Raw genomic sequence first — 64,534 nt, 5'->3', positions numbered from 1 at the left:
CCGGTACACTGACAGATTTCCGCTCAGTTCCATATTTTATTCTTCCACATATTAAAGTGAATGTGGCTGGTTTATGCTCAGTTTGTAGAGAGAACTAAGATCAAGTCTTTCAAGTAAAGCGGAAAGGGTGCAGCATATTGAATTAAGTCATGGGTTTGGCCAAGAGTATATTTAGAAACAGCACAGGTTTCCAGAAGATGCTACAGGGCATATTTATGACAAATAGGCTTAGCTGGCAGCCAGCCATCCATTTCTTTTCTCTTCTCTCCAGAGGTTTTCATAAACATGAACTCTGAAGCTGGAAGTATTCCCACGTCGCTCTGATTTCTGCGTTTCTTGGATTTATTTGAGATGAGTTCAGATGATGATGTTCACTGGCAATAGATGGACTCCTTCACAGGGTTGTCTGTGACTCTTCTTTGAACTAACATATATGTATTTAGTAAGTTACCTGGACATTTTTGTCCAGTATTCTTCATATAGTTAAGTAGAGGGATTGAAGGAAAAAGAAAAAAAAAAGCATTGCCCATGATAGTTCTGGTTCCCTGCTATACCAGGTAAATAGAGAGCCAGCACGTGGAAGTTCAGTTAAAATACTTTAAAGTTGCTGACCTTCTTAAAATCCAGAAACACCAGATTGGTGGCGGGCTGGGGTTTAATTCAGTCTCAAGTTGGCCTTGTCCTTCCAGCGAGGTACCCAGCCGATGAGCTCGCAGGTCTCCCCACTCAGCCTCTGCCTGCAGCCTGCCTGTCAGCCAGCATGCTGTGCCAGGAGCTGGAATTCCCTGCTGCCCTCCTGCACAGGCCTCTGCCCTGCAGCTGCCTGTAAGCCAGGACTTTCTGATACACTCATCGGAACTGGCTTTCCTTACCTTGATCACCCTTCAATCCAACTGTCCCCTGAGCTTCAGGGAAACACCATGGAGCCAGTTTTGCCGTTTAAAGTTTCATCATAAATTCTTTTCTACCTTGTCTTAAAAGATTTTGATAGGATACTCCATGATTTTCCGAGCAAGGTAGCCTTTCCACTTTGGAAACCAATAAATGCCTGGTTGCTTTTACTATGCCAGGCCGGACCTAGCAAGGCGAAGGCCAGCAGTCTTTGTTTTTTTTTCAAAATGTTCTGTCAGTAGCTCTGTAATCACCACTTCTAGTCAGTGCTGCTCATCCCAGATCAGCAAGCTTTAAAACACACAGGTTTTTGTTGACAGAATGTTAAAATGCAGTCCCTCTGCACTTTCAGATGGATTTAAAGGCACCTTGATACTGAAATTAAAGGGAGCTGGAAAGACCTAAGCCTCTTACAGTTCCATGATTTATCTGTTGACACTCTCTTTTTTTATTCTTTCTTTTTTTTTTTTTTTTTTTAATTTGTGATGCTTTTTCCAAACCAGTTACACAACAACAATTCTGGCCTCAAGCAGCTTCTGTAGCTACCAACATCAGTTCATAGAATCACAGATCATAGAATGGTTTGGGTTGGAAGGGATCCTTAAGGATCATCTCGTTCCACCCCCCTGCCATGGGCAGGCAACATATTCCACTAGACCAGGTTGCTCAAAGCCCCATCCAACCTGGCCTTGAACACTTGCACAGTTTATTCTGTGTATGCACTGCCTGTTAGTTGGTTTGGGGACAGTCTAAACCAGCTCTACCAGAACACCCTGGAGAGACAGAAAGTGCCCTACACATGTCATCCCACCATGCAGTGGCTGCACTGAGCTTTCAACTTGGGGTATCCATGGGATAGATAGTTTCAGGCTGGAAGGGACCAGCTAGCCCAACCTTCAGCTCAATGCAAGACTAGGGTGCACAAGGCTTTTCCCAGTCAAGCTTCATCCCCCAAGGATGAAGATCCCACCCCTCCTCTGGGCACCTGCTTTAGTGCTGAACCACTCTCCACTTGAGCAATTTTTTTCCCTCGTCAGAATTTTTTAGTCAAAATTTTCCTTCCCTGCTCATTGTGATTGTTGCCCTCTGATCTTTTGCTGTGCACCTCTGGAACTCCCCATTAGGTACCTGACCCCTAGCCCCCTCCTCTCTAGGCTGCACAAACCTTCAGTGTCTCTTTGTACATCAGGCTGCTGAGAGAAAAGCTTGAATTGTTGGCAGACACATGAGTCTTGCCTCTTCTACTGAAATAGGTGCATGCCAAGCTCCTTGGCCAGGAAAGGATTGTGTGCCAGGCTATGTCTTGGCAAATCGACACACATTCGTTTGCCATGGTTACTACTCAGCTGTATAAGCACACTTGGTGTTGGCAAAAAGCCTTTCCTGAGCCATGTTAAAAGGTTTAGCACACACAGAACCTAAAAAATGGTGGTGTCATTCTTTTGGGGAAAAAACTTATTCCAACACTCAGACAAGTCCCCCGATTTTGGTACGTTTACCCAACCCTGGCCCTCAGGAAATCTGGCACCATATCCTGTTTATAACACTGCCTTGGGCTTACAGAAGGCTTTAGCCTAGTTCTCATGGATGTTCCTGCCTTTACTAAACAAAACTACGCCTAGGCTAGGATTACTTTCAGTTGTCAGCCTGAAAAGCCATTTTCTATACAAAACAGCAAACTGCCACCTTTTTTCATCATTGTGTGACACAGCCGCTCTTTAAATGTAAAAACTGCACAGTCAGTGAGTTACTGAGTGGCAGGAGAGATGGGACTTCCCCCCTCAGTAAGTAGATTTCATGCCCACACAGGCCTAGAGAGCAGAGATCCCCCCCCCCCCCCCAAATCTCTCCCCTCCTAAAGGAGGAGGAATCTGTACCTCATTTTGTTCCAGCACTGAGAGATTGTTGGTGTCTATGACACTGAGTGGTTGAAACAGAAGCCCAGCAATGTACTGTGTGATACAGCCCTCTCCCTTGCAAGGACTTTAAAACTGTCAGAGCTCCACCAACCCAAACCCCGCACTCCAGGAACCACCTTATTTAAGCATAAATTCTGCCCCGAATGGTGCTGGGGATGAAGAGGGGTCCGTGTAACCACACTGTCACCACAGCTTCATATCTGGCAAGGCCAAGGCTAAGGTGGGAGAGAAGGAGGAGGTAATCAACAAAGTCCTTTTTTTACCCATGGCAAATCCACGTCCGTGTTAATGTTGTCAGTGCAGTTCAGTGTTCACATTTCCAAACTACTGCCCTTCTGGTCGAGGAGTCATAAATTAACCGAGTTAGCAGTTCTGCCAGGAAATAACAAGGATACCATGCATTTCAGCAGTGCTTTTCATCAGATCATTCCTACTTACTTTACAAACAGAATTAAGGAAGCCTCACAACATCCCTGTGAGGTAGGTGGAAATTCTTACAACCCATTTTACAGGTGGAGAAAACAGGCACTGAGAGGTAAAGTGATTATCACAGCAAGTCAGAAGCAGAGCTGGAAATAAATCTAAGATTATTATCCTAGGTCCACTGCTCTAGACACTAGAGAACACCAACCTCCACATGCTATTGTAAGCTAAGAGACTACCTTTCTCTTCTACTATCACCTCCTTTGGTGATTTTGACACTTGCATTTTATGCTCCTTGCAGAGAGCCATGTGATCAGTTAGTAATTTATTTGCACAGGGAGCCAAGGGGGTAAACACACCTTTAAATGATCCAGGCATGGCTCTAATTGTCAAGTGACTTCCCCCTTCCCAAGGAGATAATTTTCCCTGTTCTTCATATATATATGTATGTTTTGCATAATCATTTGTAAGTAGAATCATACAGTGAATCCACAGCTCTGAGGCTGTTATGCAACTTCGCTAGGAATTTCTTGAATAAACATTTTAAATTTGTCTCATTGAGAGGGAATAAAACACATTTATATGCTGTCACATCCAGAAATAGCAATAATCCTTTGCTCGTCTGTAGGGCCTTCCATCCAAGGACCTCCCTTTCCATTACTAACGCAATATATCAAGCCTCACATCGTCACTGTAAGGTAGAAGATTATTCCCAATTGCACAAGAAGGAAGAATGACTTGCTGAGAGTCCCACAGTGATGATCATTGCAGAGATGAGGCTGAATGCCGGAAGACTGGACTATCAGTTCCCTGACCTGATGCCGTGGCCTGTCCTTGGTGGCTACAGATTCACCAGCAGCCTGGCAGGGTACTTGAAAACTGGCTTTTTAAAAAAAAAAAAATTAAAAAAATCAAAGAGTAGACTGGATGCAGGAGGAAGATGCTGGCTTGTCTCACTGCGCAGTCATGACCCGGAGGAAGAAACAAGTGTTCCTGCGGCGGCTGTGGAAGACCTACAGTGTCCACCGAGTGCATATAGTGCATTTTACAGAGGCTCTCCAGTGAGAAAGAGTGACACACCCAACATGTGGTGATTAAAGACTGGCCTGCCTGACAGCCCTGTTGTGAACCATACGCTCCTGATGAGTGTAAACACTCATCTTCAAGTAGCCCCGGGGTCTAACGAAGGTATGAGTGTCAGAGGTTGAGAGCAGGAGTGGAATTGTCAATTAGAAAGCAACAAGGGTGGGTGTGATTCATCTAGCGATTCATCTAGTCCAGTACACTCTTATCTGGAAGGGTCAGATGCTCTGAAGAAGGCAGAAGACCCCTCATACTAAACCTTTACAGGGTTTTGGTTTTTACCTACAGGAAGGTATGTTTCCAAGCCCCTTCAACAAGTAGGCTGGTCAATGCTCAGAACCATTAAAACTCTCGTATATCTTTCTGTGGGAAAAATAAAAAAGTAATAGATCCTATGTAGTATAAATGTGGTGATTTTCTTGTTCGTCTTGAATTGGGCACAGTGGACTATTTTCTTTCTGAAAAACATTCTGTTTCCTCAGTTGCCTTTCGTCTGTGATAACTGTTCTCCTGTTCCTGTATTGGGAGCGTGGATAAATTGTAATCTACAGACACTCTCTCTGCATGTCCTATTCCTTCCTGAAACTGAGGAGGCACCTTCCAGTCTTCCTTCACAAGGAAGGACAAGCTAACAGCCTTTTTCTAAGGAGCAAAGGTTTCGACCTCAGGCTGCACACCTGGGGGAAAATACACAGGCCCAAGAGGAGCAAAAGGATTAAGAGTGTAAAAAATAATAAAATACGTGGCACCGCTGTGGTGCTGAAGAACCCCAGTGCACCCCACAAACTTTCTACATATGTACAACTTAACGTCACTCGGCAGTGAAGTCCAGCCACCTCTGCGCTCACCGGGGGCAGCTGCGTGACTGGGGCAGGGAAACTCCACCAGAGACTGGGTCAGACCAGCGAGTGACAGGAGTGACTGCACCGGGGGCTGGGACGTGGGGCAGCGGGACTGGAGGTGTGAGCCCGAGCCTGCCCAGAGCTCTCGCAGACGCCCCGTTTGACTCCCACGGGCTTTGAGTCAGACCTGCTACAATGGGAGGCCGCGGGGGGTCTTTTCTAGCTGATGGCTGGGATGAGTTTTTACGCATTGTGCCAAAGACCTTTTTTCCCTGACCTGGATTAAAGCCTGCCCCGGGAACAATGGGATAGGCTGCAGCCCAGCAGAAAGAATTTGCTGAGATGGCAGGGTCTGAGGTTTGCAGAGCAGAGCAGATGAGAGTGCATACCTGCACTTTTTTGGCATGAGGCTCAGTTTTGGGGGGACACGGCTGCTAACCTGAAGCTTTTGAACACACTGCTGCACTGTCCCAGCCAAAAGGTGCTGCTGTAGTCCTAAACTTAGAAATCTATATTAGACATCTAAACATTGCAAGCACATGATTTTCTGCCTTCCGTAAAAAATATTTTTCTGAGTCTCAGAGTTCTGTACAGACCTGTTGGCACAAAAGGTCTAAATCATCTTTTGAAAGGCCTTGTCTTACTTGAGTGAGACTTTGGCATTTAATAGAGAAGTAGCCCGCTGAACGGCTCCTCTCTGTCAAATTAAAAACAAAAGATGTCAAAGAAGACTATTACCATATCTGTCATTTCAAACTTGACCAACTGGTTTTGTATTTAGAGGTTTAAGAAGTCACATAGTTACCCAGACCCCTGGTGTACGTCCACAGGTGCCTTCAGGACTCTGTACCTGAGATTTGCTGAGTGCCTGGAAGCCTGCAAGCTCCAGGAACTGAGCACATGTCAGGATCATACCATGAAGGCTTGTATTTGGTTTCATGCTCTGGGGGCTGTAGCTGTTCCCTCCTTTCTCAGAAGCCTTCCCACGCTTGTTTGGCTAAATCAAGCTTCAGATCTTTAAGTCACAAGGCTACAAGTAAAAAATATCACTTGAATTTATTCTTTCCAGTATACTGAAATAGTCTCAGGGCTGGGTGACCCTCTTGGGAACAAATAATCCTTCTCTGGGCATCTGCTAAATCCTAGTAGAGAGCCACTGTTAACCTTGCCCACTGTCAATCTCACTTGAAGGGCAGAAATATTTTTGACAAAGGGAAAATATTTTTACCTAAGTCAGATATGCATTCACAGAGAAATTGGGAACATTTTTGGATTTTATTTTCTGGATAGAGAAGGGAAGTTGGGCTTACTATTTTAGTGTGTTGATGCTAAGCACAGAATTCACTTTGTGGATTAAATTTAACTGCAATTCCATGCCAACAGCAAAGGGGAGATCTGCTCAGCGAGCCATAGGTGGAAACAGAAAGAGAAAGACTAGATACAGTTGTTGATCAGTCTTCCCCCTTGCTGGCTGAAAGACAGATCCTCCCCACATTCCCAGAGAAATGTGGAACACAAGGCTTTCAGTAAATACGTTCACAGTGGCAACATTTGAGTATCACTGCCATGTTAGGTTTTAAAATACATCAGTTATGTGTACAGTGTAGATATTACTGTAAGGAGTGAGCTGGCATGTGGAAACAGGGAAATACAGGGACATACAGGGCAAATAAGGCACAGTTACCATGGTAGTACCTTTCCAGTTTGGGAATCATGAAAGGAAATAATATTCAAATGGCCACTTTAGCGCTTTGCTTAAAAATATCTTTTGATTCTTTCTCTATCTCTCCTTTTCTCTTCACCTTTTTCCTTTTCATGTGCTCCCTGTATCCTGCACCTTCATACAGTCAAATCATCTGACCTGGCCCGGCTGCTGGCTTTACTTAGCCTGCTGAGGGGTCTCATATCAGTGGCGAGTTCAGCAGGTGCTGAAGGCCCTTCCACTTCATCGCTCACCACCTCCTCTTCTGCTTTCTTCACCCCTGGCTCCTCAGGCTGCTCTTCTAGCTCCTCCTCCTCCTCTGCTCTTACTTTCTCCTCCTCTGGTTCCTTCGCTGGTGCATACGATGGCAACCTCTCGTCGAATGCCCTGGAGAGATCCTCCAGTGGAGCCACCCCAATCTTCTCCTCAAACTCGTTGTAGGCTGATGGAAGGGGGCTGGGCTCAACCCCTACTTCCGTGAGAGGGAAATAGAGGGACACCGGCTTCTCTTCTTCCAGCAGCTTGTAGCCTTTGGCCTTTGGGATGGTGGGGACTGTGATGGCAGGGAGAGGCTTCTCCGGGACCTCTCCAAGCGGTTCCTCTGCTGGCCTTCTCAGAGCCCTCCGGATTCTTTTCAGGATCAAGTGACTGATCTCCACCAGGTTGAGGAAGAGGGATACGGCAGCCACCACCAACATGAACATAATAAAGATGGTCTTCTCCGTGGGCCTGGAGACAAAACAGTCCACAAGATTGGGACAGGGCCACCGCCCGCAGCGGTACAGGGGGAGAATCCGGAAGCCATACAGGAAGTACTGACCTACTATGAATCCCACCTCAAAGAGGGTTTTGAAAATGATGTGGAAGATATACGTTCTCAGGAGAGTACCTTCCAGGCGAAACTTCTTGGTTGCGTCAGGGTTGTTGCCTTTGTTTTGGTTTGGAGCCAGGGGCAGCTTCTCTTCGTCCACCTCAGCCTGCTGGCGCCGCTCAGCTTCCTCCCTCTCTTTCCTCTTCTCCTCCATGCGGACGTGGTGCACAGCGTGCCCAAAGTACATCAGCGAAGGCGTGGATACAAAAATGATCTGCAGGACCCAGAGCCGGATGTGGGAGATGGGGAAGGCCTCATCATAGCAGACGTTCTCACAACCGGGTTGCTGGGTGTTGCACACAAAGTCCGACTGTTCGTCTCCCCACACCAGCTCGGCCGCCGTTCCCAGGATCAGGATGCGGAAAATGAAGAGCACTGTGAGCCAAACTCTCCCGATGACAGTGGATTGCTCGTTCACCTGCTCTAAAATGTTCCCCAAGAAACTCCAGTCACCCATTTCTTACTGTCTAAGGGAAGAAAAAAGAAAGAGAAAGACCACAAATTACGCTAAATTTAAAAGATTTCAGGTTTTCCCACTGATACCTTTTTGCTGCTTTCAATCAGCATTTCCCTAATATTCTTTGAGAACAGAAAGATGGTCGTTTGCTTACTCGCTGATTTGCCTGATCACAATGATTTATTAGCAGGAGAAGGGCTGGGAAGCCAGAGCAAGCTGCTTGCTAAATTCTTTCTTTCATGGCACTAAATGGGCAATTACTTTTCAGCCAGGGAGTATATTTATCTCCTTTTCCAGGTGAGAGTCTTCTGTGGTGCCTTGTAGGCTTGGTTGCGTGAGCCTGCTTAGATTTCGTACACGTACAAACACTCGCCAGCAATACAGTGGAACAGATTTATCAGCATGCAGCTGCAGTGGTTAGAAAAGAGAGTGCAGCTTTCAAGCACCCGAGCTCTCCTGCACCAGAACACCACACAGGGGTCAAACAGATCTCACAGAAAAGAGAGTGCAGCTTTCAAGCACCCGAGCTCTCCTGCACCAGAACACCACACAGGGGTCAAACAGATCTCACAGAAAAGAGAGTGCAGCTTTCAAGCACCCGAGCTCTCCTGCACCAGAACACCACACAGGGGTCAAACAGATCTCACATTTGCGCCCATCTTGCACCTACGACAAACCTGGATTCTCTCTAGACTGCATATATTAATTCTGCATTAGCAACCGCTCTGTTAGGTGAGAACAGCAATTACAACACCATTACTATGTTAGTAATACTGTATAAGCTTAATAACTACTACACAGACTAGTTTTGCTACACAGAATACATTATATACAATACAGTTATTGGGGCTATTCTTTGCATCCCCTTCTGAAGTCAGTTGCCACACTGACATTGGAACCAACCTAAGGAAAAACACAAAGGTCTCTAACTGGGACCTAAAATACTACTTGCTGTCTCTGAAATGTCAGTGCTGCTATCTCAACCTGACACAGTGCTGGAAACCAACTGCAGATATCCTGCTGGAAAGCTGACAAAGTAGTCCATTTTCAAGTGATGCAAGTCAAGTATTACATCTGTCATTATTTTTGCACGCTAAGAAATTATTCCTGGGTCAGGACTTCATCCTGCATATCCTGAACTTCCCACTACATCATTTCAGGCAAGGGAAAACCTGTGTACGAGGGAAATAGAAAGGAAAGGTATTTTGGATGTGCTGATTTAAACACACCACAGCAGTCTGAAGTCTCTGAGGAATGCAGAGCATTAAAGTGGTCCAGAAAGACCAACTGGTGGACCACGACAAGTAAAACAGGGAATATTATTCATAAAATAGCTCTTCACAGGGAACTAGAAGTTCATCTCTTAGATACTACCTCCATCTATAGTCTCCTAAATGCACACACACATACACAAGCACCGGGGAAAAAGAAGGTACAGCCAAGAGCATGGAAATCCGAGCATCTAAACTTCCCTCCTCCTTCAGATACCGCTGGGATATATTTGTAATGCCATATGTTATGACACACCAACGCATACTAGTCTGCCTCAACTACTGTGTGTACATATTCACACACACACAAACATGCACAGTATCGAGAGCTCTGGGGAATTTCACCAATTTTCAGTCAAAAAAAAAAAAAAAATGCTTACGATGGCATTTTGCTCAAGCAAGATGGACTCACATTCCTCGCCCTCGAACCTCGTAACATTCTTTTAACCCCAGGCACCCGAGTTAGAAAAGGAAAAACAGAACGCAGCCCTTCAGCTTGCACAAACACCTCTCAGGAGGAAGCAGCAAACGTATAATTTAATCACCGAAGAAAATTGCTACTTTCTCAGTCATTAAAGTTGTGTAAAGGAGTGTGTTAATGTCAGCGCTTACATTAACAAGTCTAGCAGAAGATTATGCTGTTTACATACATTATCTAAACTGATTTAAACATCCTCTTTCTGCAAATTCACGGAGCAAAGTACACCCAACAGTTACCAATCATGTGCAACTCTGTAAAGAACATGACTACACGCAGTATAAACTTCACTGTCCCCCAGGCACCTCAGTTAACTCCATCCCTCTCTTTCTTTGTGAGTCACGCTGATAAGCCACGCTACCTTTCGAACATTAGCACTGCAGCGCACGAGAGCAACATTCTAGATGTGATAAACCCTATCATACAGAAAACTCACTGCACAGGAGAAGGAAAAATGTTCCCTGGCTAACTCCACCAATTGTCTCGCCCACAGCTTGCTACATTTGGCTGAACTCTTCCTGAGACAACTTCCGAACCGGCCACGTTTTTTTTTTAAAACTCTGCCATGACCACCCTCTCAGTTTTCTGCGAGTGAAGTGGTTCGAGGTTGCTCAGTCGGCTCAACCGCAAGCAACAATATTGGGCGGACTGATGAGGAGTGGCACGACCAGTTCAGATGTTCAGGATTCCACCCGCGAGCAGCCAGCCCCTCGACTCTCGGGAAAAGGTGTGAGCAACGTACTCATGCAGTTCACCTTCTCCCTTAAAAAGCTGCCTGTCGTGAGGAAAGAGCAGGGCGCTGCCTGAGCCCGCTCAAGAGTCAACAGATTCGTGTTCTCAGCTCTGGTGGGCTCGTTGCAGACCCCCACCCTGCGCTTCCTGAGCACGCTACCGGCAAAAAAGACCGTCCAGGTTAAGGATGTTGAGCAAGCAACTTGCCGCTGTGAAAGGCTCCACCGAAGAAATGTGTCCCCCTCCTCTCTTGGCACTCTGCAGGGAAGAGTGAACTTTTGTCTCTCTTCTTCCCTACCCTAAAAGCCCCAATCTTGTCGCACGACTGAGCAGATATGACTGAATTGGCTCTGATGGTGGGTTTTAGTTGCCCTGCAATATTTAAGCTCCGAGCCAGACGGCTTTATGAAGTGAGTGACAGTTAGTGACGTGGGGAACAATAGGGAGGGAAAAAAAATAGAGAGAGAGGCAGAGACACAGAGAGGAGAGTCCACTGAACATGAAAAAGCAGAGGGGGGAGAGGAACAGGCGACAGGCAGTGAAAACCTAATACATGCATAAATGGAAGTTTGCTCAGTTAAGCAGGGACCAAAGCATCTCTGCAATTCTGCTATGGTTCAGCACAGCTGCGTGTCCACACTCACCAGTCTTTAGGTGTTGTGGCGTGACAGGTGAAAAGGGAATGCCAATATCTCTGGCAGAATTAATTGAATTAAATCGTTACCCTACACCCAACTCTGACAGGCAAACTGCATTGCTGATTTCCAGCACAGGCATATACTGAGGTACTACGTCTGTATTTGGCATTGTCAGATGCTTTGGGCTGCTCTTCAACATCTTTTACCTGGAAAAAGCAGTGGTACGAGAAAACAAGACTAACAGTCGATATTAATCAAAGCTGAGAAACACCAGTTTTACAACCTCACCTTTCAGTGCCTTAGTTCTGCTTAGTTTTTCCTCCAAATGCATCTTACACCGTGGCACATGCATTAAAAATGTCTAAACCAAACTGTTTTGTTAAGGAGGGCAGCTGAATTCCAGCAGCCCAGCAAACAGGAATGTCACCCCAGGCGCACTCGCCTACCCCCAGCCACCTGCAAAAGTGCTGGAGAGACCACAGGAGAGAAGAATCACAGGCTCAGTAGTGCCTCTGCAAGTGCCACCAATTGCCCTGGGAGTTTTAATTATAAGCCAAAGGTGATAACTTTATTCTGAGGTGTTGGTTTTGTGGTCTTTCTGTAGGAATTGCTCGGAGTGTGCTCTTGGTGCTCAGCTCTGAAGAAACAGAGGATTACTGGAAGCAAAATTTGCTAAGCAATGGTACAGATACCAGGCTCATAAAGTGATGAAGCAGCAAGTAGCTCTCCTCTCTCTTTATGCAAACTCAACGCTGAATTTAATTTCCCAGAATGGCACTGGGAGACATTCTGTCTCTAGAAAAGCTGTCGTTTGAATAAGATATTATATATAATATGAAGGCCACAAAAGTCTGTTCCTTCAAACCAGTGGTTTCAGGCCTCTCTTCAGTGTTTCTGGGCATTTGTGCCCGTGTAAGTTCAGAGCCTCATCTTAGCAGTTGCCTTCCCAAACAGCTTTTTTGCACAGCCCCAAAGTTCAAAGCACAATTGGAGGCTGAGATGATGTTTTTCAAAAAAGATTTCAAAAGAGCTAAAGGGTAAGTCAGAGATGGAAAAAAAAAAAAAATCATATTTTGCAAGAGGAATCAGTTTGGAGACACAAAAGAAAAAAAAATCAACCTCAGTGGATGTAGTTGAAATGAAAGTCTTATTCTGAACACCTTAATAAATCACTCTCTTAATACAGAAGCTGTAGCAGAACGTTTTTCAGCCTGTGCTACATAAAGCTGGTGTGTGGGAAGACACAAGTCCCAGGAACATGAAGTGAATAAGAAAAGGCACAGTTTGATCAACAAGAGGAAGAAGAACAGTAAGGAAGAGTAAGGAATACCTTTGTTGGGTTTTTTTGCTACCTGCTACTGAGATAAACAAGGACTAAGACATGAGTAACCGGTCATCACTACCACCCTCAACCCCTCTCTGGGAAGTAGTAAGAGAGGGAGGACTAAATGGTACCACCAGCACCCAACACCTTTAAAGAGTGCCTGGAAGGTGGTGCATCACAGAAAGCAGGTGGTTCAGATGTCAAACTGCCTGTTCCTTTTCAGACTGAAACTGTCTTTTCAGAAAACTCAGCTCTGGTTGAACGTGTGTATCCCTTCCTGGGCCTTTTCTCTCTAATATAAAGAGCCAAACCCCAAATATGGTATGTAACTGTATGGCTGTAGTCCATCTCTAAATTACATCCAGCAACTGTCAGAGATATTTCCCATTAGCCTTTTATCTGCCTTTCATGAGCACTGTCCAAATATCAAACACTGTCTGGCAAGCTGCAGAACAGCTTGCAAGATGCAGCTGATGCAGAAATTATATTCCAGTCTCTTATCATTTGGGTAAATGTTACTTTTATCTGAATGATCAGGGTGACTTTCTTTGCTGTCATTAGGGTGCAGAGCCATTATCATAGGGCACACTGATTTTAACAGGACATTTCTGGTTTCTGGAAAAACCACACAGTCACTTCACGTGGATGCCTTTTTAAAAAGGCACCACTGAGCTCTGGGACAGATTCTCCAGCTCACTAGGGCCTCCTCCCCCTGAAGAACAGGGCCTAAATTAAGATGAGGGTGGGCAGTGGGGAATTCCTCTTGTGCTGGGGTTATGCAGGGAAGTGGTTGGTTAAGGTGGTGATGAAGAGAAGGCAGAACATGAGAAGAGCAAGAAGGAGACTTGATTCTCTTAGGTTGTGAAAGAAAGGAGTGCAGACCATAAAGCCAAAGGTCTAGAAGACTGGACCTCACATGCAACACGTGACATCCACTGAGCCTGCAAAAGAACTGCATACTGACAGTACCAGACTGATAATGGCCAACACTTCCAGCCTGTGTGCCTCGCCCAGCATTTAAGCTCTCATTAGGCAACCTGCAGATGTGCTGAGTACTTTCCTCTCCAAAAAACGGTGCTAAAAAGAGTAGCAGCTAGTGAGAGTAACACTGTTACTCACAGTGACTTTTCCTTGCCTTCGGGACTTTTCTTGCCTTCAAAGAACCACGGACATCTCCTGCACTTTTAAAATGTTATTTTCTTTGGAAGGAATTTTGCTTCGTGGCTGACTTCTCATCCTTTGGCTGCTTTGAGGCTGGTGACTGAGCTCCTGTCTCTGGCACCACTGAGTCTGTGAAGTCTCCACTGCAACTCAGCCTTTTGCTCGGAGCCTACGAGGTCACTTGGGGAATGTGGGATTTTTTCATTCCAAACGGATTTCCAACACAGACATGATGTCAGGACAAGGCAGGGCCATGCTATTGAACAGCTCTGTTCATGCATGATAGCAGATTGTGCAATTATATAGCGCACAACCCTGGATAACGATACCCCTCCCTCAAACAAAGTTATCTTCTCCCGATCTGCTTAGCTAGAAAGTGGCACATGCTTCCTGTTCTTCTGCTGAACACACAAACCTTTTGCTCCTGGCTGAGGCTGAACGCTGGACACATCCAGCCTCCCTGCAAGAAGCTGGGAGCGTCACCCAACACTCTTGTTTGCCAGGCACCACCCAACTTAGCATACACCTGCTGTCCAGCAACAGGTGTCCTTGTCCATCCCAGAGCCAGAGGGATCTGTCAGTCTGATCACCAGGACCAGGGTCTCCCAGATTTCATCATCTCTCTGCCACCTACTGGTCTCAGAAATCATTTAGACATGGCCAGCCCTGGATAAATCTTTAGGCAGGCGTTGCCACATCCCTGCAAGGCTGGCAAGGGTCACTGCCCGCATTTTAAGGGCAAGGCTCTCAGGTTTTTCCAGGACTCTCTTCAGAGCCCTACAGGCACTGGGGGATATAAACTGCCGAGGAATATATTTTGCTAGGGAACTGCAAACAAACCATAAAGAGGGGGGAGGAAGATATAAATCACTGAGGAGGAGGGGAATTGGGGAAGTGTGTAACAGGAGGGTTTGGGCAGGAACACAGAAGAGGTGGAGATAGGGCCAGATTGTGCTGAGCCTCAAGTGGAGGATGAATACTTATGGGAAACGTGTTTGTAATTTAAGGGATGGAACAAAACTAGACAGTGAATAAAGATAAGCAGGGCAAAAGTGGAATGTCTTTCTATAGCTGTTTCACTTAAATGCAGTTCTTCTCTGAAAATTACTGTTCTAAGAGGACCTGGGGAATTACAGGCCAGTCAGCCTAACTGTGATACCTAGAGAGATACTGGAACCAATTATGAAACAATCAATTTAAAGTAGCTAAAAGACAATAAGCTGATAAGAAACATCCAGCAGGGAATTTTGAAGAACAAATCCTGTCAAACCAAGCTAATTTTCTTCTTTGACTAACGGGCCTGGTAGATGAGGAGGAAATGGTTAGGTATAAAATACCTTGACTTTTGTGAGCCTTTAGAAAATATCTAGATCATAGGCTCCCAGAGCAGCAAGAAAAGCCACCACACAGAGACTACACAGGTTGAAGTACCACAATCAAGGGTGATTATCAGGGCTTCTCTTTTCCAGCTGGGAGGTTCACGTCCCTGAAGTTTTGCCTCCAGGGCTTCTCAGTATTTCCTTGAGTGTTTCGGACAACAGCCTAGAGGACAAAAGCAAGAGGATGACAGCTGGGCTGGCGGGGCAGCAGTCCCTCCTGAAGACAGGGGGCTGGAGCAGTCAGAATTTGAGAGGAACGTGAGACACTGGAGAGCTGTGCTCTGCCCTCTGCAGAGGTGACTGCACCAAGGAACAGTTCAGGAAAGGCGACTGCACAGACACCAAATGTGCTGGTCCAAACTAAACCGTAACCGTTCTGGCAGTAGTGCAGAAAAGAAGAGATGGGGTTTGACCCAACACGAGTCTGTTAAGTGAGATTCCCACAGAAGAAGAAAAATCTCATTCTGGAGGTGATTTAATGGGAATTTTGTGTATAAGGCAAAGGAAGCAATTATTTCGTGCATTTACTTGATACTGCAGAGCTCTCAGCAGGAACAGTGTGTCCGGTTCCAGGCTCTACACTTTACAGGAGATGCAGAGACACTGGAGAGAGTCCAAAAAAGGAACAACAAAATGATAAGAGATGTGAAAAAAAAACATGACTTATAAGGAATGGATAAAATAACCGAGTTTGTTTTCTCTAGGAAAAGAACAACAGGAGGGGAGGCATGATAACAGTCTTCCAGCACATAAACATTTGTTATAATGGGTGGAGAGACTAAACAGTTGTCCCCTACATTCACCAAAAGTAGAAGAGGAAATAATCAGCTTAATTTGCAATAAAAATGATATAGCTAAACATTAGAAAAACACTTTGCAATGGCAAGAATAGCAAGGCACTGCAGCACACTGCTTGGGGAGGCTGCAGAATCACAGGAGGTTTTTATGAAGAGGTAAACAAACATCTGTTAAGGATGATCTTACCTCGTAAGCAGAAAAACAACTGGGGGGAGAGGGAGGCTGAGGTCTTTGGTCTCTACAGTTTCATATAGGGCCAAAGACCTAGAGAAATCTCAGAAAAATATTTTCAGTTGGAAAAAAAAAAAAAAATAGTGTCTTGCCACCAGTCCTGAAAACTCAGCCTGGACATCACAGGTTGTCTGCACCACCCAGTGCAATGCTGAACTGGGGAGATACCAGCTCAGGTCTGGGAGCAAGTCGGCTGTGTCAGTGAAGAATTCCACTTGAGTTAATTATCTCCTCCGGACTGGGGTTAATTAGCTGGGGCAGTGTAGAGCACGGTGGTGCTGTACGGCTTCCCGTGCTGCTCCCAGCTCACCCCCAGTACCTCCAAGCCCTGCAAGGAGGGCTGTCCTCAGGGAACCTTCAGGAGGGCTCACAGCTTTGTTCTGTGGCTTCAGGGATGGCTCTGAACGTGCTGCAGCTTTAGAGGTGTTTGCTCACCATAGCCACGTTTCAACCAGTTTGTTCTCTTACTGCATGAAGTGTAAGATTGGATGTCATGGCTTATCCAGAGTGTTTCTCCTGGACATTGACACTAAACACGACAAACAGCCTGCGGGTGACTCACAGCGCTTCCATTCAGAACCTCTTTTCTCGCTCAGCTCAGGGACAACCTTTTGCAGAGAGACGCTGATTTTATCCGAGGGCAGGAGGAAGGAGAGCCGCCCGCCTCGTCCCTTGTCCCAGTACAGTTGCTGGAGCAGCATCAGCAGAGCAGCAGCTCCCGTGGCCCGAGCCACTAGCGGGCGATGTTTTCTCATTCATGCGCCGACAGCGCCGGGACACAGAAATTCGCTGTGAACAAGAAAGGAGAAGGTGCAGCCCGTCCATCATGTTGTATCTAAAACCCAGCCTTTCTCTTCCCTCGTCCCTCGTTCCTTAAACTTTTCCTGCAAACGCAAAAATAAGGCCAAGCAAACACAGGACACTCGCAGTGATGCAGTTATACCTATTGTGAACGTGATTTTTTTTTATGGTATTTTTACAGTGGTTGAATAGATTGGAGTTAAACTGATGTGAGGATCGTTTTGATGTCTATAATTTAACCTGTAGAATCACTTTAAACTTTGCTGACTCTATTTACTAGTATAATCTGTATTTTCACCTGAACCTGCATCCCTTTTCCAGCAAGTACTTCTCAAGTATACCAGCTGACTTGCACGATTTTTCCTTCAATAACATGGTTAATAATAAAAACTTCACTAAAAGTACAAAAAACACATAAGACAAAGGAGATAAACTCTCGTGTGTCAAAGGTAGGTGCTCTGCACAACCAGAGTTAGAGAGAGGAGAGAGTACTCTCTTAGACACATATTTCATGGGTGAGCACGATTTCACTTAAAACTTGACCAGGTTATTTCTTTACTACAGTGTCGTGGTTAGAAATCCTAACTGGCACATTCTTTTGTCAGTGCAGGTGCTCTTTCTGAGGAGCAGCACTGGGACAGGGCACAGAGCCCGCAGGCAAGGTGCTAAACATGCACTATGGAGCCATCACATATAAAATGCCCTTCCTAGGTCCCCATATACCCTCCTCTTACCTGTCCCTTTCTCTGCCCCCTGTCTAGAACCTGCCACCTGGTCAGTCACAGAGGTGGAGCACATCAGCTGGAGGACATCACCAAGAGGACATGAAAATGTAGTCATGCTACATACTTAAGTGGTCCATGGACTCAAATTTACCTCAGCACATATTCTAGGTTATGGCCCCACCACCACTATTGAGATCCTCCTCAGAAAACCACATGAACTGCTATCAGGAGTTGTGAGGTATCAGGCCAGTCAGGGAACATGTTGCTTACAGCCAGTCTGGACTATCTGAAGTGGATCCAGGGAAAGCAGTGACAAGCACCTGATAATACTTCTGGTAATAATTAATTGCTCCAGGCCTGCCAGTAAAAGAGGAGCTAATAATATCTTCCAGCCTCTTGAGGGGATCTCCATGTGTTTGTTTTATCAAGACTTCTTGTACAATCTCTTGACATCCCCAGGCAACAAGGAGCTGGAAAGGACAAAGCTTCTGAAAGATCCAAACAAGTGGGTACGTGTGGAAGCATCCCGTGTTACCTCGCTGTCTATGAGGTTTGCTGCCTTCCAGCTTCTGAGGGGGACTCATTCCCTACTCCTTTCTCCCTTCTTCTGGGCTCTCCTCACACCCCAAGGCCTGCCTTGCTGAGTGGCAGGCTCAGGGCTCTCAGGAGCGTTGTCACCACCCACTCTCCACCTTTATGTCCCTGCCTGCATTTCCTCACCGTGGAACGACACAGTGGAGGTGTGCTGTGCACACCAGGTGAGAAGGTGGCCCAGGAGAGCTCACAGGCAGGACAGGGCAGGGATGGGGAGGCAAAGCAGGCCATTATTTGTTCTTCCAGTCCCCAGAGATGCACGTACCTGCCGTGCACTTTGGCTGACCTCAGCTTCCCATTTCCCACAGCAAAGCCTGTTCCCAGCTTCTCTGGGAAGGACATCTGTGGGGACGGTTCCTGTTTCCCTGCCCTTTCAGCCACTTGTCTTCCTGAGCCTGATATGATTGTTTCTTTGGGCACAGTGTAAAAGATGCCAGCAAGGAACGGAAGCCTCTCATGCCTCAGCAATTTATTAAGAAGAAAAGGAGGTTATTGAACTTGGAAGCTGTTGAGCCAGTCATTCTCTTTTCCTGATCAAGAAGATAACCTGTCCATAGACAAATCATCCATCCAAAGGTCTTCAGCATTCACTGAGACAACCTGGCCTCAAACTAGTAAACAGCCAGGTGAAGGGGGTCAGGGATTATTTATGTGCAGACCTGCCAGAAAATACAGGTCATAGGGTGGAAGGGCTTCTCCAGTTTGGAGAGGCCTGTGTTGGTTTTTCGTCCATTATTTCCAGCAAATTTCAATTCCCTGCAATCCTGTTACTGTTCAGTGAATACGATATTCTTAAGATCAGTATGGTTTAAAGCATTTCAAGATCCTTTTAAAAAAAGCATTAAGAGTCTTTGGGGGTTCTCTGTCAGACCCAGTAGAAGTTTCAGCATCTACTTCTGTGGCAAGTTCCACCTTGGTGTAGCAACTCACAAATAGTCTTCCACTTGCCCTGTGCTACAAGGCCCCATTCTTGTCTGATGGTTAAACAGCATCAAAATGAAGGCAGCTATTATTATAGGTAATTTCTCAGAAAAATACAGGCATGTATTCTAATGGCCTGTGTCTCTCTAGTCCCTGAAACTCTGAAGTGAGGACACGAGCTCTAATATTTCTGTTTCCCCCCCTGCTTTGGCCCAGAATTTGGTGGGTTTCTACTCTCCCTGACCAGTGCTGGGTTTATGCAGTGGCAGCCCTGGCTGTGCCTTTCAGAAAAAGGGTGCCCTCCTTTACAGAAGGACAGTACAGCAGTCAAGTCCATTCCAACACATCCTCCTTAGCCATACACCACTGTGGCATTCCTTTCCCTTTTATATTCAACAAGGCTTTGCCTGCCCAGGGGACCAGAGCTGTAAGACATTGGAAAAGATGTTGGGATGGTTTGTACAAGTGAAGTTTTACTTACTGGCTTGTTTGTAACTTTGAATCGTAACTTCCTGGTTATCAATATTCAATCTTTGTGAGTCAGTGTTCCAGCAACTGGATTGATGATTTGGGTCTGCAATGGATAACCAAGCAACGCTGGAATATGGCAGCACTGGTTATTTGAGCACTCACCAAGGGAAAAACAAACACCAGTTATTGCTTAATTTAACACACAGTGATGTTGCTGGCTCAAAAACAGCCTTGGAGATATTTAAATGTTCTGAACAGCTTCCTCATTTTTCAAATCTTAAATCCAAAACGAACAAAACCTGTGTTTTACCTTCTCTGGATGGGTAAACTGATGGCAGAAATGAGAGGCTGGTACCAGGTTTACTGATCCCCACCAAACTCCACTGTTACATGAAAGCAGAGGGAGGTCCAAGCTGGTGATGCTTTGAAAGGCATGATGCTTTAAGAAGTCTTGTTTCCCAGCCTTGAGTAGAATTCTGGGCAAAATCAACACAAATAAAGGATTTAAATAGGAAAATATAAATAATCATTGAGAACCGGTTAAAAATTGTTTACTAGGAACCAAAAATACACAGCTCCCCAGTAAAGAAAGAACAGTGCAACTGAAAAAAAAAAACCAACCAAATTAAAAATCGAAATGGGGGTGGCTTGAGTAAGCAAAACACATCTAACAAATAGTAAGAGGGAAGCTGAATATAAATTTGGAGATAGTAATTATAAAAAAGATATGATGGAAATGAAAAGCAAAAAAAAACCTGACAAAGCTATTTTTTTAAAAAGTAAATTAAGGACAAAATTAGTCCTAATCATGGTATTGATCTGTTATAGGATAGAAATCTTAGATTATTCAATAATAATGCAGACAACAAAAAAATAAATCAATAAATACTTCTATCCTCCTGCTGGGGAAAAAAGGTTGATAAAGACTTGGTTGGTGACATATCTATTCTCGTTGTACCTCAGAGGAGTTAAATACCACCTACTAAAATCAGGCATTTTAAATCAGCAGTACTGGATACCTTGCACTAAAACTTGGTTTATTAAATAAGCTGCACATGATGTGTCTGCACTATTCATGTTGATCTGCTGTACTTCTTGGTGTAATGAGGAAGTCCTGGCAGAGAAGAAGAAAACTCATAGTCTGGCCTTTTTTATAAAGACTATGTAGAAGGGCATAATTACTTTATAATTATCTCCTAACTGTAATTACTCACAGGTAACTACAGACCTGTGATAGGATCTCAGACTTGAACTAAATAATTAGGTGGCTATCATAGAACACAGGGAATAAAAGGAGGGAAATATAACTAGGGGCAATCAGTGTGGGTTTATAGAAAATTCACCCCATTGAACGGTGTTAAAACTTTTCTCTGAGGAAATTTAACCATTGTTAAATAAAACAAAGCTGGTACAATATATATACTTGAGATCCTGGAAGGCAGTTTCCCTTCCAGGAAGGCATTGGAGTTACATGGCATTATGATTCAGAACTTGCTTGACATAAAAATAAGATAGCAGCCATTAAACAGACTATAAATGACCTATCAGTCTGGTTCCAAAACATAATTGAGAACTAGAAGTGACTGGGTTTTTTTATAGCATGTTTGTACCAAGATCCTGGAGGGTGTTTGGCACCTTAGGGGTGACAGGTAGAGACGTCAGTCCTGCCTGGTTTATTCTCCAGTTTTCATGAAAGCCCTCCTCTACTGTCAAGAGCTCCCCATTATGTGCTCTCCGTGACCCACAAATCGTCAAATTAGAGGAAGAGTGCTTATTTTCTGGTTTAAAAGCCAGCTTGAACCAGAAAGTTCTACTTGTAGAACATGTCACTGTTCTACAAGTAGATTTTAATTCAGCTGGAAACAGACACTTGCATGAACAGGTCTCCCTGACGCCAAAGACTTTAGTCCCTGGTGAATCTTAGATGTGAAAGGTTGGAACCATTCCATTTCCTGCAAACAAGTCCAGTGCTGTTGCTCTCTGCCTTTGAATGTGTTGCCTATCCTGCCAAAGCATGGAAAACCTGGAACTGCCTTAGAAACATCTGTCCTGGGAAAATGAAAGGCTGCCTAGGAATGAAGGGAAGGTTCTTTATTTCTTCTTTTCAAGCAAGGATGCCTGGGCTTGCCTGGGCAGAAAGGTCTTATTCATGGAGCAACAGAACAAAATAAATAATGTAGGTTTTCTGATAGTGCAGGGAAGAAGACAGGCTCAGGCTGAGACTTCTAGAGACAGCATTTAATCTGGACTGTGTGCCTTAGAGAGAAGACTCTAAGACTACCACGGAAGGAGACCTGTGAAACTGCCAAGAGCTTCTGATGATCCAGGCCTGACTATTCCTTTTAGACAAGGTATTTAGCAAAAATAAAGATGATTGTAGGCAGACCATGCATCCCTGACCCATGGAAAACACTTCTTGGGAACGATTTTTATCCAGGCAGCAAGGCCTTAATGCAGCAGGAACCGAGAGTTCTTTTTGACTCATTAACTCAGCTGTTTTGCACCCTAGATAAGGAAATAGCCAAGAGCAGCACAGACTGCCAGAGAGGGGTGGGGTAGAGCAGAGGTCGCTGCTTTGGCTCCTGACAAAACCTCTCACTTACTCCTCACAACTAGATACCCACCTCAGTGGCACAGGTCACCCATGAGCACAGGCAGTGCTGGTACCAGTGGAAACAAACCCAGGGAACGTGGTCATGGCATATTTCTGGCGAGAGCCATCAAAGCCAAGAGCTGTGAGGCCTGGAAAGTCTCCTGGGGCCCGAGTGTGCGAGCGGGGCCACCCCGACCATGTGCTGGCTTGCAGTGATAACATTGTGTGCTGAGGTTGGCACACAATCCAGGTGAAGTCACAAGAGGAAAAGCTTCCCACCCGGCACAGCCTCAGCAGCCACATCCACAGATCCTCGCCTGCTTGCCCTCCCTCACCAGGCTCCACCCAGCCAGCCCTCCTGGCCACAGGGGACACGCTGCCCTGCCTGGCTTTCTTCCACTGGGTCAGGGCAGGGCTGGCTCACAAGTGGCCATTGTGTTTCCTAGGAAGTGGAGTTACAGCAAGTACCTGGTCACTCTGGCTGTGTGCAAAGGCTCAGAGCCTCTGCTGGCATCTCTTGACATCCCAACCTCCGTCTGCACCAGAGCTCATCCTTCCAGTGCTGTTCTCAGGAGTTTCACTGCGCCTCAGACTCTTCCACATGCACGGTCTTGACCTCTGTCAAACTTTAAGTCTGTGGGGAATAAGGTAAGAAATGAAGCAAAACCCCAGCATCAAGGGAATATAGCTTTTCCACAAAAAAAAAAAAAAATGTTCATTGAGGTAGCAGAAAGAAAAACTCTTTCTAGTTTGGTTCAGAAATACAGGGGAGTAACTGTTCAAGGTTTAAAGTTTGAAATAGATGAAAAAGCCATAGGTGATGGTATGTACAACGGATGTCTTGCCTTGGCCAGAGGAGAATTAAAGCATGATAAATTATGACTTACTATCTCTTATCTCTGAGCATCTCAGTGGACAACTAATGAAGCCTCATTTACTTGGGGATATCACTGCAGCACAATCCAACTAAAAGGTGAACCAAACACTCTGAGCTCAGGTGAGAGCACTGCATCTAGCCCATGTGCTCTTCTCACAGCAAAGATTGTGCCTGGTTGGTCCTGTCAGGGAAAATCTTGATTCTCCCACCCTGTACAATTCTCAGCCTCATAGTTACCAAAAGCTATGAGCCAACATGTGACTGTAATGCCAGAAAGAACTGGCCTGATCATCTAGACCCACATCTTTGAAAACCTGAGTCAGAAGACTTGGCAGAAATCCTTCCCATCTCTACAAGGGTCCACTTTCTGACAAGAATCCAGCCACAACTTAAAACCCTCCTGTGGAGGATCCACCAAAACCCTCACTGAGTTTTTCCAGTGGTTAGTTACAGATGATGTTAAAAAATAATGCTTTTCCTCATATAATTGTTTGGGCTTTTTATCCAGTTTCACGTTCCAGCTTTTGGATCTTAGTGCCCTCCAGCTAGACCACAGAAAGTTTGTTCCCCATGTAAGCATACCTAGACACAGGAAAAAGTTAGCCTTCAGCTTTCCCTTTTCACTCTAGCTCTTCAACCTCTTTCACTGGAAGGCACATTTCCAATTCTGTAATACCCTCGGGCATTTTCCCTGGAGCCTCTTCCATCCAGGAATCACCAACAAAAGCACTAAATAGAGTACATGGGAAATGACTGTGTTAGGACTAAGTGACACACACACTCGGCCCTTCCCAGAGCTATTCAGTTTGGACTTATTTACTGAAAGCTGCTTGAGTTCCCTCAGCTACAGCATCATCCTGGAATTTTGTACAGTCAGCCAGTGAGCTGTACCAGCCCCCACTTTTTTCCGTCACTGCTTCCCGAGAAAAACTTGCCAGCTGATAAGCACAGCCTGTATCCCTTATTCTTTGACATGTGCCTTAGAGCAGCTAATGTTAAACTTGGCCCCATCTGCCTGAGTGATTGAACTATTGCAGTAAGGTAGGGGGGGGTTTGTTTGCTTTGGGTCTTTTGTTTTTATGTTTTGCTTGGTTGGGGTTTTTTTGCAGCCCACTGATTTTTGAGTCACTCCTACTGGTCATTTACCATTTTGCTGTCTTTCAGACCGTTGATGGTAGAGTTCAACAGTATACAGACACAAATGACCAACTTTACAACGTTTGTTCCCCCTTGCAGCTGCACATCTCCATCCATTTGGAGGACAGACACATTCCCTGTAAAGTTCTAATGTCTGCATTGCAAAAAGCAGCAACGACAAAAATCTCTAGAAGCACTGTACCAGCACCATGTACTCCTGGCTCAGTCTACCTTGAGTAATTTGATGATAAGGAAACAACATCTCAGCCTTGGCCATATTGATCACCATAATTGGTCCACTCTGGCCTCAAATCGGGAGGCTTGGAGACACAGCATCTATAACGCAGCGGAAGCCTTTGAGAACACACGCAGGATCTCTCTCGAGGAGAAAAGGCAACGCAGGAAGAACCGTGTCTTGCTGAATACTTCATCTAAGGAGTCTTTCTGTTGTGCCTTTTGCAACCGGATATGTCTGTCACGTATTGGCCTCATAAGTCACCAACGTGCCTGTAACAAATGTGGATAAAGCCTTCCCAAATCTTCGTTCGCGAAGCCCAGCCATGATGATGACTGGTCATTTACCATTTTGCTGTCTTTCAGACCGTTGATGGTAGAGTTCAACAGTATACAGACACAAATGACCAACTTTACAACGTTTGTTCCCCCTTGCAGCTGCACATCTCCATCCATTTGGAGGACAGACACATTCCCTGTAAAGTTCTAATGTCTGCATTGCAAAAAGCAGCAACGACAAAAATCTCTAGAAGCACTGTACCAGCACCATGTACTCCTGGCTCAGTCTACCTTGAGTAATTTGATGATAAGAACTTTAAGTAAAGCTAATATTTGATACATGTTTCTGTGGGCCTTACCACAGGCAGGCCCCTGATTAAAAACCAGGAGTCTTCCTCTCTGGCTGGGACAAAACCAAGCTTAAGCACACACTTAGCTTCATCCTATGTCAGAAGAGCCAGTCTCAATGCACACTAAGATACAGGCTTGTTCCTTGTGCTTCCTGGGCAGCAGGAAGATGCAAAGTGTGCAACAAGGAAGGTGAAGCAGGAGGTTAAACAGCCAAAGCTTTTCTTCACACTCTTGTAAAAACTCAAACCTCTCCCCACATCTTCTTTTCAGTTGTTAAGCACACGAACATGGGATTGCATTCCCATGCCTGGTTGCCTCAGGGGCAGTATACAAATTACAAATAAGCAAATATATGGATTCCTCGACTTCCAAGGGATTTTTGAAGATTAACTACTTAACCCCTAATTATACAGACACTGGCTGGCTAATGAATGAGGTGAGGCAACACCCTTGGCTGGTAAGATTCATAATGAAAAAAAAGGTGGGTTATTTCATCCCAGGAGGGAGAAGGGCTCATGGATCTGTGCAGATTTCCCATTTGGGACAGAGTCCCACAGTCTGTATCTACAGGAATGTCTCAACTTCCCCATTTTACTGTAGCATCCCTGTACGAGGAGGTGTGAAGTCCAAGGGCTTTGCTCAGTGTAAACAATGGGTCCAGGCACTCTCCTGGGACAGGAAATGGGACAGGCACTTCCCCCCACTGTCATAGCTGATGAATGTGAGAACAACCTACCTCCTAGAGGATTTCACTTTAACTGTGAGGGTTCCCTGCATCATCCAAGCAGTTTGCCCATCCTTGACAGACCACACACCAGAGAGGGAGAAGGTGGCACACTCCAGGCTGCTCGGGTTTGGTGTTTCTGACTGGAGGCAGAGATGTGGTTATAGGGTGAGGCAGTAGTCACTGTTGCTGGGAAACACCAGCCTTTGCCATGTACTACTGGATATGAAATTTAAGTAACTTTAACTTCAGTCCCCTGGCTAGGACCAGGCAGTACAGAGGAGCATCTTACAAGTACTTCCAAAACTTCAACACCCTGCATGCTCTGCACCCCAAGGAATGGCTGTGGCCTGTGGTGAGAGATCCATGAAGATTTTTAGTGCAAAGAGTCTAAATGCCAAGAACAGCTTCGGAGACACAAGCTGCTGTAGTGTTGTGTTCAAGACAGCAAGAGAGGAGAGGATAAGCACAGTGTCCACGACTACTGCATGTGGCACTTGCCCTGTGATCCACGAAGTAAAATAGCAAATACATTCCTTTGGTCATATCAACCTTCACTTTACTTTTGGGAATACAGGCTTACTCAGAAATCTGATACAGAGGAGCCAGACCACGCTAGAGCCACAGCACCTCCCCCTAGAATTCAGCATAGTTGTATGGGTGATAAATTCTGCTCTCACTGACTTTGTAGAGAGCAGCAGGACTTGGGGATCCACCATTTGTGTACTTGCCCCCACAGAGGCCCTTAGCCTGGCTTGCTGAAAAAAATAGTGTTTATGGAGTGTATTCAATGGTTAAGCCACTTCTCCACTGCACAAAACAATGGCAATAGTTCTTTCATTATTCCTTTTTCCTGTTTTCTTTTTGTTTTGACTCCTTCCCCTTTCTGTCTCCCTCTGCTTCAGCTTGACAAGGCTTTCATTTCTTTACCCCATGTCTGTCTTCCATACCATCTTCCTGAATGACCTACACCAGTAGCACTGGACACTTCTGTCCCCCCTGACTGATGGGCTTCATCCTCCTCACAAAAGCATCTCCCAGTAGTATTAGGCCTGCAGAGAAAAGCAGACATCTCCTGACTACCATTATATCTTTATTGTTCCTACAGGAAGGGCCTGTTTATAGCCTGGAGCTTGCAAAGACTTATGGAATTCGAAATGCCTTCTCCTTCCATTTTGAGGGCAGGCAGCTGGAGAGACCAGGAATCCTGCCTCCCCTCACAAATATCTTGGCATTCCAGATACTGGCCTTACCTTTAGATCCTGCAGCTCAGCAAATGTGCTATCATATATCCCAGAGTTCACCCAGCCTGTGCAACCCGAGAGGGCACCTATATGGGAGGGGGTGATTAACGTCTAGGAACGGGTGGGAGGTGATTTCCACACAGCCAGGATATATTTTTGGAAGGGCAAGGCAAAGTCAGAAAGGCTTACTAAACTCTTTAATCCTTTAAGCTCCTGGTTACCAAATAACCACCAGCATCCTTTCCACAAAATAAACCCATTTATTCTTAGCTACATGAATTCCCATCCCCACTTCTGCAACACTAGCATCTACTCCCAAGCTGCATCTTTCCTCCCAGCTACCCCATCATCCCTCAACAGTTGCAGTAACCCATTCCCCAGATGTTCTCCTTTTCCTGATTGGGAACATATCATACATCTTGCTTGCTGCACCCTTCCCTCACCCTCCACAGCATTCCAATCACTTGACACGAACAAGCAATAGGCCACGCTTTGAGAACTGCCACTTCTAAGCCCTCCACAAAAAAAGCAACAACAACAACAACAAAAAGGTAATAGAATCTACTTAATTCATGGGTTTCTCATAGCTTCTCTCATTCCCCTGACAGCTGTACAGTTGTTACATTCACATCTGCTGCTGCTAACTAGCCTCATTTTTAGCGAAGCACAGCAGGCGCTACAGAAATCTAACTCTGGTAACATCATAACACCAGAACTGTTCCCCCACTTTCATTAACTCTATGCTCTAGTTTTATTTTTTTATTTTCTCTATTCATTTTTCCCCTCTCCTCCTTTCTGTTTTGCTGGCATGGTGAACTGTTTCACTGGGTCAGCAGCAAACAGGAGTTGCTGGAGGCCAGGAGCAGCTCAGCTGGTGGGTCACATCGCCTCGTTGCTGTCCACTGGGCAGAGAGGGGACTTAGCTGGCACTGGGTGCCTCAGAATAGCACCAGCAAATACCAGCCCCCTGAAGGGATGCCACACAGGATGTCCATGGGAAAACAGTGGCCAAGAGCACGACTTCGTAAGGGCATTGATATTTCACACCAGCCTGCAGCACATGTACCCACCTGAAAATGGGACTTATCACCTTGCTGTCTTTCCTGGTCTAAGTACTTAGTACAGGGAGAGGGGGTTGTCATAAAGCACTCCAGGAAAAAAAAAAAAAGAAAAAAAAACCCACACACAAAAGGCAAAACAATAGTAAGTCAAGACAGTGGTGATGTGTCCCAGTAGGTCACTAATTAGGATATTTCACTAGAATGTGGGAAAGAAATAATAAAAAAGTCAAGTTCAACACTTTCTCCGTTTGACCTCAAGTGCCTGGGGCAAATAGCTCTGCCCTTCAGGATGGAGCAGATTCTGGAACGAAAGTCACTCAAACCTGACAAAGAAGCTCTTTAAAATTTCAAAGAACAATAACCAGATTGCTAGATAAAGCATGAATGTAAAGTCTTGGTCTTCCATGGGCAGATTACCAAAGGGACATAATGGAAGCACAGTCCCACTGTCTACCACCCTGACAGCTTAGCCTACCATTACATACATTTTATTTCCCATACTCTGCTGATCCACGGAGCAAACTTCAATATCAGAGCTGCTGCCATCTCCACAAACAGTGGATTTCAGAGATGAGGGGGCTAGGTGCTGTTTCCTCATCCTCCAAGAAAAGGAGGAAGTTAAATCTGTTCATTTACCTCCCTGTCTTAGATCCTGGCCACATCACTTAACCTTCTCCAGCAGCCCTTGTGCACCAATTGATCTCTCATGTCTTCTCTGAAAACCTGCAGGAGATCAGGTCCTGACAGAGGGATAGGCAGAGGGACAGTTTGCTCACAGATCCCAGTGGACTGAAGCAAAAAATAGATACCAAGCTCCTCAGGCTGTTACCAAAGGCAGATTTTGGGAACATTTACTGACAGATACCACAGAGTTCCAGAGTGAGGTGGTATCAGCAGTGCCGGGAACCTAAGCCCTGGTCTCAAAAAGCTAACTGGTACACAAACACCTCAATATTCCCTTGCCTAACTCCTGGGTGGGCAGACAAACAGTATTCATGTCACACATAAGGGGGGTTAGGTATTCACTGTCTTCAAGGTATTGCGCTCCTGATCCTGCCTAGTATGAACAGGGTCAAGGAAAAAAACAAAACCAAAAAAGTTGAAGTGCTGGAAAGTAAAATTTGAAGGCTCGGAAAGAGGCAAAAAGGTGAGTGACAGTGGTTAAACATCACTCACGTGGGAGGGGGTAGCAGACAGTTGTGAGATGGGGACATACAGAGTCCCCATGGAGAGATTGAGACCTGATGGCACAGCCACAGAAGGAATATGAAGGTAAAGAGTAAGGCAACAGGACCTGGGAACCTGGAGGCCGGGAACTGCAAGCAGCAGTGCACTACGTGAGGACAACTGAGCTTTCCAATCAGAGAGTGTAGGCAAAAAGTCAGGTCTTAGAGGCAAAAATGGTGAGATTTTACAGGTCCATATGCAAGACAGAGCTTGGATACAGCAAAATGTGTGGTAATCTGGATGTCACTGTCAGGGAGAACAGCGGAAGAGCTGGGGGTGAGGAGGAGGGGTGGTCTTGGGAAAAGGCCTGGGTTTCCCACACAGAGTTCCAGATGCTGGTAGGGGATGATGGAAGACTGGAGAAATGGGGAGACACCGAAACAAAGAGATGGTAGTACAAGATGTTGGACAGAAACAAAAGAAAGCAGAAGAGGAGAACAGTTCAAAAGCACAGGAAAGACCAAAGTTGGTGGGTAAAAAGTAAGAGACTCCTAAAGGTGGCTGGGGCAACACTATATATTCCTGTGAGAACAGCTTTTGGGTTATGATGTTGAAAATAAACTTTGAGGTATCCCAGCAAGAACTGGAGAGTAAGAACTTGGCAAGGATAATGTGATTCAGGGAGTGCAGAAGGAATTTATTTCATTCTGCAAGTTTGCAGCATGTGGAATTGATTACAGGGGTGATTACAAGACTGGTGTTATATAAGAGATACAGGATAATAACATTCAATGAATAACATAGTACTGACTAGAGCTGTAGCCCAGGAAAAAAGAATATGCTGAGAGCTGCATGAGCCTATTTTCTGAATAAGATGTAAAAGGAAAACAGCGAGTCAGATCGAAACTTTTCATTGATTTCACTGCACGTTTCTGTTGTTAACTAGAATTCCTTCCCCTAAAGAAGTCCCTTGTTTCACCTTTAGGACCAGTGAAGTTTCCCTTTTGGACCAGTGAAGTCAAATCTTCAGCCATGAAAGAAAGTGAAGGACTTTGACCCCAGGTTCTTTGACACAAAAATCTAGAAGTTTGTCTCCAGCAAGGAATTTTAGCATCATCGATTTTCTCTCTAATTCAGAAAGATGGACATTAAGTCTAAGATCCTTTAAAAAAAAAAAAATTCTTAAACATCCAAATTTCTCACCCAGAAGGAAAATTCTTCTTTCCAGTCAATTCCATGTCAGGTTTCCTTATTCTCCTGTAGTGGGAAGATACTGCACACCAGTTTGGCACCAGCTACAGTTTCCAAAAATTACATACCTGCTCAGTTGTTGCTTATGGTTTTATATTCAGGGATCCTTGGAGTTCAAACCCACCAAGAGGACTCTTCCAAGTGTTTCTCCGCAAGCTGCTTGCCTGTTAAAAAAAAAAAAAAAATTAAAAATTAAAAACAGCTTTAAAAATTGCCATGGGCCTACAGGTAAGTAAAAGTTATATGTTGAAAAATAATAGCCTTTTTTAAAGATAATTAAGGTTTGTACCAGAACTACTTAGGTGCTTAAGAGACAAGACAGACACATAAGTTATTACTGGAAAAAAAAAGACAACAAAAAACCTGTGGATTCCTTCCCATTACCTTACCTCTGTTGTTTATGGCTCTGGGAACCAACACCCTGCAAGCACTACACATGGCTTGGCATTCCCAACTCCGCTAGGTACGGAAAAGCCCCGTTCCAACACAGAACTCACGTGCTGCCGTGCCAGTCACTCCAACACACCCGGTGTTCCACGCACCGTGGAGAGCATCCCGCCCTCGCCTCGCCCCGGGTTGGGGCTGTTCCTTTGTTACCTCGCTCTGGACCGGAGTCCCACGCTGGCCTCTGTCTGCAGGAGGCTCAGCCCCCCGTGCTCTGCAGTAGTTTTTCTGCAGAGCTGCTCAGGGAGATTACGGCGGCGATGGCATTTTATCGGCGCCGCTGCCGCGAGGTGAGCGCGGACACGATAAGGGAGCGCTAAAAAGTCAACGAGGTGCCGCTGACAAGGGCCGAAGCCGGGCCCTCGCGTCCCCACCGACCGCGTGTCCGTGACACTGAGCAGCCCAGACACCTTCCCACCAGCTGCTGCCCTGGAAGGCAGCACCTCTCACCCTCTCTCAGCAGCCTCCCGTCTGCGCAGCCCAGCTCATCTCTGCTGGGAGCTGCTGCAGCTTCAGACCTGGGGGGAACGAATTTTTTCTTATGGACCTCTTCCCGCCCCTGGGTTCCCTAGTGAGCACTAAAGACATTTTTTGCTGCTCAAACACGCCGATGGAGGTGTACCCTGGTTGTTTTGTTCCTCCCCACCGTTCCCTCCCAGAGAGGAAAGATCTGCTGCCTGAAGTGATGGCTTTTCCAGGCAAGCATCTGCACACGCTGCCTGGAGCAGAGCAGAGCAGAGCCCCCAGCAGCATGCCAGGCATACACCCCACAGAGATTGGCCCCCTGCACAGGCAAGCCCCAAGGCTTGGGAAACCTGTTGTGACTAACAGCTTGATTAGGACTTCAGTCTTCTTTACCTTCACCGAGTTTTCAGAGGAAGGTGAAGAAGCTCGTAAGAAATTTGTTTCTTTTGTGCAACCATAGTCCCTGAGCTGGAACCACAGAAGCAGTGCAGCCTGAGCCACATCACAGGGCAGTACATGCTGTTAGAGCCAAAACATCCTGGCTCCATCCTTGCCATTGGCGATCACTAACTCCACATGGCAACAGCAGAGATAGCCCAAGTGGCCACAGGCTGACCAGAGTGTTTCAAAACAACCTGAAACTCAGGAACCTCCTCCACAACCTCCATCACAAGGATCCACACACGTACCAAGGATGCTCCCACTGCCTGGGCTTCCACAGTTGAGGCCTGGTGGCTCCAGCAACACTGCTCTGGAGAGCAATCAACTCACCAGAACACTCCTAACAGGCTCTGACACACAGCAACTCCCCACAACCACTGCAGTGAGCTAAAGGACTCCTTTATATTCCCGTGGGGCAGGTGTGGTTGTCTCAATTGTGCCCTTTCCCAGCTGATGCCAATGAAGTCCTTACCAGCAGCCTCAGCACAGAAGGCCAGGCCAGAAAGAAATGCTCAGTTCACCTCCAGGGAGTCCCTGTGCCTGTGTGAGGTTGAGTGTCTAACCAGGCAAGCTGCATCTTGCCAGTCCTCTGGGACCCTGAATTTACACTCATAGAGAGAGAAGAGTCACTTCTTGGTGTGTGCTTGCTGAAAAACACTTCCTGAGACCTCCGTGATTACTGTTTCTGAGCCTTCATAAAGACACCAGGGGCAAAGAGAGTCTGTCAGCTCCTTGAGATCCAATACAAAAACACATCCCACCAATGCACCTTGCAAACAGTAGGCAGCACTGGCAGAGCCTCCTGCTCGCTCCTGGGAGAGCAGGCACGTAGGATTTAGGGGTGAGATCTCGGTGTTGGGGCCAGGCCAGCCCTCCCCGTGCCGTGCCATGCTTGCTTTGGCAGGCGCCGCTTCCTGTGCTGTGCAAAACACATCCGAGGCTCCCAGGAGACTGAAACACTCAGGGATGTCGTTAAAGGGAGATGTTTCTTTCCCAGAAGAAAGAGATTTCCAATACAGGAACTCTGTCTAAGGCCACTTGGACGTGGATGTTGCGCTGTTTATACTCACACAGTGGGAAGAGGCTTTGACAGTGTGTTATGTGAATTGCTGTAGGGATGTCTGAAAGCAACAGTCAGAGGTTATGTGCTGTAAAGGCCCTGCTAAAATATCTTGTATTTCATCTGAAATGACTTCTCCATTGTCTGTAATTTCTATTTCTCCCTCCACCCTTATCCCTCAGGACAAAGGCTTTGTCCGAAGACAGGAATGTGCCTCTGCCAAGCACCACGCTGGGAACCTTGGGGGTCTGTCCTGCTTTGGATTCTTTTCTGTTATATTACTTTTTAAACACGGCCCTGCCCCCAGTCAGGGAAAAAAAATGCAATCCCTGAACCAAAAGGTGCTGAAGAACAATGGGCAGGAGGTGCCCACAGAGGTGGGCCAGATGTGTATCATGAGGGCCTTCATGCCAGCACATCCTTGGTGGCTCTGAACAGCCACAGGTTCCCCTGGTGCCCTCTCTGCAGTTCACACAACTGCTGGGCCCTCCATCCTCCCTGACTGCAGACACGAGCAGGCCTGTAGGAGTGAGGGGAATATCCTCCACCCATGATCCTGCCACCAGCTGGCCTTCCTCCCTTGCCTGATGGTGCTCCACAGCCCGTGAAATGAGCCTTTGCCCAGCAGACTTTCTCCTTCTCTTTACCACTAGAAACGCAGAATTCTTCCAGAAACTTCAGCACTTCTGGAAAGCTAAAGAACAAAAGAACCTCCTCATGCTGGCACCCGACAGGCACCCCTGGTTGCTGATTCCTCTGTGGCACCAGTCCTCTGACATTTTAGTCGAGAGCCTAGCAAGTTCCTCACGGACCTAACAAGTACTCCATGGACAGTCGTTCAGTGTGTGCTCCCAGCCCCAGGCAAGACCAGCACACTCACCAGTCTGGCAGGCTTCCCCCCCAGCACTTCCACAAGCACTTGCCTACCTTGTTTGAGCTTCAGAGAGTTCAGTTTGGGGTGAAGGGTAGGTCAGCTCTTATCTGGTATCTACACGCGCAAATGTAACCCTCGGCAGTTCCCTTCCCAGCTCCAAGAGTTCCTGCCCAGTGGCACAGTGAGGACCATGCTTTCCCCCTCTGCTGAGGCCTTTCAGCAGGAGACAAGCAGTGCCAAAGAGCCATAAAGATTTCCTAGGGACCCTGCAGCCTTGAGGAAAATCCTGGGGACGTCTCTGACCTTTCTTCTCTGCAGCCTTTGGTGCAGGGCTCATGGATATGTGAAGGAGCAAAGCCACAGTTCCCCCCTGCCTTGGTCTAGGCTGTTGAGAGCAACCCTGGGGTGATGCTCGGGGATGACAGGAGCTGAATGAAACCCCCAAACAGGATCCTGCAAGGATCTCACAATCCCCGTGAGATTCAGAGATTTCAGAAAGCCCCCCTGGCCCCATTCTCCTTCTGGAAAGTGCTTTTAGTGCAGCTGAGGTGGATTCAAGAGCTTGAGCTACAAGATCTTACAGTTTGTTTAAGCAAATATCACTTCTGTCAATTTTCCAAATGTCTGTTCATGCACAGACTGTCTCAGCATCCTGCCAGGGCTCCAAACGCTCAGCTATGGAGAAATTTTCGGGAAACCTGTGCCCTCATCCCTGCCTTGCCTTCTGACCATTTTAAGACCAATCACATAAATATAAGCCCAGGTGGAAATGTAGTTGTGAAAGGCTGCATTCTCTAAAGCCTTGCAGATGTATGTGGCCTAGGGAGCCCTGCTCAGACCACCAGTCACCTTGTTCTAACCACAGCACATCACACTGGGCTCCAAGTCCAAACTAACATGCCATATCTATATCCCTCACTGCTGGAGACTACCACGGGACAAAGACACCAAAGCTGAGTGGGGGTGGGTGGGAAGGGAATGGTGGAGCGGGCAGAGACAGTTGGTCCTGTGTGTTTTCTTTCCTTAAAGATTAAAACCTTACCCCAGTCAAATGAAAAATCAGGAACAATGCAGGAATTTTAAAGAGCCACCTGACTCAGCGTCTAGGCAGGATATTGATTAGAGAGGCCATTCTTTATTCCTCTGCTATTGTTTGAGACCAGCCTCCCTCATGACAGCAACAGGCGTGGGAACACAGTAGCTTTGGTGTTAAAAAGTGCTTTTATCACTGAGTGGAGCAGAGGGGTCTCTGGGAACCAGAGATGGTTGTGTCTGATAGCCAAGGGAATGCATTCAAACTGAGAACCTCATTCTGGGGTCTCTGAGGTCCTGCTAGCAACTCCGAAGCACACCAACACAATGCAGCACATGCCCAGTCCAGCATTCCTACTGAGCTGTACTCAGGTGAGTTCAGAGAGGTGCAGAAAGAAAACATCTCTGCCTGCTAATAATTCTTGGACTTCTCCTTGAGCTCCAGTAGCTGCTGTGATGGCTGTTCCTATAGACATACCCACCTTGGTTTTAAACAAGCCAGACTGTGTTCTGCAAACCACGTGGCACAGCACAGAGAACAGGCTCACCACCCAAGTCCTTATCTCTCCTCTCGAGCAGGTTTTTTACCCAGGCTGGGCTCCAGCCTGCAGTAGCTACCACAGTGATGTCAGTAGGGGAGGGCATCTCCTTCATATTCAACAACACCAAACAACAGTAGGGTGTTACACTTCATTGCCACTTAAACTATCCAGGTGCTTGCAGCTTCTCAACAAGCCAACACAAGTCTCTGCCAAGAGAACTGACAGGCAGTCACACAGCTACCTGGAAGCTTCAGGCAGAAATAAAGAAAATCTTTGGTTTCTTGGTCATTCTCAGTGTATTAAAAACCAACACGCTTCAGTACCTGAACACTTCTGATTTGACTGAGCAGAGGGCAAACAGTGACCAAGAACCAGGTTTTCAGCCAGCCAAAATATTCCTGGCTGCCCTCAGGGCTGTACAGTGGCCTCCTGATTTTATATTCTCTGTAGGTTTGCCACAAAATCTCATCTGTAACCACCTTATATATGCATATGGCACTCTTTGTTTCCACCCACCCTTAAGATAAAATAAAAAAATGGAAGTCCTTCAGGTACTGGCTGGACAAACACCAACACATGAATTCACTTCAAAGACAGCCCAAATGAAAGAGCACAGTGCACTGGAGAGTGGATCTCCAGACACAGGGCAGGCTCTCTGTCAATGCTAGATATTTATTCCAGCATCTAAAAATGCTTTGCAATACTGCTTCACACGTCTGTGTAAGAGTACACAGTTTGGTAACAGTGGGACTGTACCACCTTTTTCTGCAGGCTTTCATGCTTCAGTTGCATTCTTACCATGACTTTTTCACCTTCCCAAAGCTGAGAAGCAGTGAAGACTCAGCCAAGGTTCTCCTCCTCCAAAGAAATGTGAAAAAGAGGAGAAAAGAGAAGAGAAGAGAAGAGAAGAGAAGAGAAGAGAAGAGAAGAGAAGAGAAGAGAAGAGAAGAGAAGAGAAGAGAAGAGAAGAGAAGAGAAGAGAAGAGAAGAGAAGAGAAGAGAAGAGAAGAGAAGAGAAGAGAAGAGAAGAGAAGAGAAGAGAAGAGAAGAGAAGAGAAGAGAAGAGAAGAGAAGAGAAGAGAAGAGAAGAGAAGAGAGAAAAGAAAAGAAAAAGAAAGAGGAAAACTTTTGTGACAAACAGACAACAAAGCTAAACTTAGATGTTTAATAGCTGATAGCCCCCCTTCTTCAAAAAACGGTGTTAGTGTACAAATACTGTTTTAAAAAGATGATGGGCATGTTATCTCAAGACTGGCTGCCTCCCTGCCAACTTGTACTCACTGCCAGCTTGTACTCACTGCCCATGCACAGACTGAGAAGCTGAGTCCCAGATCTTGGCTCACTCTGCCCATAGAGGCACCATAAACACAAGAAGTTGGAGTCACTTGGCTCTGTGAAAACAAACTCTATTCCATATTACTCCAGAGTTACAGAAAGTAGCTACTGCATGAGCTCACAAGTCTAACAAAGATGTTGATTATGCCCTTATCCACATATTTGGGCGGTCAGGACTTGAGAAATCCATCACTTTATCCATTACTCCAAAAAAGCAATGCAATAAATGCAGCAGATTGAGATTTATGGGACAGCTCCTCTCTCTCTGTGCACAGTGGTGTGGTCACTGCTTATTTTATGACCTTCTTCCTCTTACAAACCTTGCTTGGTCTCAGATAGCGAAGGTCCATCTGTGACTCACAAATTAACAGGGCCAAGGCACAGGTTCCAGTATGACCCCACTATCACCAGTACTGTTCAATGGTCACCATGCTCCCTGACAATTTATTCACAGGCCAGTGCTGCTTTCCCAGGATGGTTCAGATGGGGGCCTGATGAATAACAGCTCCCACAAGGCAGCATGGGCGAAAGCACCCTGTTTGGAATCTGGGAGAGGGAGGGAGGGAGGGAGAGGAAAGGCAAACAGACATAAGCTGTGCCATATTACTTGCTCTTCAGACCAGCAGAGCAGTCTCTCATCAATACTAGGACACTGTCTTTTAGCCCCCAGAACCTCTGCCTTCAGCAATAAGCCCCATGTTTGGGCAATCATGCCTCTCTTGTCATGGGACTGGTCACGAGAGTGCTTCCTACAACCTTTTTTATGAGGAGTTAAGGTTACTCGGGATCCTGGAGCACTTGAAGATTATTACTCTTCCAGTGCCAGTGCAGCAGCTCATACTCCTACCAGGAATTTCAGCTCCTACCAAACCACTTCATCTCCTGGCCTTTTTAGATTACTCCATCACATGAGTCCAGGCTACAACGCCCACAGGACTTGTGGCATGGTGACTCACAGAGCAAGAAAGGTGGCTCTTCAGGGCTGCCTCAGAAATCCCCTGGCACATGAAAAGAAAGATAGTCTATGAAGCACTTCAACAATTCTTCCCTAAATGGAATGGGAACTCAGAATAGTCTCTGTGAAATCTGGGGACGAAAAACCTCCTCTGCCAAAGGAGTCTCAATGACAGAACAATGTTCCAGAGGAAGCAAACAAATCCAGAATTCATGTACCCACTTTTCAGGACTCTTTCTTATCGAGAAAAGCTGGCCATGAAAAAAAAGATACACTTTTAAGTTGATACGCTTACTTCTAACTGGGAAAACTCAAGGAATCAAAGCAAAAAAATGTACTCTGACAGATCCCCATCTAAAAAAGTAAACAACATGTATGTTAAAACACAGAAGAGACCATCTGACCCCCCCAAATTAGGAATGTTATTGATGCCATGGGGCATATGTACCAATGTATATTATTTCCCAGATACACACATAAGTAGGTAGAAACACCTGTACTAGTTATGAATTTGGTCATGTTCTTGTCCCTGTCCAAGTCAGTACAATACTTTTTAAACAGCACCTGTGCTACAGTGTGCTTTGGGATATGTCCCCTTATTATTTATTTTCTGTCTTAGACTGATGAACTACTTCATTGATTTCCTTCTTTTTACTTATTGATGATCTATAACTAAGCTTTCTCCTCAAACCAAGGCCACTAGGCCTCCTTCGCAGATTCACCTGAGGAATTTTTTGAAAAATATCATAAATAATTTCTCCTTTTACTGCTTCTCCTGATATGCTGAAGAACTTCTGTACACTTGTATGATTTACCTGTAGAGAAGCTGCTGCACTGACCTCAACCTGCTGCAGACCATCTGCTCCCAGCAACTTATAATCAATTCAGGTGGGAAGGGATGCCAAGAGGCTTGAACTTCTTGTTCTTTAATTTCACCAGCTGAGACCAGCCTTCCTCTTTGACACCAGTTTTCCCAGCAGTCCATCCTTATTACCAGTACTAGACAGACTGGGAGTCTAGCCTGGATGGTGGTGAAGTTGAGGAGGGGTATAGCTCAGAGGACAGCTTATTATTAGATAGAGCAGCTTGGAGGCTGCTCTGTGTAACACAGGAAGCCTCAGACAGTCCCAGAACTCTGAGGGATTCAAGATGGCTTAAGGTACAGAAGTGGTGGGTCTTCTCTACTGTGTCTCCATTCTCCTTCACTGCATCTTAAAACCCAGTCCAAAATGAATTTCTCCATATTAACCACACTGGCTACGTCACCACCTGTCCCCACGGCTGGAAATGCTGCAGGACATTTCTGACCATCACCAGTTGAGTCCAGCAACTTGGACAGGAGGTCACAGCCGGAGACTGAAGGAAGCAGAAGGCTTTCATCTTTGGAGATCTCTGGCAATTACCAAGGCCAGATAATATTAATGTTGGCATCACGTTAAGTTTCTTCACCTCCACCTTCTTCTTTTTTTTTCAACTGAACCATCTCACAGCTTTGTTGCTCTTGGAAACAGAACGTGAGTTCCCATCCAGTTCAGCACTGAGCAGATTGCCTGCACAGAGCAGGCCAGAAACCACTCCACAGGTCACCACTGACCTCTGCATGGATTCCTGTAATGCTGCTCTGTTTGCTTACACAGCTGCAGGCTGCTATTTCACATCACTTTGGTAGCTGAAAGATAATCTTTTGTCATTACCATGCTGAAGCTTCCACATGGGTCTGCTTTCCAGGGTGAAAATAATTTTTTTTTTTAACTCTATGAAGTGATTTATCAAGGTGTATTTTTTTTCAATGCAAGGACAATCAAAGTTCTGAGCAGAGGAGGAAAAATGAAAAGGTTTGCTCAGGTGGAAGGACAGGTGTGTGATCTGGATTGGGAAGAATTTGACTGGAAGACTGGTTTGAATTTGTTCAGAGCCACCAGATAGGAATGGAGGAAGAGCTTCTCTCAAAGGTATTTGGGATAGGGCTGTAGGGAGTGCAAGAGAAAGCACCTCATGTCACCAGCACGGACAGCCACAGGAGCTTCAGGAGGAACATTTAAGCCAGGTTTAGATTCACCCTTCATTGTGGCACTTGGGGAACTCTCTGGCTCTCAGGAATCTGATGGCATTAAAGCACCAGCAAATACTCTCAAGGCAGCTTTTCTCACATTTTCCAAACAATTTGGGAAGTGCAAATCGGTGCAGATTTCTCAGCTCAGTAATTGTGAAGTTGCCTCAGCATTTTTCTATCATCATCCTTCAAAGCCCTTTAGATTCTCTCCCCAAATGCAGCCATCCATCCTCCTCCAACAAATCTCAGACCTTACTGGTTATTACCAATAAAATTATTGATGTTAGAAATGCTGATACAGGAAGATGAGGCTGTTTAAGAACGTTTTACCAGATGTTGGCTGAGCGATACTGCATCATTTCATGCAGCACATCGCGAAACCTCTTTCTTCCCCGCTGTGTTAAATCGTTACTTTCCCTGAGGGAGAAATGTGGTTCTTCACAAAGCTGGCCTGAGAGGAAAGTGGGGAAGGAGTGCGGGAAAAGCAGACAACATCAAGGATCCCCATTTCCCTGTTCTCAGCTTCCTGTGAGCAATCTTGCATGGCTTTTGACCACTGCCGTTGGTTTTCTGAAGCGCTCTTTCAGTGACAACACTCCTAAATACTGAGTGCATTGTCAAAAAAATCAGTCTTGGGTTCTTCTGGGTCTGAAAGGACCAATTTACCGTTCCCCTTCAACAGGCAGAGGGTAATTATAGGAAGCCCCCACATCATACCACGTGGGTATCACATGCAAAACCCAACTATTCTACTGATGTGTGTTGCTGAGGCATCTCTGTTTCTCAGACACATAGAAGGCGGAAACTCATCACCCCCAACCAGGAAAAAAATTGCTTATTCTGTAAATAGCTAATTCTTCATAACCCAGTTGGGGATGAGAGGTAGTTTTTAAGGAAACTAAATTTCACTCTTCTCACCAAGAAGCCAAACTCTGTATTTTGAGTACAGAACCGCAAGATTCAGTTCAAAACCAACGAATTTATGGCTTCTAATTTATATTTCAACTTGCTTCAATCAAGTTTGAATCTCTCTTCTTTTTCCACCATTTTAAGGAAAACCATAAACATCAACAAATAAACACAATGCTGTCTGACATCACTAAATCATCAGATTTTACCATGAGCTCATAGTGGGGGGCTTAGCACATTGCAAGCCCGCTTGGATATCATCTGCCCAATCACAAAACCTCAGTCAATCACCAACCATCTGTCAATCATCAAACCTCTGTCAATCACATCTCAAAGAGACATGAAAAAAACAGCAACCCACAAACGAAACATCTCGGTATACAGGTAGCAACTTTGTGTGCCTCTCCCTGACATGGTCACACTTCATCTTTGCCTCCACTTACCATTCAGAACAAGAAGCTGCAGCACGCAAAGGACCCAGTGAGGATGCAGTGCCTGGATTTATATGGAGCATCCAGCAATTAGGATCAGAGCAGAGTGCATTGCACTGTGCTCGAGCACCAAGGGGAGAGAATTTAAATTAAATTAAATGGGAAGCTCAGTGGGGAAAGCTCTACGTTAGGCAGGACTTCAGTGCTCAGGGAATTTCCTAGCCTTCTCCCCACTCCTTGTAGCTTTAAACACGAGCATTGCTTGTGGCCACCTGGAGAGCCAGCCTGGCTCACTGCTTGGCTGCAAGGAGGAGGCAGGGCTCTCATTTCCTTGCCTTGTGGCTGTAGGTGACTAACACTCACACCTGTTTCCTCTGCAGCCTGTCACCTCTTCTTTGGCCGTTAGAAAGCCAAACAGTGTTTTACCAGGAAACCCAGGTGTCCAGAAAAACAATTAATGAGAATTGAATTGACCAAATCCTTACCCTACCAGAAAACGTTCCTTTTCCAGGCTTTCCTCTAACAAACCCTCAGGACACCAGGCTGACAAGTATGGGTACCTGAAGCATCCCTGTGAGGTGAGGTGGTTTCCCTCCATGCAGCCACACAGGAGGTGCAGCGTGAGGGAGCAGGGCTGCCTGCTTCCCTGGCACTGCTCACCTCGTGGCACACACTCTGGAAAGGGAAGCCACTTCCAAGGTACCTTCCCTGCATGCTGTGCACCACAGCATTGCTGGGGGTTAAGCCACTTTATGAGGTCTCCCACACACATGGATGTTTGGTCTCCTAAAATAAAATGCACCCTTCTAATCTGCTTGGGCCAGCAGTGTCCTCCTGCCCCGCTCCATTTGCTGTAATTTTCTTACAGAAGGCTTCAGAATCCAGCCAGCACACATCACAAAATTGGTAGGAAGAACCATTACTCATAGATTTTTGCAATTAACCAAGTTCTTAGTTTTACCCAGGACATCATGCTTTGAAATTCTTTCAGGCCATCACAAAAGAGAACAGACTGGCTGCACCATCTGAGAATGCTCCCCACAACTCAGGCTGTTTACTTTTCAGCTCCACTCACCACCATTCAGGCACATGTCTCTCTTTCCTCAAATCCTTTTAACTGTTTCTTCCTTTGAAGCTGACTTCCAGGGAAAGTTCAAGAGATCTTGGCCTTCAGAGTAGATTCAGGTCCTGATTTCTCTTCCCCCTGCAGAGAATGTGTAGAGCAGACTGAGGTCCTTCTACTCCTCAGCTTGCTTTTTGAAGAGACACATGCCTGTGATTCTTTCCACCCTGGCAATACTGTTTAAGCAGCCTTATCCTAAAGCCTCAAGATTCAGAGCTGGGAGCTCTTGCAGCAGCACAACTTCTTAAACCCCACATCCCAGGAACTCGGTGCCAATGCTGGCACCACATGGTTACATGTCACAGCCTTCTGGGGGTGAGAAAACCCCCAGCATCCATGTGCCCAGTGGGCTAGTACCCTCTGTCATTCCAGAAGTTTCTGAGAAACCATATTTTTAGAAAAAAAAAAACCAAACAAACCAGGAGTTTCAACAATCTACAACATTTTCCAGTCTGTGACATCTGCAGACAGAAGGGCTGTACGCACAGGAATGGCCCTGAGCCGTAACTATATCGAGTCACTCACATGACCAAGTCTTTGCAGGATCTCAGCCTCAGGGGCTACTGAGAGTCCAGAGGTCCTGAGTGACTGACAGAGAGATTCTTACAGCACACATTCGGGGTCGAAACACTTACTCACTAGATCAAAGCACGAATTGAGTGATACCAGTCCACATGACGCAGATGCCAAGTAAGTGCAAATAAATTATTTTCTGTTGCCAGAAATCACCATCATGTGATTTGCACGTGGCATCCCTTGCAGCAGAGGCCATTGAGAATATATTGACTGGCTGCTGTCTGCCTTGGAATTCCCCCAGCAAAGCTGCCTGGCAATGTAGGGTGCTTAACTTGCAGGCTATTAAATCCCACTGAAATCAGTGCAGCTCAAGAATGTACTTAAAATTAAGTAAACACCTACCGACTGTGATGAACTAGGGATGCTGCACTGCTCAGTGCACTTCTTTGGCTGACTTGTTTACCAAGGCAGTATCTCAGAGGGACAGAAATTACAAAAAACCTCCTAAAAGCTGCAAGAATGACTTAAATGAGTGGAAGACTGTTGCATTAACACTAAAATTACCAAGTTTAAGACACTGTTTCTTAGGCCCTTGCAAAGACCATGCACTCTCTTTGACTCTTATAAACACCTAACCTGGGCAAATTAAAAGGAACACATAAACCAAGATCTTCTGTCACTTGCCAATACAAGATGTATTATTGCCCTAGGCCTCAGAAAAAACAGGAGCTTTGCACTCTCGCTTTTAGTTAAGCTAATGAGGAGAAGAAGGAAGAGAATTTTTGAGGTGGGCTCTTCTTCCTTTCATCTGAAAAGCAGCTACTGAGCTTTCAAAGTTTGTGTGCACAGCTCTGCAGGCTCAGTACCTCTCAGCACCTGACTTCCTAGAGACTCCTACTGCACTGCTGAAAGGAGAGGTGAGTTCCTCCCCAGTCCTCCCTGGAAGCAGGTTAAACACTCAGCAGAGAGCCTTCTGAAAAAGGGATATGGCTTTGCATTAAGCAGAGTTTGTTAAGTGCTTCTTGGTTATCTGTCTTATTCTCTTCTTGTCTCCTTGCAAACAATGAAACTCCTTAGAAGGGCTTGGGCAGCACAGACAGTTTCTGCCCATGAGTCTGATGGTTTGGCTGTCCATTCTCCTCACCAGCCACATGCCAGCATGTATGCAATGACTTAATGGTGCTGCTACTTTGGGGTAGCTGGATGGGGAAGCAGACTGCAGCTGCTTCTGAGGGATATAAATACTTTTTGCAGTCGGGGGGCTCCAGCAGTCCAACGGGATCAGGGACACCTGGGCTCTATTCCTGGCTCTTCTGCAGACCTGCCGCATTGTCTTGCTCCTTTCAGTAGCTCTAAAACGCAGACCTTTTCCTGCCAAATTTGTTTTCTTAGGTGTGAGGCTTCCATCTGAAAATTCGAGCCATAGTAAGGAATTTGGGGTGATGGGACTGGCCTGTGAATGCAAGCCTGGGCATTCGGGCGATAACAAAATCCCACAAAAGCCACTGCAGTGGTGACCACCACCGGTGTCTCACAGGCCAACCTTATTCGCACCATTTACCAGTTAGCCATCTGCTCCCTTCAGATATTATTTTATGGCCTTCCTTTGTTTCCACCAAGGCCTAAACAGGAATGAAATTGTGAGTCTTGTCGCTAGCCCTTTTAAATAAATAGTCCCGCCATCGCTCTAATAAGTTTGACAAGTTGGTCCCAGACCCTGGGCAGGAAGCTAATAAACTTCAAGTTGCTTTTCTATTGTTTTCCTAAAACAATTTGACTTCCTTTCTGATAGCCTCAAAATTCCTTCAATAAAAATAGAGTAGCTGGGAGCCAGAGGAAGAGCTGAACCTGAGCCAAGCTGTGCTCACAATGCCGCCTGCGTAAGGTCACATTTTTATCCTGATTCACAAAGACCCTTTAAAAGAGTAGCAGGCAGACAGCTGCCAGTGCATGTCAAGAACAGCTCAGGAGCTGGTCTCCCCCAGCATCAGTCCTCCAGGCTGGAGGGGATCTCCAGCCAGTGAGCCAGTGTCAGACCACAGCAGGAGGCTGAGCTCCTGGTTGCTGACTGAGGTTTGCTCACCCTGTCCAGAGTGTCCTCCCTCGGACACGGATCTCTTCTGGGAGCCCAACACTGACACAGAGGTGGGCTCTAGCAAGGCCAAAGCGCTGTGCTAAAGCTCACCCACCCTTCAGTCAACTTTACCTGTTCCTCTGTCCACCTGTCCAGGCTCAGCAAAAAGAGGTAAAGGTCTGTTCTTTCTTTTCTTCTTACTTTGGGAAACATATATATGTACATTTGTATAGACACGCATATTTTTGTAAAGCAGCAGCTCATCTAGATGGAAGCTCACAGGACAAGATGAATGTCTGGTGGTTAGGTAGATGAGGACACCTTGCTTTAAAATTAAGTGCTGATCCTTTGGGCAAATCCTTTACGCTCTCCGTGGTTTGGTTCCTCCACCTGTAAAGCAAGGAGAGTGTTTATAGGAGCTGTAGTTACATTATCATTTGCAAAGCACTTCTCAGCTACTCAGAGATGTTGCAGAGTTGAGAAGTGGATGCAGTAGCTCTGAGAGTATCATGCTTTGTTTCTGGTAACACTAAGCATTTACTTCATGGTGATTTCTCCTCAGTGAGATGAAAACCTCTTCCAGCTTTTCTTTCTGAAAACTTTACTGGCAAATGAGACTGACACGTAGTGACATTTCAAGCCTTGCTGTTTCTTCTTTCTTCTTTTCTCATTCTGTGCTGGTATGGTGCTCTGGGCTGGGAAGGGGAAAACATCCACCTATACTGAAATAATCTGGGATTTTTTACCAAATAAGGAACTATGATTATAAAACTGCTCCCCTCATTCTGGGGCCCTTCATTACATGCTAATCCTGTTCCCTTGGGCCCAGCCTGTCCTTGGGAATTTGCCTCCTGCTGGAGGATGCATTCAAACTGTCTCCAGAGGTCTAATGTATAACAGAGAACTTCCCTCTCCCGCCTTCTCTTTCAATCATATCCATGCATGGGGATTTTAGATAAGTGTTTCACCAGGAAGGCACCATCACCATCCACTGGTGCTTTAGAGGAGGCAACAGAGGTGCCTGCCCAGCATGGAACATTATGAAGGATCAGAGTAAGTGCAGTGCTGTGGCCAGGCATCAGAGATGAACTCAACCACTGTTGGGTGGTGGTTTTTTCTTGAATTTCCCAGTGCAGCAAATCTGATATCCTCCCCAGGCACAGAGTCCTCGGTAATGGCAGGAATATATGAGACATTTTCCCTTCAGACAATCTCTTTAAGTTCTGACATCTCAGGAGAGCACCTACCTGCATTTGAAGCAGCCTTCCAGCAAAGCCAGGTGCTCTGAGAACATCTGTTTTATATGAAGCAGCTCTTTCATACGTGAGCTCTCATCTATACTGCTGCATATTTGCAGACCTTCTCCACGCATTGTCTTGGCTTCCTTTTTGTTTGTTTGAATCCCTGACACAGAATGAATCCTCCTTAAATATCCATGGGATCAGTGCCTAAAAACTCATCACATACGCTCTGTTCAGGATTTACCTGGCTTTTGTTTGCAAGGGTGCAGCTCTGATAAGGCAGTAAGGCAGGTACAGGAAATAAAATGAAAAAGGGACCTCTTGGCTTATCAGGTTCAATCCCTTTGAATAACAGGCAAGTGCAAAACAAATGGTCTTTTCTAAACTTACTAAGCTCTGTCCTAAATCTCATTAGGTTTCCACCCTAACTTGTGCTACTAGAATACTGTTCCAGCACCTCCTTCCCTGCTCTGTTGCTTAGAAACCTTCTGATTTCCAACCTAAATTCATTCATAGCCAATTTATATCTATTTATTCTTGTGCCACATTGTCCTTTAGCTTATGCAGCTCTCCTCTCTCCCCAGCACTTACTTTCCCAGCCCCCAATTCCTAACAGTATTTATAGGCAGCAAATCTCTCCTCTCTTAACCTTTGTTCTGCCAGACTGAGTAACTGAGCTCCCTTATAGTATTCACCCTGCAGGCACATCACACCGTGGTTTAATTACTTTGTGTAGCTGCAGCAGCATGAAGTTCAGTGCAAAATAATTAATGCTGAAAAGCTCGAACTGGTGCCACATCTATTTTCAAATCAGCTCAAATGTCTCTCTGTAGTCACTTCTGTGACTGATAAGTAAACATACTCTCAGACAAGAGACACCCTCCGTCCCTCTGATCACCCCACTGCCTTTCTTTGCACCTGCTTCAGGCTGAACATCTTTCTTGTGTGGGTGAGCAGTGCTGCACACACTGTCCTGGAGGAGTCTCACATCCTCTTGGATGTAAAGCCCCTGGCATCAGTCTCACTCGGTGCAACTGGAATTACTGCTACGTCCTCAGAGCTCACTTGCCTTTTTCACCCTCCCATAGCATCGCTGGTTCCTCCTCCTTTGGTGACCTTGACCTGAGACTTTCCCCATCTTGGGGAAGATCTCTCTGCTAAGAAACAATCCTGTTACTCTTCAAGCAACAGGTTCCTGGTGTGTGACTTTACACTCTCTCGTTGAACCTCACCTCGATTGTTCCAGTCACAAAGAGCTCTCCTGGTGCTGGAATCCACCTCTGCCCTGATGATACCTCCCACCTTTGTTTCATCAGCAGATTTCATTAGCATTTCTACTTTCCTTGCCAAGGTAATTAACAGAAACATTAAAAAAAGATCAGTCCTAAGAGCAATCTTTAGGCAGCCTCACAGATAATTTCCCTTCAACCTATTAGGGAACCGGTGTCTCAGTTCTGTCAGTCTCTTACCCACTTGAGGATTTCTCTATTAATCCCTGTCTTCTTCAGCTGAAGCTTCTCTACTAATTTGCTTCTTCTGGGACACCACATCATACAGCTCACCAAACTCCAGGCAGATAAGGTCTGCTATGTTTCTTTTACCTAGGAGATCAGGAATCTTAATCCAAGAAACCTCTTTACCTTTGACCAGAAGATGGTACATGTCACCTTATTTTCCCTTTACATCCTGCCTTTATTTCTCCTTTCCTTCAAAATCCATTCCCCAGCACCACACACTGCTGAGATCCACAAGCTGCACATGGCAAGCTGTCAGCTGTTCTCCTCATTCCCACTGTCTGGGGGAGCATTCTCTTTCACTTGCTCTCCTTACTCAAGTCATACAAGTTTTGCATAGCAGGCTCTTGGGGAGGGGAGGAAAAATCCTTCTTCCTGGCTTAACAGTGGGAAAACCAGCTGTTTCTCCAGCTGAGGAGCTGGACATGACACCTCTGTTTTCCCTTGAAGAGGGTGCAGTAGAGAAGGGATGACACACTGAGGGGCTGGCTGAGGTATCTGTACATCACCACCTTCCTGGTGTTTGCCTTTCTCCATTTCCTTTCTGTGCATTAAAATCCAAATAGTTACCAGCAGCACAAAACCAAAAAGTGCTCATAAGAGCTACATGTGCATGATGCATGTGTGGGACAGAAACCTTCTCCCTCCCTCATTCACTCAGCACAACTAGACTGTGCCTGCTGGATTCAGAGATTACCTCTGTGTGCCGTTCAGGGACAATACTGGGACAGGAAACACGAAGGAGTGAGCAGGGAGAATCAGACCTGATCACCCTCAGTGTACAGCAAAGTGTCAACCACACAGGGAGGGGAATGCATTTCAGACAGCTCTCTCACAGGACCTGTCTCTCTATAGCATGTGAGAAACACTTGACAAGCCTTATCCCTAGCCTATCCCAAAGCCATCTGTGAGCTAGACCTGTATTATTAACACCTTTTTTTGGACACTTCTATGATGAAAGTCCTTGACAATTTCACTGGCATAAAATCAACATGACTTTACATAATAATGCTTCATGGAAATTACTCTAGAAAGAAAAAAAAAAACAAACACAAAGGGATATTCTCCTTCCAATGAAATTCCATCACAGATACAATACTGCCAGGCAGGAGAGGGAGAAACAACTCCAGAAACATTTCCAGTTTCACAGAAGGCCTTTCAGTAAAGTTAGAAATACACCAGGAGGTTACTGAGCTGCTGTGGATATTTACTGTGCACTGCATGTCCTGCATCCTGCACTAACCACCAGCGAGGATTCAGCCCTCTTGGAAAAGGGTTGCCCTCTTAACTTCAGAATGAGAGTGTCCACACAGGACATGACTCCAGAGGTAGCCTCTGCACAGCGCTGTCCCTGTGTAGGCTGGCTTTCAGTCTTGTGACTGAAGGGGGAACTAAACCAGTGGGAGAAGAATGATTAGATAAGAAAGAGTTGCCAGCACTGTGTTTTAGTCCCTGGACTGCTTTCGTGTCACGATCTGCATTCGCTGATGCACAGGGACCACTGGGCAGTTATGTTCTGGGTGGGAGATATCCAGCCTAGGAAGGATTCCTGGAGGGATACCTGCCAAAGCCTGTGTGCAGCAAGCCAGGTCTCAGATTAGCAGAGTTTCTGTGCAAACCTCTCTCTCCTGCCACTGGTTCTTTGAGACCAGCCTTTATCAAAGCCACGAGGCGTCTCTGATTCCCCCTCCTCGCTGGGGCATTCCCGGTCTGCAGCAATCAGAGGCTCAGCTTCACACACACATGAAATACAAGACCTTCAGACACTTGATATGTCAAAAGCAGTTTTAAGAAAGGCCCAAGTGCTTGTGCATCTGACTGTGTGTGTGGACGGAGGTGGTGGTGCGGTGGTGTGGTGTCAAAAAAAAAAAAACCTGTCTTGACAGGCAGGTTATTCTCTATTTATCAGTAAGGGGGCATGTAAAACCCCCCTGGGGAGCATTTGGTGCCCTTTGGGACACGGCTGCAGCTGTGCTGGACCCTTGGTCCGAGCCAGCAGAGCAAGTTCTGTGTTATTTGGAGAAGTGGAAGACCCTGCTCTACACGAACTCTGCTTTTTTTCCAGATTAAGCTTGAACGAGTCAGAAAAATGTCCTTCATCGGTATCTTGCATGGAAAAAGCTTTTCAGGGTCTGGCTGGTGTAACTGTGGGGCAACAACCCTGTCTCTTTTTTTGTTTAGGGGAGGCTTATACCACAGTATGTTATCTGTGGGAGGACGTGTGGAGGAACAGTAGTAGCAGCAACTGGAAGGGACTGTGCGAAGCCGGCAGCGAATGCATCCTGTCGGCATGGGGAGGGTGGCACGGGGGGAGGCTGAGAATGGGGAGGGAGGAATGAGATCCATGGTCTTTAATGGAAAAACAAGGGGAAAGCAGGTTTGAAAATAGAAAGATTAAGCTGGAGGGGGTGGGAGAGACGAGAAAAGTAGGTGAAGAAAGAAGAGGGGGAAAGGCAGAGAGGCGGTGGGGAAGACAGAAAGTGACACAGAAAGGGGGTGGAGAAAAAGAGAGGAAGAGAGAGAGAACCACATTAAAGGAATAAAACGAAGCAACTGAGAAGAACAAGGAGTCCAACTTAACTACAAAAAGGGAAAGTGTTAAAGCAAGGGAAGGAGACTGAAGACAAGATACTGGAAATCAGGTAAGTAACCAGGAGGGGGAAATAATAGAACTGCAGAAGTGTCGATGGCAGATCAAGTTATTAAACTCAAGGGGAAAGCAGCGTAAGGGAAGAGATGGATTGGGAGAGGCAGGAAAAGAAGGATGGCCAAAAATAACTTAAGAAATTTACTTTTCCTTTAATTTTCTCTTCAAAATGTTCCCACTAGTAGCTAGATTTGGGACATTTTAAAAATTAAACTGTGTTTGCCACAGGCAGCTACAGAAAGGACGAGTAACCTCCCTGTGATGAACATGGATACCAGTAGACTTCAGTGTACAGGAAAACAGCATAAGAACCCCAAATATCCCCAGACAAACTGCAGTTTCTGTCAGATCCCATTTCAGCATGCTGTCAATCTGCTCAGGGGACGGTGGTGAAGGGAACTCTTACCTAAGAGAGGCTCTCAGGGTATAAACACCTCATCAAGTGTCTGCACGAACCGCCCGTATTCTGAAGCGCGCAGGACGGTGCCAAAATGTTGCCGTTTCTTTTGCTTGAGAATACTGTGTCCTGGCTGGTCTGTGACACCAAGCCTGGGAATGTAACTCAAATGTAGAGAAGTGCCTCGCTCGTATCCCCCAGCCACCCGTCCCGCGCGCGCCGCGAGGGGAATGCCTTTCTTCTCCATCCCGACACTGCCCATGGCAGCCTCAGCAAGGAGGCACGCAGACCTGAAGGGACAAATGTCCTCTCCCACACTAGCAGCTGCTGCTTCTTTTTATTTGCCTTCCTAACTTCCCCCTCCCCCCCTTTTTGTACTTGCAGTAATTGTTCAGTCACATTTCCATGATTTAACACTGCTAGGTTGCCACCGAAGATTTCAAAGAACAGCCCAGCTTGAAAACATGATACCCCTATACACTCACCTGGAAAGAAGCAACCTCAATTAGTGTAAAGGTTGCCTGCTAATTGCCTCTTCTGATTGTGGTGGCTCCTTTGATTTCCTAAAGGGTTGTTCGACTGCCCATTTGTCATGTATAATGAGCTTTGTGGCACTCTGGTTTTTACATCTCAGGTAAACTGAGGCAGTGCCTCTGTCCCTGAAGTACTGTAAAAAATCTTTAGAGGACCACATAAGTAGCTTTTCTGGACAAACCTCAGCTAGAAAGTCAAGGGCTGCATGAGCCTTAAGCATTGAACTCTTTTTCTGTGCTAATAAACCCATCAAAATTCCTTGGTGAAGCAGCGTGTGTGAGTTTTTCCCTGCTGCTGTCTATGTGATCCTCTGTTTAAAGAACTTAATGCATGTAACATATGTGTGCATATGTGTGTGCAGCTAGGAGTGGGTTAAACAGCTATTCAGAAGCCTCACAGGCTGAAAAACTCTGCATTTCCTGGTATTTTTCAAAATCTACTCTGAGAAGAGCACACATTTCTAACTTTGTCCCCCCCTTTCCTTGGGAGCAGAACAGTAGTTTAGGAGAATTCCTGAGGCTTCAGGGTTTAAAATACTCATCAGGCTCCCGGTCCCTTGGGAACTATGTTAAGTATTCCTGTTACTTTAACTATTTGGGGTTGTTGGTTTTTTTCCACTCAACAGTATGTAGTATCACAATATTTTAGTATCATGGGCATTAAAAATTTAAACCTTGTCAGAAAAACACAGAACTTCGTACCTTAGCCCCTCTTCTCTTTTTGACCTTCAGGCAGATTTCACACATTCCAAAAGTTTGCCCGTTTTCTGACTTGTCTTCCAGCATTGAAAATAGACAAGGAGGAATGAGCAATTCAGCACTACTCAGGTCATCAGGGAGCACATTTCGGAGGCTGCTCCACACATCGGGTGCTGCTGCTTAAAATTAGAAATAGTTCCCAGGAGGCATCAGAGATTTTTCAGTCTTTGGGCTAAGAACTCATAAAGAGGAGGTGGGGGGGAAATCAGTTTTACTGCTATCGATAAGCAACTCAGAGATCTCTATGGACAGTACTCACCTCTTCCCTGAAACAAAGGAATATTCATGCCACACAGTACATAATGAGCAGAGAGATGCACGCCCCTAAGTCTCTCCAGTGCATCTTCAAAGGGAGGTCAGGGGGTTTTAACATAAGAACTGAGGGGTTTACACTTACATTTCCATCTTTCTTCATTTTTTATGTCACTGCGGACATGCCTTGAGAATGGCTGAGAATTTCCATATGGGATTCCTCTCCCTTAGAAGCAGAAAAGCTGAGGGATGCTTTGGTCAGGGCACAGGGGCTCTCAGAAGTGAAGCAGCCTGGTAAGGGTGACTGCTGCGGAGTCCAGGGTCCCCAGATGCATTCAGGTGTCTGCTGAAGAAGGGAGGGAATAGTGGGATGGGAGAAAAACTGTCTCCAGTTTATAATCAGATAAAGCTATCCAAGAGGACTGGGGTTAATTCTTGCTTCTTACTCCGATTTCCTCTGTCACGATGGGTCAAATCACTTAAGCTACACCCATGTGCCCTCAGTGGTTTCTCCTGTCTTCTGGATATCTGACTTCTGGATGTGGTGCAACTGGTGGAAGTGATAAACTCTCCCACTCCAGCATAAACCAGGCAGAGCTCTGCTTTGAATACACATTATATAGTGCTGAGTACATTGGAAAGAAAAAACAGATTAGCAATATCACCAAACAGCTTCCAAAACTAATGAACAGGTTTTATCTTAATCTCTCACTGCCTTAGTTCCTCAGCTGTAAAGCAGATCTAACACCATCTCCTCACCTCTGGGTGGTAATGAAAATAAGTAGATTTATATTTGTGAAGCAATCAGATACTGTTGTGCTGAAAGCCATAAGAAAACCCACGAGGAAACTAATAATTCTGTCTTTAGAACTGGACTCGAATAATGTACAGTAAATGAGGCACAGGCCACCCACTGAACAATGAGGAGAAAACAAAACATTGAATAGCTGCTGTTCAAGAAAGCCCCAGTCAGGCTGGCACAGAACAAGCCAAGCATCCTGTGCAAAAAATGAGGTGACAATGTGAGGATGTGGTTTAAGACTCGGTAGCTAAGAGGCACAGGCACAAAGAGATTGAATTAAGATTACTGAGAACAGTAACCCTGCATTCCCTAACTCACTACTGCTGGGCTTTGCCAATCTAATATTAGTTAGTTTCAAAGGCTGTGTGTATGTGTGTGCACACATATTTGTATGTACATACACCGAGTACAAAAAATAATCCACTCACAAGCTATAGTGAGACTTCACCCTGAACGTGAAATTAAATACTTGAGGCAAGGATACAGCAATGAGGCTGGAGTGTGAAAAGAACCCTACAGATTTTTGGAAAGAAGGAAGAAATGAGATTTGACAAGGTAGTAATAAGTGGAAAATAGATAGTCACTGAAAATTTCCCTTTTCTGGGGCTTGAAAGCGTTAGCAACTTGGGTGCTGAAGAGAGTTAACTGGTCAAAACTGCCAAAAAAAACTGAGGCAAGGTTCTCCCAGGGGGAAAGCTTGACTGTAAGAGAGCAATGGAGAACTGACAGATAAGGTCTCTCACTGGGGTGAGAGGAAGGAAGAAAGGATGGGAAAAGTCTGAATGAGAGCTCTCTCCTTCTCCCACTACCTCTCCAGTCTGTTTGATTTCGACACTATAACAAGTTGTGTCTCACGCAGCCTCTGAACCAGCCTGAATTCACATGGGCAGGTTTCACTGCTGCCACGTTGCACCCAATGTGATGCCTGCCATCACTGCACGCCTCCTTGTACCCACTGACTAAGCAGTGCTTGAGATCATCTCCTCTTAGCAGAGCTCAGGAACAGCTTTACTACAGCAGCCCTCAAATTTCTCAGCATGTTTCTGTTTTCCAGAGCTCCCTGTACCCTGTTTGGCTGTCCCCTCACCCATATTTAGCCTGGTTTAGCCTGCCCAATTTAGTATGATCTGCAAATTCGTATAGGTTTGCTTCTCTCTGCAAACACAAAGACACTGGAAAGAGCACCAAGTTTGCAGCATTTACATCAGAGAGAGAATTTATGAGGTATTTTTCTAGCAAAAAGCACATTTAGCTTATCCCAAGTCCAGTTTTGTCATATGTGTTGGAGTCTCTAAGGCCCCACATTTCTCTAAGGCAAAGGGAGAGACTCCCAAGAGAGTCAGAAGGTGCTCTCTGCATGCTCAGTGTAAGCCTGGATGCCACTATCATGTAACTATTTGATGCAGGTTTTTCAAAGACAGTGGGATAGATTCATTCCTCAGCTTGACTCAATTGAGTTCAAGGTCTTTTCTGTTCTTGGTCTCCTGCGACTACATCAGGCAGAGCTTGGCCCTAATATTTCGATATATGAAAGCACAGTGGGGGAATAGCATTAGATGTCCTGGATAGACAACTAATAAAAATTCAACTGACCGGGAGTCTGCAGCTTCCACCACCACTTGAGATGAAAATATTCCACATGTTATTATCATCTGTGTGTGTAACACATCCCTGATGTACACACGTGAAGGTGATGAGTGACTTCCCCGTGCCCGTGTCCCTGTGTGCGTCAGGGTTGTGTGTGGGAGGTGACAGGTCACTCAGCTCCCTTATCTTCTCACCCACTCTCTTTTTTGTGAACTCTGAGATTTTCCACGTTTGGAGAGGAGGGGGGAAGCACACCCTGTCAGAGAATAACAAGCTGTCTGCAGCTACAAGTATGGCCAGTGGTCTGGATACCAGTGTGACCCTCCCAGAAACTGCAGTGAACTCGGGAGGAGCAGAAAGATAAGCAGTGTTGGATGTCTGTCTTCTAGAGCAGGAGCTGTTAACACAGAGCTGTTCCTCTCCAGTGAGATTCGAGCACTGGGGTCAAAATCACTCTCCCTGATACTGGTTCAGCACAGGACTTTGAACCCAAGGAACTAGAAAGGAACCTATCCAGACATGTCTTCTTTTTCTTTTAAAAGCATAAATAAGTACAGAACTATTTAGTCCAGATTCATGTGCAGATCAAATTTGGCTAAAGAACTGGCCTATTTCAGGCAGACACTTATGATAAGCACATGCATGAATATATGAAGCCAGAGGGATGGTACTTGGACAAAAATGCCTAATAGGTCATTGCTTGTCTATTGTACACCCATATGAAAAAGCCAAACAGTGAACAAAAAGATACCTGCTGAGGTGGGCTTTAGCATCAGTCTGTGTCACAAAACTATGAAAAGCCTGTGGAATTGAAAGCATCACACCCACACTGGACAGTGCATTTCTAACTTTATTCATCTTTTAACGCTGTAAGCCACATGTCCCCAAAACGCTTCCTGACCAGGTCCTGGCAACAAAGGAACACTGTGTACATACATTGTAAAGGCTGCTACTTCCTTTTTGGGCACTGACCATGGCTGTGGGCTCTGCCAGAAATAACAAAATGTTTGCCTATTCAAAAAGTACCCAAACCAACCCCCACAAAAACAACAAATCAAAACAAAAAGCCCCCCGGTTCTGTCAGGTGTACCTGCTATAGACAGGCAGCACGAGAGGGTTTTCTTTCAGGTAACCGAGCCAGTGTTGTCCTGGGGCACAGCAGAGAAGGGTTGTGGTCTGTAGAAGCAGATGTGCTGCAGAAGCAGCGTTGTGTTGCTGTCACAAGGTTTAAGAGGCAGTGCTGCACAGAAAAAAGGGCACAAGTTTGCAAGTGACAACTCCTGATCTCTGTCCCCAGACTGTCCCTAACACAGTGACCTCGAAAAAGCAGTTTGTCCTTTCTGTTGCAGTGACCACCATCTGCAAGATAGAGAGGACAGCATCTGCACTGCATGGGATGCTGTGAGGCTGGGCTACTGCTGACAGAGGGCTGGAGACCCTTAAGTGAAGTAGCATTAACCAACCTCCAGTTCAGAGCTGAAAGTGTCCTTCCTAAGCGTCTGCAGGTGTGAGAGGACAGTTTTGTAGTGTGGGTTCTGCTCATGTATGGCTCCAGTCCGACAGGTGAAGCCTGTCACACAGGGGAAAAGATCTCTGCCCACATACCCCCAGGGTGGACATCCATTGTGCCATGTGCTGCCCTGGACCTCCCGTGAGATAACACAGCTGGAGGAGGGAAAGGCACAAGCAGTTCCTAGGCACTGACCATGCCACAGCTGGCCTGGATGCTCCACTGCAAAGGGCTGTCACTGCTCACATGCCCAGCACCCAAAGGGGACTGCTGCCTCCCCATTTGGCAGTTTGGAGGGGATGCACTTGCTGCAGGGTCTCCACACACAGCTGCATGTCCCAAGTGTGAGCCTCTTAAAACATCCAGGGCCCCAGCCCTCCAGCGTGTTGGGAAATCTCAGTAGCTAGCAGAGACATGCATTTGTATCCTATCGAGCAAATCACGCACAGAGACTGGGCAGAACTAAAACGGCTTTGAATTCGATGCTTTCCCCCTCCCTGGGAACTGTGCTTGCCTCACACAAAGGAGCCTTCCTCAGAGAGCCTCTCCACGTGCCCCTGGGACCTGCCAAGGGGAAGAGGTGAGCCCAGCGAGGGAGAGCAGAAACGGTGTTATAATCAGACTCTCCACTTTATTTTAGAAACATCCTGCAGAGATGGCGACCTCCTGTCACCTTCCTTGTGGGAAAAGCTAGCGTGAAGTGTCGAGCTCAGCTATTTATATCACCGCTGATAGTCTCGCCTGTCTTCTAAAGAGGGAGAAACTTTCTCCCTAACAACCCCTAGGGAAATAAACTCATATGAAAATGATTGCACAGGAACAGCCCTCCCGGCTCTCTGGTGTGAATTTCCTAGCTGTTCATCAAGCCCTGGCTAGTTCCAACCAGAGTAAGAAGTGTGCTGGCTGGGGCAAGCAGCAGTGATGTGAAGTGCTTGCCTGTCCTTCGGAGCATGTGGCATCACACCAAGAGGATGGGAAAAACTGCTCAGGGGGCAACGGACACTTCTCTTCCCACAGATAAACATGGTGCAAAAAAAGGAATGGCAGAGAGCAGCCAGTGGCTGTGAGCAGCGTGAGCCAGCCGGGCGTACCAGCAGGTGCTGTCCCCACTGGGGTATTTTTATCGTGGAATTTGGCAGTCACAAGGCAGCCCGGAGCTGAGCAGACTCCAGGCTTGGCCTGTGGTGTGATACTGAGTTTTCCCCGGCTTTAGTAGCATTCCAGGTGATGATTAAGCTGGGTTTGTGCCAAGCTGCACTGGTCTTTGTCGCACGCGCGTTTCCCGGTGCCAAGATCCCATGACTGAGCACAGCTCCTGTGTTGATCCAGCAGGAAGCTGTCAGCCAGAAGCATGGCAGGGCAGCGGCACAGCCCACAACTGTACATGAATATGCATGGCCCTGCTGTCAAGACTCTCTTCTATCAGGTGCTGAGACCCCACAAAGATACCCAGAGGTATTTTTTGCAGAGTCACACCAGAGCGCGACCAGATTTGCCCAACCGAGCCCAAACTAGGAATATAAAAGGCTGCAGATGCTCAGACACTGAGAGGTCAAAGCATTCGAGGGCAACAGTAGTCTGGGAATGAGGAAAGAGAACTATATGGAAAATTCCCAAGAATAGTAAAGCCCCGAGGAGAAAGGCTGGGTCAGGGGCAGCTCTGCATAGCCAGGAAAAGCTGTCAGGAGGGTGACAACAATCCCTTCTTTTCTTGCTGGCAGCAGAGAGATAGATGTTCTAGAAGACCCTTGGTCTGGCACTCCAAGAATAGCTCAGCAATAACTATCAAATATCCAAGCCAAAAACACTGCTCTAGGAAGGAACGTCCTTCTCTTGGTTTCCAAAACCCATTCTCCTGTGGCCACCTACCCCCTCGCAGCAGCCACCTCAGCTCTCTGTGGGGTTGCAGCAGGATGATCAGGAGGCATCTCTGGGCAGTCCTTCCTTTAGACAGTCTGTGGAGGGGAAGACAGAGGAAATGTCCCTATTGCCTAGCCTAAGCCTCATGGCTGTCAGCCTTGGATCCTTCTGATTTACAGCCTCTTAAAAATTTCTGTGCATGTGTGAGACAGGTGAATTACTGTTATTCTCACATTCATTAACATTTTTTATTTCTGGACTCCTCCTGCGCTTACTTTTGCTTCACTTTGTGTTCTGCACATTCTGATTTTTACAATTTGCAAGTGCCTAGGTTTAGTGGCCTTCCCTGAGGAACACAAGCCATAGTAAAATCCCAAACAACCTGCACACAGTAGAACTGATGGGAAGATGGGGCTTAGTTTGTGATTGTGCATCCCTGTGGCACGAAGGAAAACTCAGCCTTTGCAAAGCCATTTTTTGCTCATTTTTGTGCTAAAAACTGTGTTCATTTTTGTGCTAAACAGCAAGGTGAGACAAGAAAAGGCAGCTGCCAGCTAACAACAGCAGGAGCAATAGGGGCACCTGAAAACAACACAAATTCACCTGGATAAATGAGGACACCCACCACTGTCCATGCTGTCTTGTAAGGAATATTCCACGCATACAGTTGTGCTACAGCATAAAGACATTGATTGGACACACCTATATATTGAACTGTAGGTAGCTGGTTGCCTTGTCTGCAGTCTGGGGGGAAAAAAACCAAACATACTGATTTCAGCACCACAGGCTGTAAATATTTCCCATCACTGATTTATCTGCCTGTACTGAATCCCCTGGTGCTCCTGGAACGGAGCCATATGCTAATCTCTCCAGAATGCAGTAACTGCACTAAAGCTATTTCAGAGGGTAAGACAGACCCACTCACTCACCAGTTTTCACCGGTGCAGACAAGAGGAGCCAGAAAGACCAGCTGATTTTCTGTGCTACTGCTCCTCCAGCTCTGGGCTGGCAGCAGATGAAACATTCTTCATACGCCAAGGAGCCACCAGGATCTGCATCAGCATGATTGTAACATGCCTGCCAGAGCAGGACAGAGCCAAAGCCCATCCTTTGCTTTCTGGTATGTCCCTTCTCCCTCCTCACACAGCCTCTGACAGCTGGCAGAGCAGCAAATGGCCACCTCCCTGTCTCCTTACCCGGGCAACCCTCACCTTTCCACAGGGCAGCCCTCAGAAGCACCAGGAATTTAAGGATTCAACTTTTGATCTTTTCCCCCATCCATCCTTGCAGATGGACACACAGCACATGAACAAGCGGTGGCATAAATCACCGTGTGTGCTGCTACGTTAGATGACATCACTCGCACAACCAGAGGAGGGGATGTTGCTTCCCCAACAAGTCTGTCTCTCTGTTCTTCAGCTTTTGCTCACAGGGAAATCTACGCAGTATTGCTGCAGTAAATTTTCAGCTTTTAACAGTGTCTACTCTCCACAGACGTTCTTTGCACCATAAAAATAATTGGCTCTTAAAGGCAGGACAAGGGACAATAAAGAAGGAGAGTTAACAATTTGGTCCCTATGGCTTCGGGTTTTACCTTGACTAGAGCTTTCAATACTTCATTATGATGATTATTTTTACATTTACTTATTAAAATGCTGTTTTCCAAAAGAGTGACTGTGAGAGAACATTATCTCCAAGGTAATACTGAACATTTTACAGCACCTAGCCCTTAAAGCACAAGGGAGAGCTTTGCGTTGCCCTGGGAAGGCAAGTATGGGGAGTATAACTGGATCACATGATTGCTCAAGCACTCCCACAGAGCCCCACAGAAGATGAATTAAACCCATTGCTACCTTTTTATGCTTGAGGTTAAGTAACTTGCCCAGAAACAGTCTGTCAGAGTCAGAAACAAACCCGAAGCAGGCTCTCCTGCATCTTCACTTTGCAATCTTACTGCCAGTCCACCAAACCTTTCCTCTCATCAGACCGCCTACCAACAGCACTTCCCAGGAGTTGCTGATCCTTGGGAGGCACTTCAAAGGAGGCTTTTTTTTCCTTTGTCTGTGTCAGTTGAACTGCGAATTTTGCCTCGGAACTTCAGAAGAGAGGAAGGAGCGAGACCAACCACTTAGATTTTGCGGTAGTTCCCTCTCAGAGAGGCGCGACAGGGTGGCAGAGGATTAGGTTTGCAGGACTGACACAGCTCCCCAAAACATCCGAAAATTGTAAATTAAACACTTGCAGCTGGAGACACTGCAAAACCAAAGCAAAACCCGTGGACAGGGGCAGGTGGGCAACAGAAAGGTTTTCTCTGCATTTCTATCAGTGGTGGCATCGAGCTCATAGGTGAAGCCCAGAGCTGTGAGCACTTCACGTTCCAGCTGTTGGTGCAGGCATAACACAAAGGCAACATATGAAAGTGCCAAGGCACTGCTCAGCCCAAGGTGCAGACTCCTAGCTTCCAGGAGATCAGCCCACTAAGGATTCCCCAGAGCACAGTTTGCAGACAAGAGTGCTGCTTTACGCAGTCCACAGAGGATGCAACATGTAGACCGCAGTGAAAGGACTTTCTGAACCAAGAATACATCTGGCTCACCCTCAAGGTTTCGGCAGCCCATTTATTAGGTTGCAGTTGTGCTATGCAAGAAAAGATCACTTTTTGTCACAGTAGCTTAATTAAAAAAACAAACAAACAAACCCAACACATTGTTTTCAGTGAGTATGAAACAGAGTTTTCAGCAAACCAGACCTCATTCATTTCAGGTCAAATGAAAACATTTCTTGTGACACAAAACAAACCATTTCACTCCGTGCATTATCAGCTGGGCAGTCCCTAACCCTCCTTAGAACCACTCTCTTCTGTTTGCTCCCACAGGGACCGTGTCCAGTTCTCAAGACTTCCTACCCCTCCCGGTGAGCAGAAATGGGGGACTGGAGTTTCCTGGGAGAGTTCCTCGAGGAGGTCCACAAACACTCCACGGTGGTGGGGAAGGTCTGGTTGACCGTGCTCTTCATCTTCCGGATGCTGGTGCTGGGCACCGCAGCCGAGTCCTCCTGGGGGGACGAGCAGTCTGACTTCATGTGTGACACCCAGCAGCCTGGCTGCGAGAACGTCTGCTACGACAAGGCTTTCCCCATCTCCCACGTCCGCTTTTGGGTCCTCCAGATCATCTTTGTCTCCACCCCGAGCCTGGTGTACATGGGCCACGCGATGCACACGGTGCGCATGGAGGAGAAGAGGAAGATGAAGGAGGCAGAAATGGAGGCCCGAGAGATGAAGAACGGTGGTGACACATACTACCAGCAGAAGTGCTCCGTGCCAGAGAAGGCTGAGCTGTCTTGCTGGGATGAATCGGGAGGCAAAATCATACTCAGGGGCAGCCTGCTGAACACCTACGTCTACAGCATTTTGATCCGGACTGCCATGGAAGTGGCCTTCATTGTGGGGCAGTACGTCCTGTACGGGATCTTCCTGGAGACCCTGTACATCTGCCAGCGGGCACCTTGCCCCCACCCCGTCAACTGCTACGTGTCCCGTCCCACGGAGAAGAACGTGTTCATCGTCTTCATGCTGGCTGTGGCCGTGCTCTCCCTGTTCCTCAGCCTGGCCGAGCTCTACCACCTGGGCTGGAAGAAAGCCAAGGAGAGGTGCTCCCGCTCCTACAAACCCAGCCCCAGCACGGCCCCCGCCAGGCTGGAGTCTGCCCCACAGGCAGAAAGGGCCCAGATGTACACTCCCCCGCCGGATTTTAACCAGTGCTTGTCAAGTGCCAACGGGAAGTTCATCAGCCCCTTCAGCAACAAGGTGGCCTCCCAGCAGAACACCGCCAACTTCGCCACCGAGAGGGTCCACGGCCAGGAGGATGCTGCTGGTGAAGGGCCTTTCATGAAGTCCAGCTACGTGGAGAGTCCAGAGGTGGCCAGTGAAAGCGCAGCGCCCTCCTTCCCCGAGAACTACTTCAACGAGAAGCGCCGGTTCAGCAAGGCCAGCCGTGCCAGCAGCAAGGCAAGGTCGGATGATTTGTCTGTGTGACCTGTCTCCAGCAGGGGTGAGGAGAAGGGGCAGCCTCAGCCCCCAGTAGAACTTCTGCAAAGTGGACTCCAAACTCTTGCCACTAACCTCTCCCTGTTAACACCCTCTTGCTCCTTTCCAGCGAACGTCATCGTTACACTGCAGACAGCACCTCTCACAGCTTAAGGCAGGGACAGCCACTGGGATACAGGCACTGAAGAGAGGCACCAGTCTCAGGATGGGAAGCCCTCAGCCGTATTTTTTTGTCATGGGACCCACAGGGATTAGAGGTTCCCATCCTTAGCCTGGTAGAGCACAGGCCAGCAGCCTCCTGGGCTGCCCAGTGGGTATCCACTCAGACACTGTATTCAACAGACTGACTGGACCTCAACCCCCTTACCTCTTCTTTGGTCTCTATTCAACATTTGCAACATCAGCTTGGCAATTACACTGAGCTGAAGCTTCTCTCACCCGCAGGGAGCAGAAACACACCAGTTGGCTTTCTGAAAGAAAGACTTTCTCATCTGCTTTGTTCTGGCTCTTTCTAAACCTTCCCTTTGTCTGCCTGAGCCCAGACATTTTATACCAGTTTACCTTACACAATAAATCCTACTTGAATTTTTTGACACTGTGTATATAACGACTCTTCACCATTAATAAGGACATCTGTGCTCCCCCCGGCACAGCTGCCTCATGCCTAACATTGGAATCCCTTCCTCATTCCCAAGCCAGGGCAGCAGACTGGCCCCGGGGAAATCACTTAGATGACCAGTTGATGAAGACCAGGGAACTTTCCCAAGACACTTATGTCATCAATTCTAAGCAAGACATCCACTAACAGAAAGACAGACTCTCCTGTGAGAACAGATATCTTCCTAGTAGAAAAAGAGGAATTATCATGTGGAAACAAAGTGGGTTCCCCCCTTTTAAACTCATCTTTCAAGCAACCTGAATGCTGCTGAAAGGGTGCTGCCAGCTGCCCATTTGAGAGAAAAGCATCCTCTGTTTATCTGGTACGGCCTGTATCTTCTCACCAACCTACCAAAACACTTCAGCATCTTCTGGAAGGAGCAAGAGGCTTCTCCAGGTCCTGCACATCATACACATCGTCGTCTTGGCTGCTCTCTCAAGCCAGTCAGCACAAGTCATTTGTCCTCACAGCAAGTCCCTGCTCTGCTATCAGGTCATCATCTCCACTCCATCCCTAGAAATCACCCGTGGGCTGGGTCTTTCCACCACTGTTGCCTCTCAGAGCAATCACTGGGGCCCAGCACTGTACAGTGTCTGGTGTGGGAGGTCTGTAGGCAGCTCCCATTCGAGATACGTTTTACCAGAGCTGACATCCCTCTGGTAAAGTTACCTGCTAAACAGAGCTAAGCTGCTCCCTGCTGTTTACCCCACGCTGCCCTTTCAGGCACGGGCCTCAGCAGGGTTGCCAACACCGGACTGCACGAGCCAGTGGCCAGGGACCAGCTTAGGAGGGGACCGAGCCATTCCCTCTCTTAGGGCCACTGAAAGGCACTGTGAGTCCTTGCTCTTGATACACAGTTAGCTTTGGTACAGTTCCCTGTACACATACATACATGTTCACACACTCAGAGGGGGCGGAACCATTTTTTTTTTCCGTTTGTAAGTTTTTATATATTTGTATTTTTTAATCCTGAAAAGGCCCGTGTGTTCTCCTTAACATGTGTTTTTAGTCAATCGTGTCTAGGTTTCTCCTAATAAAGTTCTAACTCCATCTCTCCTTGTTGCTGTTTCTCCTCTCACGTGGCTGAGGATGAGCTCTAGCATCGACCAGGCTGCCCGCCAGCCTCTGCTGCTCAGAGATCACAAAAATTCCCATCGCCCAGAGTGGCAGGAATGAGGGGAGGGTTTGGCCAGGGGGATAAATAATAAACATTGGGAAATGATTGATTGACTGGCTAACAGAAACCCCCTCCAGCTCCCCTGCCTGCCTTTGCATCACCAAGGAAGACTGGGAAGAGTTGGTCAGAGGGTCGAGCTTCCATCCTCTAGCAATGGAAACGCTCGACCCTTGCATCTCCTGGCACACCTCTGCACCCAGAGAGGTCACCTGTGATGGGAGGCCAACTCGGCAGGGAGAGGGCAGCAAAACCTGTGCCCTAAGCATCTGATTGCTTTTCCATGAAGTAACAGGGCCCTGGTGTCTTTTTAAGAGACAAGGTCATGAGAGACATTGAAAATCCACTGCTAACCATCTCTGCAGCGTTCCTGTGGGTACTCAGATCTCTTAAGACAGAGTTGCCCAGCCCAAAGAAAATCCCTTTCTTCCCCCAGCTATGCCTCCTCTCTGAACTTCATCCTTTGCTCCCACTTTGCAACTTTCACAGGCTCTTTCCTTCTGACCTTGCATCCCCCTGTCCACCCAAAGGAAGTGCCTTTCCTCCTTTTCTCCACACAACCTCCCACCCCCTGGGACTCTGCAGGCTGGGAAGCTGGAGACCAGTAAAGTTCTGGGTCCCAGGAAGGAGCCTGAGAGGGGGCATAAAGAATGAATTCAGAATTCAGTGAG

General features: G+C 46.5%; 2 protein-coding genes across 3 annotated transcripts; one reads left to right on the top strand and one right to left on the bottom strand.

Moving 5' to 3' along the window:
• Positions 1 to 6,060: 6,060 nt before the first annotated feature.
• GJA8 (gap junction protein alpha 8) lies at positions 6,061 to 31,073 on the bottom strand. Of its 2 annotated transcripts, XM_032680956.1 has the most exons (4): positions 31,020 to 31,073; positions 30,699 to 30,794; positions 22,774 to 22,939; positions 6,061 to 8,198 (listed from the first exon to the last, which is right to left on the bottom strand). In XM_032680956.1, the coding sequence occupies exon 4, from the start codon at positions 8,186 to 8,188 to the stop codon at positions 6,998 to 7,000; it is 1,191 nt and encodes a 396-aa protein (XP_032536847.1). In that variant the 5' UTR covers positions 8,189 to 8,198; positions 22,774 to 22,939; positions 30,699 to 30,794; positions 31,020 to 31,073; the 3' UTR covers positions 6,061 to 6,997. The 2 variants fall into 2 exon arrangements, with proteins under 2 accessions (XP_032536847.1, XP_032536848.1); XM_032680957.1 differs by lacking the exons at positions 22,774 to 22,939; positions 30,699 to 30,794; positions 31,020 to 31,073 and adding an exon at positions 13,751 to 13,860 and having other exon boundaries at positions 6,061 to 8,194.
• An 18,622-nt stretch (positions 31,074 to 49,695) lies between these two features.
• Positions 49,696 to 63,739, top strand: GJA5 (gap junction protein alpha 5). Its single transcript, XM_032680784.1, has 2 exons — positions 49,696 to 50,281; positions 60,862 to 63,739. Exon 2 carries the CDS (start codon positions 60,910 to 60,912, stop codon positions 62,017 to 62,019), a length of 1,110 nt encoding a protein of 369 aa, XP_032536675.1. The 5' UTR covers positions 49,696 to 50,281; positions 60,862 to 60,909; the 3' UTR covers positions 62,020 to 63,739.
• Positions 63,740 to 64,534: the final 795 nt, after the last annotated feature.

This window comes from Chiroxiphia lanceolata, chromosome 2 (genome assembly GCF_009829145.1).
Source record: "Chiroxiphia lanceolata isolate bChiLan1 chromosome 2, bChiLan1.pri, whole genome shotgun sequence".
NCBI classification, from domain to species: Eukaryota; Metazoa; Chordata; class Aves; order Passeriformes; family Pipridae; genus Chiroxiphia; species Chiroxiphia lanceolata.
Note: the sequence above shows the minus strand (reverse complement) of the source record. Positions and strands in the feature narration are given on the sequence as shown.

Excerpts from the sequence above, each read along its gene's own strand:
- GJA5 (XM_032680784.1), top strand. The coding sequence starts at position 60,910 with ATGGGGGACTGGAGTTTCCTGGGAGAGTTCCTCGAGGAGGTCCACAAA.
- GJA8 (XM_032680956.1), bottom strand. The coding sequence starts at position 8,188 with ATGGGTGACTGGAGTTTCTTGGGGAACATTTTAGAGCAGGTGAACGAG.